The sequence below is a fragment of the Triticum aestivum genome, chromosome 1B (genome assembly GCF_018294505.1).
Source record: "Triticum aestivum cultivar Chinese Spring chromosome 1B, IWGSC CS RefSeq v2.1, whole genome shotgun sequence".
In the NCBI taxonomy this organism is placed as follows: Eukaryota; Viridiplantae; Streptophyta; class Magnoliopsida; order Poales; family Poaceae; genus Triticum; species Triticum aestivum.
The window spans coordinates 626867483-626939571 of record NC_057795.1 but is presented as its reverse complement, the minus strand read 5'-3'; positions in this window follow the sequence as shown (position 1 = coordinate 626939571).

The following is a 72089-nucleotide window of genomic DNA, read 5'->3' as shown; positions in this document are numbered from 1 at the left end:
CTTAGCACATGGCCCCTCGACCAACCTCGCGACTTATCAAGCATACGATATCAACGGATACACGTTCTACACGGAGGAGAAAGATAAAAACAGTGATGACCAAAACTCAGGGGTGACGATGGAAGCCATGACCAGGAATGTAATTGAAAGATATTACGGAAGGGTTGAAGAGATATGGGAGCTTAACTACTCTAGATTGCATAACGCGACGATGTTCCGTGTCAAATGGGCTAAAAATGTACACAGAGAAAACCGACATTTCACTGTTAGTGCTGTTAGTTAATTGCTGTTAGTGTTAGTGTTAGCCCAGTGATAGTTAGTGTCAATATTGATGCATGTGTGCTGCTGCTATTCATGCATGTGTGCTGCTGCTATTGACAGTAAATTCAGTTAACTGAATCATGCATGATTCAGTTAATTCAGTGTGTGTGTGATGATTTGGCTACTATTGAGATCTTCTATGTAGTGAGATCAGTTTTGCAGCTTATATTGATGATTTGGCAAAATATTGACCTAAGTGACCTATGTTTTGCTGGAAATGTTGATTCATTTCCATTCCGGCAAATTTCAGGTGCTCTATATGTGCACTTTCTAGCAAAGGTCATGCCGAAATTTTCCGTGAATTTCGGCATGACTTCTGCTAGAAAGTTGGACATATCAAGTGCTTGAGATTTGTCGTGACGGGAATGAATGACATTTCTGGCAAAACAAAGTTCATCACTTTTTTGTCATTATTCACTTTATTATATGAAGGTCGATAATTAAATAACTACAACATTGAACCCTAGGAAACATGACCGACACCGATGAGGCCGGAGGTTCTCACTCCCAATTAGGTCGAGCACACGCCTACCTCGACTTTTTGGCGGATCAGGAGAGATAGGAAGTTGGGTGTCCGACGTATGACGATGGTGGTGGCGCCGGCGCCGACACTGATGCCACCAACGACACCGACACTAAGACTGGAGCTGATGATGTTCCTAACTATAGCACAGAAGGTGGGACCTCCCAAGCCAGTGAGGAAAAGAAGGAAAAGACGACACGACACCGAAATGGGCTCGGCACCGGAAGACTGGTGGTCACGGTGGTGCACCCTGGTGAGTTCGAGCCAATAGAGCCGCGAGAAGTGGCAGCGTGTTATGGCAACCAACTAGCATGCATCCTACGGGATACCGCTAACATCAACACCACAAAAATACGGAAGAATGATCAGTTGAAGAAGCTGCTTCTAACTAGGTTGCACGCAAGATTCATATTCCCCGGTCGTAATGACGAAGTCGACCCATGGGATGATCATGCCATGAAAAAAATCAAGAACAAAGCCCTAGGGAAGTTCAGCAACGCATTGAGCGCTTGGAAAACTAGGGTGAAAAATGCGATTCAAGTAGACCATGAAACCTACGCCGAGATTGTTGCAGACAATCTGAAAATTACGATAGAGGACTTTGAAAAGTTCAAGGAGACATGCAATGAAGAAGCTGCCAAGGCCAGGTCGGAGAGAGGCAAGTAGCTGCAGGCAAAGAACATGGGGAACCACCGCCTTGGAAGTCGTGGTTACAAGGGAAAGAGGCCCGTGTGGGTTAAGGAGGACGTAGAACGTGAACGTCAGGGGATCCCAGACCCATTGGCTGAGTTCACCGACCAGCAGGAGCATGACTTCATCAGGGCCCGATTCTCGTGGGACCCCAAGAAAAAGATTTTTTTTCACTGATGGGCCGACTAGGAAATTCATGAGAATACTGGTAATTATCCTTTTACCACCTTACATATTAGCTTTTGATCAACGAAGTCTACTACATTCTAGTCGCGTTCGTAAATGATTCACGGTCCATTTTGCAGAGAGAGCAACACAAGCTTGCGGCGGCCGAGAGCGACTCGTCGACTCAGTCGTCGGCGAAGTACAAGTGGGACACTCCTTTCAATCGGGCCATGAACATAATGATGGGACAACCGCTTGGCCAGCGGCCGTAATATGGACGTGTGCATGGCGCCGGGGATGGGGCCACTTGGAAGTACTATTATAGAAAGGACCCCGAGGCCAAAAGATAGGGAAAGAAGTTCAGTCAAGTGACTATCGACGAGAAGGTGGCGCGAGCGATGGAGAAAGCAAAAGATGAGACCAAAGCTGAGATAATCGCTGCTTGTAGATCTGATTTCGTGAATGCCTTTACAACCTTGATTCCAACAGTGGTCACATGGGTGCAACAAAATCCAAATGCGCCACCAAGTGAATTTCCCATGCCCAACTTCACCGGGAGCAACTCAATGAACATTGCACCCATACCCGTACCTAGTATGGCAACCGCACCCGCACCTCCTCCAACACCTGCTCCTGCACCCAGATCTCACATCAGCCCTAGCTCCGTCTCTGGCTTCAATGTCGGGTCGTCGACATTGGCTGAGCTCGACGCCCTCACGGTAAATACGCGTCGTCGCACCTTCATCAACTCAACTAATTAATTAATCTTCAGTTGCCGTTCTTTTTGGATATCTGACACCGCACGTATATGTCTTTGTAGGCCGACTCCACTCCGTGCACCCTCCTTTACAACATGAAGGGCGGGTTAGTGGATGTGGGGAAGGGTACTATAGTGAAGCCTAAGGATCGATTGTTTCACCGCCGGCAGATGCCTGATAACGCCTTAAGGGTCTCCGTGGCGAGTGTGAAAGTGGGATACGAGGTCTCCCTCGTCCGATACAAACCGATGGAGAGGGTGACGAGACCCCCACGCAGCTTGGCCAATGCAAAAATTGGACGATCCTATGGCCGAAAAATCTTCTTCGTGTCGAGGTGGCCGGGAGCACACCAACGGGACCTCATGAAGGTATGACCACAACACCACCTACACAAGTACAACCATCATCTGTGCTGCTTGCTGAGATCGAGAGACATGAGGAAGGAGGGCCAACCGTTCCGCCGGCAGATGATGCCATCTACCCCATGGAAGATGATAGGGATCATGACATGGAGGATGCCGACGATGACCCTAACCAGTATCTCAATATTGCCTTTGACAATGAAGTAATAATGAGTCAACCATATGAATATGAGATGCATGTACCAGAGCCGGAACGTCCTCGGGAGTGCAAGAAGTCTTTGTTCATGCAATCCTCGTAGGACACGCCTCCAGATGCCGGCTCCACTCAAGCTCAACTACTTAGCCAGAGTCGTCCAATGCTGAGCCCGGCAACACTAGGGGTGGTGCTCAGGGAGGGTCTGACAGACCCACCAACACCTAAGCCCACCAAGAAGAATCAGAGGAAGAGACCGGCGGTAAGAAAATCCAATAAAGCTGGCAATGTTGGTTCTAGCAGCCAGCAGCCTTCGACCAAGGTTGACCAAGTACCGATGAAACATGCACCATTAATCCATGTCGCGGGAGAGCCAATGGTACCGATGAATGCACTAGCTGCCATAGAAGGGGATCTCATGAGACTCCATGACCATGTGCTATCGACAGAGAGAAGCCTCCTTGCCTCGGATGATCCAGAATACCCACTTTATACGGTTCATGTGCCGAGCAGTTGCAAGATGTATGTCCACACATGCCCCGCAGACCTCTTCTTCCTGAGGTTTGGTTACATCTTCCAGATGTTTCAAATGAGGACACTCGATTTTACGTTCGTCCGCCTGTATGCGCTGCACATGAACTACACCGTCAGGAGAGAGCAAGTCACCGGTCTTGTGGTCGTGGACCCATACTACATGCATGAGGGATTCTTGTCAGTCAACGACGCCAACCGTCAATATGCGAGTCAGTACATCAAAGAATTCTTGATCAACAATAATGACAAAGAAACTATTCTCCTACCTTATCATCCCAGGTAAGTCATCCGCGGATAGCACTATAACACATACATACCTTCGTGAATTTCAATAGTTACTTTGCACGCATGGAGGCTAAACTTGATCATGTATTTTGCGCAGCGGGGGGTGTCATGCTATTCTCATTGTTCTTTACCCGCATTACTCCCGCGCTCTATATTTGGACCCGTCGAAGAACATATAGAAGAAAGATTACACACACATAAAGTATGTCCTGGACAAAGCTATGCTGGGCTTCAGCATGCGGGGTGGCTACATCCAACACAAAAAAACAAATAAGGTCGGGCTTTGTTTCACCCACAAGACTGACTTCTGTTGCATCTAGCAACCGGCAAGAAGTGAGAATGATGGATTCTACGTCATCCATCTAATGATGGAGGACAGAAGGGATGTGCAATCACTTTACATGAAATCTTCATCCGATACCCATATCCAGAGATGGGCCGAAGCCTTTGGAGCCATGCCGGATAATCGACTTCGAAATGATTTCTACCGGATCCAACATGAAATTGCGTCCATCATCATCAAAGATGTCCTCGAAGAGAATGGGATGTTCTACACCGGCCCAATATCGCGAGCTGACGTCCGAACCCGCATTGCCCTACAGCGTCACGACATGACGCCTTTCACTAAGCTTGGGTCTGTCCTCCCGGATATGGACAGATGGGAAGAGTGCACTGCTTAAAAACAATGTGTCTTTTTAGTTACTTGTTACTTTCTGTACGACGAAACTTCGAATCTCTCAGTACGACGAAACTATTAGATGTATGGTGCCGCGCTCTAGTTAATTACTTTTGGTACGATAAAATTTGTTAACTATGTTTACTATATATGTTGCTTCTATTTCATAACTGTTTTTTTGAATTTGCTTCATGGTATATATATGTGCATCTCTGACAGGTATATAGATCAACGATGGCAAGGAAGTGGTATGTCGTGTATGTAGGGCATGTTCCGGGTGTGTATGATGAGTGGCCAGAGTGTCAGGCCCAAGTCTCCGGCTTCTCCGGCGGAAGCCAGAAAGGGTTTGATAGCAGAGCGGAAGCCGAAGGTAGTTACTTGAGATTCATAGCAAACCAGGGGATTCAGAACCAGCGCCGCTACAAAAACTACTACATAATACCGCTTTTGATAATCGTGATCGCTCTTATCGTGTATGTCTTAGTTTAGGTAGATGATGAAACATGTGTCTACAGTGATAATGTAAGATACATGTCATCATTATAACTTGTATCGCTATTTCGAGATGATGATGAGATCGACATCATTTGTGTTGAGACTATGTTGATATGATGAGACTATGTTGTACCACTTCGATGATGATGATGATGAGACATTCCTTTTTCATACAGTTCCAGTGTATGTGTATGTTGTAACTGTATAAAACATGTAAAAATACAAATACAGCAACATAAAAAAAGAAAATACTAGCAGTAGCATGGGGTATTGGAGTAGTAGTAGCGCTGCTTACCAGTAGCGTTTGTTTCCTGGGCCACGCTACTAGCATTAGCAGTAGCGATGGGCAGAGGCGCGCTACTGCTAGATACAAATAGCAGTAGCGCTAGTTCAAACAAGTGCTACTACTAAAAAATAGCTGTAGCGCTGTAGCAGTAGCGCGCCCGCACGCGCTACTAATAGCCAAATAACCACCGCTACTGATAAGGGTTTTCCTAGTAGTGAGAATGGGGAACTCCTATCCCTTTATATAGAGGCGACGAAAGCAGTGCGCCTCCCCACTAGCCTGTTGAGAATCGCTTACTTCCCAAGCGCCACGATTGATGGCATGGGGGGTTACCCATACCCGTATTGATGAGAATCCCGTGATAAGGGGACATGATCTCTTCTTTGACAAGACGTGTCAAGGAAACCACCTCGCAATACGCGTTGTGGCTGGTTGTGAAAAAGGTTCGAATAATGACCTAGCTCTAGTGGCGTGTCACGTCATCTAAAAATCATCAGCTGAAGTATCATTCTCTCTACGGTGGTATGTGAGGATCATTTTGCAGATCCGGACACGACCTACATGTTCGATAATAACCTTGGAGTATTCGGAGGAGGAACCTGCCTTGCAATGCCGAACACAAGACTGCGCGCCGGACTCATCATCATTGAAGGCTGATTCAGGGGCTACTGAGGGAGTCCTAGATAAGGGGGTATCCGGACAGCCAGACTATATTCATCGTCCGGACTATAGAAGCGTCAAGATACAAGACTCAAGACTTCGGCTCGTGTCCGGATGGGACTCTCCTTTGCGTGGTACACAAGCTTGGCGATCCGGATATTATGTTTCCTTCCTTGTAACCGACTCCATGTAAACCCTAGCTCTCCGGTGTCTATATAAGCCGGAGAGCATGGTCCCTAGAAGGCCGATCACATTTACAATCATACCATCATAGGCTAGCTCTTTGGGTTTAGCCTCTATGATCTTGTGGTAGATCTACTCTTGTATTCCACATATCTTCAATATTAATCAAGCAGGAAGTAGGGTTTTACCTCCATCGAGAGGGCCCGAACCTGGATAAACAATGTGTCCCTTGCCTCTTGTTACCATCAGCCTAAGACGCACAGATCGAGACCCCCTACCCGAGATCCGCCGGTTTTGACACCAACACGCGTCTCAAACCGAAACATTGTTCCCCCTTAGTTCCCCGCTACCCTCTGTTTCCCCATTCATACTCCATGGGCGCCAAAACGCCCTCTCCACCAGCCGCGAAACCCTAGCCTCCTTCGTCCTCCACCCCATAGTGGCCAATCCACCGCTGCCATCCTCCATCACGCCGGATCCGGTTCCCCGACATCGTCGTCCAACGCAACCGCAACTGCAACACCCTCAAGGACTTAGCAGCTGAAGCCGAGGCAGAGCTGCCTCCACGATGCCGACGCCAACGTGTGCTGTACCAGAAGCACTCTCACCACGCCGTCCTGCGCCTCACTGCTGCCGCTCCACTGTTGCAACTGTCCACCGCACCGGAGCTATTCCCGCTACGCCATCATTCGCCGCCTCGGATCTGCTTCCCCGCCACCGACAGACGGCCACCGCACCACACTCAATAACTTGGCCATGGGTTCGTCAAAAGCTGCATCGTCCTCCACAACTTCTGGTTTCCAGTGAACCACAAGAAGATCGTTGGAAAAACAGAAGGAGGACATAGCACTGCCAGCAGAAAGAGGTACTCCTCTTCCCTTATTCGTGCAAATCTTACGTCTCCGCTCACATCGTATTCATCCCACGAAAGAAACTAGTTGAGCGTTTCTTACTGCATCTTCTTCGTGATACTAAATGCACAAGGTTTCCTCCCTTTTACTGTTTCACCTTTGCTAGAGGTCACTAGCCTGCCTGGATTTCAATTTAGGGTCAGTCGAACTGCAATTAAAAGAAGCAGCACCCGCTTAGGCGCGCGGAGCACCTAGTCCACTTGTTCCCCGGGGAAGCGGCGCATCGGTGTCTATCATAGGGGTGTGGGGCGCAGGAGCTGCTTGCGCTTGATCTGGAGGTCAGCTGGGCTTGAATGGATGGCCGGGTGGCGGTGCCAAGCACGGCAATGTGGTGAGGTCTAGGGGAGGGCGCAGGCAGGGGAGGAATACTGGGACGGTGGTCGCTGGCGTTTCAAGGAAGATCGTCAACACTGACTGGCTGGAGGTAGATGAAGGCGATTTGCCCATTCTTTGTACATCGGACGGTGCAGAAAAAATGGACTGACCTGTTTGCCTTCAGTCGACTGTTATTTTCATATAATCATGTAGTAATTTAGTGTGCCATGCATGTTGTAGAGCTATCATATGTCTCGCGTAATTTATTTCTCACTGACCTACTATCTGCTACCTTTACACTATACTAATTGTGCACACACTTCACCCTCACACTATTGGTTTTTTATGCATGGGTATTTCAGACTCTGACGCAGTGTTGATGAATGCAGAAAAGAAAAGACAGAAGTCGCTCCAGTGTAATTCGAAGATAAGCACCAAGCATTTCAGCGCTCTAATGGGTGAAGTGTCAGCAGTTGGAGACAGTAAACGTAGCTCTGCAGTTGATGATCTCAATTGCCACACACAACCATCCCAGGTGAGGGAGTCCTAGATAAGGGGGTATCCGGATAACCGGACTATATACTTTGGCCAGACTGTTGGACCATTAAGATACGAGACTCAAGACTTCGTCCCGTGTCCGGATGGGACTCTCCTTGGCGTGGAAGGCAAGCTTGGCGATTCGGATGTAGATCTCCTCCTCTGTAAACCGACTCTGTGTAACCCTAGCCCCCTCCGGTGTCTATATAAACTGGAGGGTTTAGTCCGTAGGACAACAACAATCATACCATAGGCTAGCTTCTAGGGTTTAGCCTCTCTGATCTCGTGGTAGATCAACTCTTGTAATACTCATATCATCAAGATCAATCAAGCAGGAAGTAGGGTTTTACCTCCATCAAGAGGGCCCGAACCTGGGTAAACATCGTGTCCCGTGCCTCCTGTTACCATTAGCCTTAGACGCATAGTTCGGCACCCCCTACCCGAGATCCGCCGGTTTTGACACCGACATTGGTGCTTTCATTGAGAGTTCCACTGTGCCGTCGCGATAAGGCCTGATGGCTCGTCTCGTTGTCAAAGACAACATCACCTCCGTGGGAGCCCTGGCTTTAGGCCAAACTCTCCGGCTTGGCGGCTTTGTTATGACCGCCCGATCGGGCGTTGCGCCAACAATGACTTCTCAAGTCATTAAGAATAACCTCCACGTTGTTTCAAAATTCGCCGAACAGATGGACCCAATGGAGCTCTTCTCCCTTGATGAGCTCTTGGATCGCATCGCCGCCCTGGGCGTCGTTATGGACTATGGCCGAATCGAGCTTAAACCTGATCAAAGGGAGATTCCCTCTCCACCGGTCACCCACGAGATAGCGGAAGTGGAGGAGCATCATCCTAATTCTCCCTCCACATTGAGGACGAACTATGTCCGGATTTCCGAGCTCTCCGAGCCAGACACCCGCTCGCAGGAGGACATGGCCCCGGTCCCGGACTCAGGATCGGGGGCGGGCCGAAGAAATCAGGCAACGCCCCAGAACCCGAGCCGTTAAGCTCGGAAGCTCCTTTGCCCCTGGGTCCCAGATCGGGTCGGGATTCGGATTCAAATCCGCCCGCCCACCTAGATTTATCCAATCTTTCCCATATCAAACAAGAACCCCAAGAAACAGTACATCATTACCGGGCCAGATTCCTCCTTGTGATAAACAGGGTCAAGGACTGTCGCGAGGTAGACGCAACCTCCCTCTTTTGTAAAAATTGCACGGAAAAAGGGATTCTCAACGCTATAAGTCACCGTGAAATAATACACTTCGCTGACTTAGCGGCCATAGTGCAAAAATACTGCACGACGGAAAGCACCTGGAAAACCCAAGCAAGTTTTTGGGACAATCCAGCTCTAGCCAAATCCTCTGTCCGAACTAAAAGGGTAAACTCTCGTAAGTCACCCGATTCAAGTACCAAAAAAATAAAGCCCGCCGCAAGGCGCGAAAGCGTATTGGAAGAATGGCTAAATGGACCGGGCAAGAGGCACACCAGACACTATGCCAATGCATAGCCTTAGAGCATGTTGGATACTCCGACAGGTAGCAAAGAGCGGCAAGGATCTCCTCATAAAACATACAACAGAGCAACATCTCGCCGGAGACAACAATACGGTACTTACAGTCTTCGAGACTTTTGCCTCAAATAATAGGCGCAAGCGAGCTCAGCGCAGCCTCGCAGAAGTTTGCCACGTGGCAACAATAAACCCATGGAACGACACGGCTATAACTTACAGTGCCAGTGACGAACCTCAATTCCGAACAGTCCGAGCACCAGCCGCTTTGGTCCTTAGCCCAATCATGGACGGCTTCAGGCTCACTAAAGTGCTCATGGACGGCGGAAGCGGACTAAACCTCTTATATGAGGAAACGCTTAACAAGATGGAAATTGACAAGAGCCGCATTGAACGGAGCAGCATGAACTTCAGGGGAATCATCCCTAGTCGGGAGGCACAATGCGCGGGAAAAATCACACTCGATGTGGTATTCGCCACGCCGGAGAATTACAGGTCCGAAGAAATTACATTTCCAAGTGGCCCCGTTCAGTAGCGGATACCACACTCTCTTGGGGCGGGACGCTTTCGCGAGCTTTCAAGGTATACCCCATTATGGGTACATGAAGCTCAAAATACCCGAGCTCAATGGAATCATCACTCTAGCTAGCGATCCGGACGTCGCACTCCGCGCCGAAAACAGAACCGTTGCCCTCGCCCTAGAGGCATTGTCGGAAGCCCTCACGGCCGAAGAACTGACAACACTTCGAGCAACAATAGACAGAGACGACGTGATACTCGACAAGCGACCTAAATCCACCTTCTTCAAACTAGCAGACGAGATAGTCAAATTCCAGGTCCACCCAACGGACCCTTCGAAGACAGCTTCCATCGGGACACAACTGAACCCCACAATAGACGCCGCACAACGAGACTTCCTGCGTGAAAATTGGGACATTTTCACCTGGCATCCCTCAGACATGCCGGGCTTCCCAGGCAGGTTGGCCGAACACAACCTCAACATACTAAAAGGATACAAGCCAGTCAAGCAGACTCTTAGACGCTTCTTAGAGCCTAAGCGGCAAAGCCATGGGGAAAGAGCTAGCCAAGCTACTCGAGGCCGGATTCATCAGAGACATCAAACATCCGGATTGGCTAGCAAACTTGGTAATGGTACCAAAAAGGACAAATCATGGCGCTTGTGTGTCGATTTCAAAGACCTAAATAAATCTTGCCCTAAGGATCCCTTCCCCCTACCCCGCATTGATCAAATAATTGATGCCACCGCAGGACACGACTCATTGTGTTTCCCTGATGCATACTCCAGATACCATCAAATAAAGAAGGCGAAGTCCGACCAGGCTGCAACAGCCTTCATCACTCCGTACGGCCCCTTATGTTTCAACACCATGCCCTTCAGGATCAAAATCGCCGGCGCAACCTATCAACGCATGATTCAGACATGCCTGGAAAAACAAATCGGCAAGATAGTAGAGGCCTACATAGACGACGTGGTCGTCAAAACAAGACACGTCGAAACCTTAATGGACGACTTGAGGCTTATGTTCGATAATCTCCGAACATACGACATCAAGCTCAACCCGGAGAAGTGTTTCTTCGGAGTACCCTCCGGAAAACAGCTCGGCTTCATCGTTTCCAATAGAGGAATTCAAGCCAATCTGGCAAAAATCCGAGCTCTGTCACAGTTAGCTATCCCAACAGACCTCAAGAAGATCCAGAAACTAACTGGACGTGTGGCTGCATTAAGCCGCTTTATCTCCCGCTTAGGAGAAAAGGCATTACCCCTATATCGCCTTCTTAGACGCACAGAACACTTCAAGTGGACGGATGCGGCCACGGCCGGACTGGAAGAAATCAACGCACTCTTGGCCACCAACCCAGTCTTGACCGCGCCAAACATTGGCGAACCCATGCTATTATACATAGCGCAACAAACCAATTTGCGAGCGTAGTGCTCGTCGTCGAACGAGAGGCAGACGAACACAAGTTCTCACTCCAAAAGCTGGTATATTACATGTCCACGTTCCTCACTCCATGTAAATCTCGAAACCCGCACTATCAAAAGATAGCGTATGCAGTCTTCATGGCATCCCGGAAACTACGACACTACTTTCAAGAGTTTCGATCACGGTGGCCTCTGAAGTACCACTCAATGACATAATAAATAACCGCGACGCAACTGGCCGAATTGCTAAATGGGCTATTGAGCTCCTTCCGTTCGACATAACGTACAAGCCACGGCGGGCCATTAAGTCGCAAGTACTGGCTGACTTCGTCGCCGAATGGACAGAGGCCGAACTCCCTAAAGAGTACGGCGCGTACTCAAATTGGATCATGCATTTCAACGGATCCAAAATGCTGGCCGAATTGGGAGCAGCTGTCGTCGTGACCTTCCCCAGCGGAGATACGGTGCAGTACATCCTCCAAATATTATACACAGACTCCAACAATGCAGCTGAATATGAGGCTCTATTGCATGGTCTTCGGATGGCGGTCTCCATGGGCATTCAACGCGTCGAAGTGCGTGGGGACTCGAACCTCGCAATACCTCAGGTAAATGGAGACTTCCACGCCAAGGACCCTAAAATGGCGGCTTATCGCAATGCCGTCCTCAAAATGTCAGCTCGGTTCGAGGGGCTCGAATTCCACCATGTGGTCCGAGAAAATAACCTAGCGGCCGATATCCTCGCCCGGATTGGCGCTAGACGCGACCCCGTCCCACCTAATATCTTCTTAGAAAGGCTGTTCAAGCCGTCCGTGGCATGGGAAGGGGAGTCCGGCACTATTAGTCCGGCTCCGAACACAACCCCAGATTCTGAACCTTCAGACGTAATCAGAGGCTCCGCCACCAAAATAACATCTTCGGCCCACGAAATAATGGCTGTCATCGCCCCATGGACCGAGCCCTTCTTGGCTTACCTTAATAGGCAAGAGCTCCCCGAGGACCAAAATGAGGTGTGTTGTATTGTGTGAAGCTCTAAAGCCTACAAAGTCCATGAAGGAGAACTCTACAAGAAGAGCCCCACCAGAGTGCTCCAACGATGCATCTCCGAAGAGGAAGGGTGGCAGCTCTTAGCCGAAATCCATTCCGGACTAGGCGGGCAGCGCGCAGCAACCCGAGTTCTCGTGAGCAAGGACTTTCGGACAGGATTTTATTGGCCGACAGCCCGGGCGGATGCACAGGACCTTGTCCAACATTGCGTTGGTTGTCAACTATTTGCCAATTAGAGCCATATGCCCCCTACCGCTCTCCAAACGATCCCCATAACTTGGCCCTTCGTGGTCTGGGGGCTGGATATTGTGGGACCCCTTAAGGGGGGAAGCCACAAGAAAAAATACTTATTGGTCATGGTGGACAAGTTCACCAAATGGATAGAAGCCAAACCAGTCAAAACGGACGAACCCGGACTAGTGATAGACTTCATTTCGGAGGTTGTACACCGCTACGGTGTCCCCCACAGTATCATCACTGACAATGGCTCCAATTTTACAGCCAAAGAGGTAAAAGCCTGGTGCGGCAAAATGGGCTTTAAGCTCGACTACGCCTCTGTCTATCACCCCCAAACAAACGGTCAAGTTGAACGTGCAAATGGTCTTATCATGAGCGGCATCAAACCCAGACTAGTGCGATCCTTGAAGGCATCAGACACGCATTGGCTCGAGGAACTCGACTCCGTACTCTGGGGGCTGCGGACCACGCCGAATCACACCACCGGATAAACACCATTTTTTATGGTGTACAGCGCAGAAGCAGTACTCCCCTGCGACATAATTCATGATTCACCTCGCGTGCGCATGTATGAAGAGAAGGAGGCCGAGTTAGACCGGCAAGACAATTTAGATGCTTTGGAGGAGGAGCGTGATGTTACTAAAGCCCGTTACGCATTCTACCAGCAACAGGCTCGAAGGTATCAAAGCAGAGAAGTACGGGCCAAAACTTATAACATTGGCGAACTCATTCTACGCCTACCTGAGAAGAAGAAGGACAAACTCAAACCCAAGTGGGAGGGTCCCTTCATCATAGATAAAGTTCTCACCGGAGGAGCGTACCATTTGCACAACGCATATGATAACAGACTCGAGCCAAACCCATGGAACGCGACCATACTTCGGAGATTCTACGCCTAGCGCCGAACCCAGTGTTCGTCTCCTTCACTCCGCTTCTTCAATTATGTTCCCTTTCCTCCTTTCTCTCCCCTTTTCTTTTTCTTTCTTTTCCTTTTTTTACAGCCTTAAAACTGTAAGGATGCCCTGAGCATTCCGACCGCACTATGCGTGCACGCTATACCTGGAGTCTTCCTATTCGGAAGCTAAACATAACCACTTTTAATGGCTTCTTGCTAGCCACATATGAATTTTTCTTTCCATATGTGCCTTTTCTTCACCATTATATGCATCAATATGTCTTAAGTTTTGGCCATGCTGGGTTGCCTGGCTCTTGTATTTATGCCCTACGTTCCATTTAATTCGGCTAGGGCATAAGGGGAGCACCTCTATGATTGTTACTGCCGGTTGAGTCAGATGTGTACCTCAGACTAGGTGAAGCCGAAAGATAGCATTCTTAAGGGAATATTCAGTCGGTGAATAAAAGATGTCCTCATTCATAACAATGAAAAAACCCAGATGTTTCGGTTCCTGCGCTTCTGTTCGCAGATCGGACATGCACATCGATGCATGCGTACCTAGAGAAAGGAACCCCTAACGGAACTATTCTCTTTGGAAGACGTTTCTTACTATCCATGTAATATTACATAAGTAGTTGGGTACTTATCTGTTCAAGTACTTACGACCCCTACGCCTGGTTTCCATGCATACCCCGGTTTTTTCATAACTGTGCGGGTATTCGGACACACCCCAGACTGTCAGATCCGGGGGCTGAAGCGAAAAGGTCCGCCATGACAAATGATTTTCAATCCGGCTAGGGAGTACACGAGCCCGTTCAAATTACATAATCATATCGACTGGCCGTACTCTTCCTCTATACCATCCAACAGGCTGTCTAACTTACAATTCTGCTAGGAATACTTTGCAGCTAATGCTACTTTATCATACACCAAATTAACGGGTATCTCTTGTCCATCTGGCCCAGCCGGTCCAACTTCGGCCATATGGTTAGGGTCAGCTTTGGCGTATCACGTCTTCACCATGGTCCAAGCTTCTCTCGCACCTTCCCGCAAGCTGACACCTTCCATAGCCGGAAGCGTCGCCGTGCTCCTTTGAGCATCTCTACAAGTTCGCTCATACCTCCTGGCAGGGAAGCAGACCGCCACAAAGCCTGGGCAATACCCTGCATCACCTTCCGAGCTCACTCGTGCAGTTGTGAAAGCTCCTGCAGCATATATATCACCTGCGGAACCGGGCACCTCCTCTTCAGGGCGTCCGTCAACATACCTGTAGACATAACTCTGTCAATACGCCTCCTCGCCGAACTATATCACAGTTCGTTCAAGCATTTACCATAAATGCCGTGTCGAAGCCTCCGGTTCTCCTTCATGGAGTCCGCGAGCTGAGCCCGAACATCTTTCAATTCGACGCTCAGCTAGAGATTAGCATCTTGCAGCTTATTCCTCTCCTGAATAGACTGCGCCAGCACGCGTTCGCCCACCTTCAGCGGACTTCGCAGATGCAGCTCATCATCCCCCACAGTCTCCAGATTTCCTCCGGGATTGTCTGCCGAATACTTTGTCAGATTTATTACCAGAAGAAATCTTTTTGGAACCTTCTTGTTCGGCTGCATTAGCCTTCATCTGAGCCTTACACTCCTCCAGCTCGTGAGACAACTGGGTATTCTTTTCTACAAGAACTTGTGCATTTAATGATCCTTAAATCAGTTGTGCCAACTGTTTCAATTCTCAGGGGCTACCACTACACATACTTATTAAATTCTCTTACCCGTATATCCTTCACATACTGGTCCGTTGCTCTGGAAGTCCATCTTGAGCAGCGCGGATATAGGCATGTCCGGAATTGAAGGCATTGAACACCTCTTCGGAAAAAATAACCCCGCGGAGTACGGCCCGTCGGCGCCGGTGGTTCACGGTGCTCTCCACTTATGAATTTGTGGTGCAAAGCATATCCGTATCCTCCGCATGAGGACAGTTTGGCACTGTCCCCATATCAGCCTCCGCCTGTGAGTCCGGTCCAGGAATCCGGCTGCTGGAGGCGTGGCTGGAAGGGTCCCAGGGCATAGTCCGACGCTTCGTGATAGGACATAATTAAAGCCGTCACGCCTCGAAAAATAGACCAAATATACCACGAGGCAAGTTCAATGAATACCTCTACGCCTGTGTGCCGCTCCTGACCACCTTCCTTTTAAGCCTACCTTGTCTAGGCACCTCTTGCTGAGAGGCCCCCACGGGTTACGCACGGTGCCCTGACCGCCATTTCTATAAAAACACAGCGTGCAATCATAAGGTACGGCAAAGCGAAGGAATCCATTTGGAAGCTTGACATTACTTACATGCGACACGGGAAGCAGTCCGGGATAATCCGTGATGATGGCCACCAAAGAGCCATCACTACTCGCCTGATAGAAAGTCCCGTCGATAAATTCCACGGATATGTCCGGATCTTCTTCAAATCCGGGGTCGAGAGCCCGCCCGGGATCCTCTGGCTGTGGAGGGGGGCTGTTGAACTCTTTCACGGCCCTCCTTAGTTCCTGTTTTGAAACAACAAGGTAAATAATTGTGGCAAAGAAGGTAAAACAGATAGAGTTGAGTAAATGACAACCACTTACCCAGCTTCGAGGGTTGTACATGGAAAATCCATCCCGTAGTTTGATGCGGAGGAACTCCTCTTCTTCTCCCTTGTACAATTCGGATAGTATCCTTGCCAGAGATGTGGCAGAGTCCAGACCTTTGCGACCATAGAGGGAGGCATCATCTTCTCCATTGAAGTGCCACATGGGTTTTCCCCTATATTGAAGTGGCTGCACTCCCCTTATTATGCATATTGACATAACTTCGGTTATTGTCAATCCTGATTTGGCCAGGGTTTGTATCCGGCTCATCAGATAGAAGACTTCCCTGTTTTCTTCCTCCTGGGGGCTCCGAGGGCGCCAGCTTTGGCGTTTCTTCAGTGGAGTATTGTTAAACTCAGGAAGGCCCGTCTGGACTGGGTCCGGCAGGGGAACATCATCAACATAAAACCACTCTGAGGGCCAGTCTTCGGACGCCTTCTTGGGAGTACCAGACAGATATCCAGTCTGGGCGATGCTCCATATTTCGGCCCCACCCACTTGATATATAGATCCCTCCTGGTTGCGGGGGATGAGGCAAAATAACCTCTTCCATAGCCCTAAATGAGCTTCGCAGGCCAGGAACAGCTCACAGAGGGCAACGTAGCCCGCGATGTGCAGTATGGAGGCGGGGGTAAGACTATGCAACTAGAGACCGTAGAACTCCAAGAGCCCACGAAGGAATCGGTGGATTGGAAACCCGACGCCTCTTAGCAGATATGGGACTAGGCATACCCGCTCCCTCCGAGATGGGTTAGGGAATCTCTCCGCTTGCTCCCCGCCATTATAGGTGGCTAGTCTGGATCAAACGGGGACCATGTATGCGGGCGGAAGGAACCCTTTGGTCTGCATCTCTATTAGGCGGCTGTGAGGGACGGAACACATTTCCCAATCCCCTGGATTTGAGCTGGGGGAGCAGCGAGCGGGGCTGCGGCGACCGGTCATGATGGAATGGCCTCTTTTGGGAGTGCTCTGTGGAATGCTTGCTTGGGAGAAGATGGTGTGATTTGGATCTGAGGATCCCCGTCTCCTAAAATAGACGGCTCACCTACGGGATTAGGGTGGCAAATGCAAAAATGCCCCGGCCCCTCGTCTTCGATCGACACGTGGAGATGGCCATTATTGAAGCACAGAAGCCGAGGAGTACAACCTTACTGGGAGGCCGGACACTATTCGCTATGACGGGTGCACCGGATTTGGAGAAGAACCCGCCTTGCAATGGCGAAGACAATCCGCGCGCCAGACTCATCATCATTGAAGCCTGGTTCGGGGGCTACTAAGGGAGTCCTGGATAAGGGGGTATCCGGACAGGCGGACTATATACTTTGGCCGGACTGTTGGACCGTGAAGATACAAGACTGAAGACTTCGTCCCGTGTCCAGATGGGACTCTCCTTGGCGTGGAAGGCAAGCTTGGCAATTCGGATGTAGATCTCCTCCTCTGTAAACCAACTCTGTGTAACCCTAGCCCCCTCCGGTGTCTATATAAAACGGAGGGTTTAGTCCGTAGGACAACAACAATCATACCATAGGCTAGCTTCTAGGGTTTAGCCTCTCTGATCTCGTGGTAAATCAACTCTTGGAATACTCATATCATCAAGATCAATCAAGCAGGAAGTAGGGTTTTACCTCCATCGAGAGGGCCCGAACCTGGGTAAACATCGTGTCCCCTGCCTCCTGTTACCATTAGCCTTAGACGCACAGTTCGGGACCCCCTACCCGAGATCCGCCGGTTTTGACATCGACACCAGGTGCTTGCTTTAACTTCGCGCTGTCAAATGTGGTTACATGTTGCATATGGTGTCTAGCTTGTATTGCTTCCAATTTGGTTAAATTGCATCTGCTTACTTTACACATTATACCTTTGATAATGACATGCCTTCCTGTTTCTGATACATACTACATATGTCTATTAACCATGTTCGTACATCAAACTAATGCTCTTTTGTATCCCTCGTCAATCACATATGATTAGACAGCCACCCGAGTGGGTTACTGTGAGACGCCCTACTCGTTTAAAGAGTGCAGTGCCATCCTCCCCACATGATTCTCAAGAAACAGCAAGGCTAAATGAAGATAGTCAACGTAGCTCTCTAGTTGATCACCGCAATTCCCCCACACCACCATCGTAGGTGCTTGCTCTTACTTGGCAGTGTGATATGTGGTTGCATGTTGCATATGGTGTCTTCCTTGTAATGCTTCTAATTAGGATAAATTGCATCTTCTTAGTTAACACATTATACCTGTGAATATGACATGCCTTCCTATTTTTGGTACATACTACGTCTTTCTATTAACCATGTTCTTACATCAAACTACTTTTCTTGTGTATCCCTCATCAATCACATCTGACGATACACCTTCAAGTTGACAGTGTAATATTGGTTGCATCTTGCATATCATTTCAAACATGTATTACCTCTAATTTGTTGAAGTGCCACTTATAATGAGACACATCTAACTTGGTAGAGTGATTTTGGTTGGATCTTTCATATGGTGTCTAGATTGCATTGCTTCCAATTTGTTGAAATGCCTTCTGCTTAGCGTTTTTCATACATATTCCATCCTCCTACATTGTGGTTGCCATACATAAAAGTTGTGTTCGTCAGCATCATGCATCAACGAATTTGGAAGTGCGAATTTCATTCCTTTTTCTTGTGTGTTTACTTGACAAGGCAAAATCTGAAAGGACGAAGGCACATAATGATGGTGGTCCTCTGGAGCAACCGAAACAGATGATCTCTGCAGATTCTCCTGCTACTCATACTACAGTGCTAGTTCCAAATCTCATCTCCCTACTCCACAACCCAAGGTGCTTGCTCTAACATGGCAGTGTGATATCTGGTTGCATGTTGCATATGGTGCCTAGCTTGTATTGCTCCTAATTTCTTAAATTGCATCTCCTTAGCTTACACATTATACATGTGAAAATGACATGTCTTCCTGTTTTTGGTACATACTACATCTACCTATCACACCATGTTCTTACATCAAACTACCATTCTTGTGTATCCTATATCTATCGCTTATGATGAGACAGTCAGGCGCGTGGGTTAATATGAGACGCGATACTCTTATAAAGAATGCAATTTCATCCTCTCCACATGATTCTCAAGAAACAACAAGCCTAAATGAAGATATTGAACGTAGCTCTGTACTTGAAGACCGCACTTCCCCTACACCACCATCATAGGTTGCTCTAACTTCGCAGTGTGATATGTGGTTGTGTGTTGCATACGGTGTCTAGCTTGTAATGCTTCTAATTAGGGTAAATTGCATCTGCTTAGTTTACACGCTATACATGTGAATATGACATGCCTTCCTATTTTTGGTACACACTATATCTATGTGTTAACCTTGTTCTTACATGAAACTACCTCTCTTCTGTATCCTACATCAATCACTTACGATGAGTCACCTTTATTTGTTGCATATTGCATATTATTTCTAGCCTGTTGCCATGTATTGCTTCTAATTTGGTCAAATACATTTGTTAGGGCACCCTTTTAATTTGGCAGAGTGATATTAGTTTCATCTTTCATATGGTTTCTAGCTTGCATTGATTCTATCAAGTTCAAGCACCTTGTGCTTAGTTTACACTTTATACATCATACATGTCAATATGTCACGCCGTCCTGTTTTTTCATACATATTCCATCCTCCTATCATGCGGCTGCCTTACATGAAAGTAGTGTTTGTCAGTATCATGCATCAATGAGTTCTGAAGAGCAAATTTTATTCATTTTTTCTTGTGGGTTTGACTTGACAAGGCAAAATCAAGAAATAGGAAGGAAAAGAGTAAGGAAGGCGATGATGGTGGTCCTCTACAGCAACATAAACGGAGCATATGTACTGATTCTCCTTGTACTGATAGTGCATTACAAGGTCCAAGTCTCCACTCCTCTACTCCACCATCCAAGGTGCTTGCTCTAACTTGGTAGTGTGATATCTGGTTGCATGTTGCATATGGTGTCTAGCTCGTATTGCTCCTAATTAGTGTAAACTGCATCTGCTTAGCTTACACATGATACATGTGAATATGACACGCTTTCCTGTTTTTGGTACATACTATATCTATCTATCACACCATGTTCTTACATGAAACTACTCTTCTTGTGTATCCTGCATCAGTCACTTATGATGTGACACCTTTAAGTTGGCAGTGGGATATTGGTTTGCGCCTTGAATATGATTTCTAGCATGTATTGCTTCTAGTTTGATGAACGCCACCTATGACGAGATAGTTTTAACTTGGCAGAGTGATATTGATTGCACCTTCCATATGGTGTCTTGCAGTGTTTCTAATTATTTGAAGTGCCTTCTGCTTAGTTACCACATCATAGGTGTGAATATGTCAAGCCGTCCATTTTTTCGTACATATTTCATCCTCGTATCATGACTTTGCCTTTCATCAGAGTAGTGTTCATCAGTATCATGCATGAATGAGTTCTGAAGAGAGAATTATATTCCTTTTTCTTTTCGGTATGACCTCACAATGCAAAATCAATAAAGATGAAGGAAATTGGCAAGGCATTGGATGATGGTGGTCCTTCCGAGCAACTGAAATGGAGGTTCTCTATAGATTCTACTCCGCCATCCTCCCAACAAGATTCGCAAGACAGTGCAAGGCTAGACAGTCAACGTAGCTGTGTAGATGATGAGCACATGTGCCCTACTCCACCATCACAGGTGCTTGCTCTAACTTGGTACTATTATATGTGGTTGCATGTGGCGTATGATGTCTAGCTTGTATTTCTTCTAACTTTGTTGAATTGCATCTGCTTACTTTACACATAATGTCTGTGAATATGACATGTGTTCCTGTTTCTACATCAGACTACTGTTCTTGCATATCCCGCATCAGTCACTTATGATAAGGCACCTTTAAGTCACCACTGTGATATTGGTTGTGTCTTGCATATGATTTCTAGCATGTACTGCTTCTAATTTGTTGAAATGCCATACAATTTGAACTTGGCAGAGTGATATTGGTTGCATCTTTCATATGGTGTCTAGATTGCAGTGCTTCTAATTTGTTGAAATGCCTTCTGCTTAGTTACCACATCATAGGTGTGAATATGTCACGCCATCCTGTTTTTCATACATATTCCATCCTTGCATCATGTGTTTGCCTTTCATCCGAGTAGTGTTCGTCAGTATCATGCATGAATGAGTTTTGAAGAGCGAATTTTATTCCTTTTTCTTATCGGTTTGACTTCACAGTGAAAAATCATTACAACTGAAGGAAATTAGTCCGGCAGTGGATGATGGTGGTCCTTCGGAGCAACTCAAACAGGGGGTCTCCACAGATTCTACTCCGCCATCCTCCCAACAAGATTCGCAAGACAACACAAGGCTGGACAGTCAACCTAGTTGTGTAGATAAAGAGCACATCTCCCCTAATCCACCATCACAGGTGCTTGCTCTTACTTGGAACTGTTATATGTAGTTGTGTTTTCCATATGATGTCTAGTTTGTATTTCTTGTGATTATGTTGAATTGCATCTGCGTAGCTTACAACTTATACCTGCAATGATCACTTACCCATAAGACACATTTAACTTGGGACTGTGATGTAGGTTGCATCTTGCCTTGTCTTCTAGCTTGTACTGCTTCTAATTTCTTGAAATGGCACTTATGACGAGACACTTTTTACCTGATAGAGTGATATTGGTTGCATGCTCATATGGTGCCTAACTTCCATTTCTTCTAATTTTGTTGAAATGCCTTCCGCTTACTGTTTTTTCATACATATTCCATCCTACTATCGTACGTGTGAATATGAAACGCTGTCTTTTTTGTATATATTCCATCCTCCTATCCTGTGCTTGCCTTACATGAAAGTAGTGTTCGTCTGTATCATGCATCAACCAGTTATGTAGAGCTAATTTTATTCATCTTCTTGTGGTTTTGACTTCATAAGGCAATATCAGAAAACAGGAAGGAAAATAATAAGTTAGGGGATGTTGGTGGTCCTCCGCACCGACGCAAACAGAGACTCTCTAGATTTGCCACTTCTACTGCTAATGAAGTTGAAGTCCCAAGTCTACATGATGAGTTCATCTCCCGTACTCCACCATCGCAAGTGCTTGCTCTAAGTTGACAGTGTGATAATTGGTTTCATGTTGCATATGTTGTCTAGCCTGTATTTCTTCTATTTTGATTAAATTGCACTTGCTGAGTTTATACGTTATACATGTGCATATGACAGGGCTTTTTGTGTCTAGAATACACTGCATCTATCTATCATACCATGTTCTTACATCAAAGTATTGTTGTTGTCTATCCCACATAATTCACTCATGATTGGACGCTTTTAACATGGCATTTTGATAGTGGTTGCATCTTGCATTGATTTCTATGTTGTACTGCTTCTAATTTTTTGAATTGCCACTTATGACAAGACACTTTTAACTTGGCAGAGTAATGTTGGTTAAATCTTTCATATGGTTCTAGCTTGCATTACTTCTATTTTCTTGAAAATCCTTCTGCTTAGTTTGCACATCGTAGCTGTGAATATGTCATGCCGTCCTGTTTTTCTTAAATATTCCATCCTCATACGGTTGTCTTAGATCAAAGTATTGCTTGTCTGTATCATGCATCAATGAGTTTTGAAGAGTGATTTTATTCTTTTGTGTTGTGGGTACAACTTGACATGGCAAAGTCAAAAAATAGCAAGAAAAATAATATAGTAGGGAGTGTTGTTACTCGTCGGATGAAATGGAAAAGGATCTGCCCTCGAGATTCTGCTGGTACTTATAGTGCAGTAGAAGGTCCAAGTCCACCAGCTGCAGCATCCGCTTCAACTGTACCAGCATCTCAACAAGTTACTCATTTGTTTGCTTTGGAACTGGCCAGTTCCCAAGCTGCCTTCACACCTAACACTACTTCCGAAGCACTACTGACACAACAGGACTTGGCAAGATCAGACGAACCTCATGAGCATTGTCGGTGTCAAAACCGGCGGATCTCGAGTAGGGGGTCCCGAACTGTGCGTCTAAGGCGGATGGTAACAGGAGGCTGGGGACACGATGTTTTACCTAGGTTTGGGCCCTCTCGACGGAGGTAATACCCTACTTCCTGCTTGATTGATCTTGATGATATGAGTATTACAAGAGTAGATCTACCACGAGATCGAAGAGGCTAAACCCTAGAAGCTAGCCTATGGTATGATTTTTGTTGTCCTACGGACTAAACCCTCCGGTTTATATAGACACTAGAGGGGGCTAGGGTTACACAGAGTCGGTTACATAGAAGGAGATCTATCATCCAAATCGCCAAGCTTGCCTTCCACGCAAAGAAGAGTCCCATCCGGACACGGGACGAAGTCTTCAATCTTGTATCTTCACGGTCCAACAGTCCGGCCAAAGTGTATAGTCCGGCTGTCCGGACACCCCCTTATCCAGGACTCCCTTAGTAGCACTTGAACCAAGCTTCAATGACGATGAGTTTGGCGCGCCAATTGTCTTCGGCATTGCAAGGCGGGTTCCATCTCCAAATACTTCAAGATAAATTCCGAACACAAGGATCGTGTCCGGCTCTGCAAGACAAATTTCACATACCATCGTAGAGAGATAAATAATTCACAAATCAAATCTGCTGACATCGTGACATCACACCATGGCCGAGTAATCATTCGAGTCGTTTCTCACAACCGGCCACCGCACATATTGCGAGGCGGTTTCCTCGACACATCTTGTCGAAGCAGAGATCGTGTCCCCTTGTCACGGGATTCTCATTAATAAGGGTATGGGTAACCCAACCGTGTTGTTTAACATGGCGCTTGGAAAATAAGTTAACAGGAAAGTGGGGAGGCGCACCGTTTTCACTTCCTCTATAAAGGGACAAGGATCCCCCATTTTTACCCACGCCTTCTTCCTCCTTTGCTCATCCATTCTCACACTCTTGAGCCCCAGCGCCCAAGTTCTCACCTTCTCCGTAGGACCATTCGCAGCATGTCCGGAGCGGGAGGCAAGTGGATGGCCTCCTCCGTCATAGAGGACGACATTACCAAGCTTCAGACGGTCGGATATATACCTGGCCGCAAACATCACGCATAGGCTGTCAGCGGAGGGACAGATCACCCCCACTCCAAAGTCTCAGGAGAGAGTAGTGTTCCTCTCTCATTTCGTCCGTGGACTAGGATTTCCACTTCACCCGTTTGTCTATGGGCTAATGTTTTACTATGGGCTAGATTTCCATGATCTAGCCCCAAATTTCGTCCTCAACATCTCGCTCTTTATCGTCGTGTGCGAGGCCTTCCTCCGCATCAGGCCCCACTTCGGCATGTGGCTGCAAATCTTCCGCGTGAAGCCGAAGATCGTGAGCGAGCAACAGGCGGAGTGCGGAGGCGCCATGGTGGGCAGAATGCCCAATGTTACATGGCTTAATGGCTCCTTCGTGGAGACCGTGAAAGGGTGGCAATCAGGGTGGTTCTACATCACTGAGCCACGCAACGCCAATTGGGTGGCGGCCCCCAAATTCTGATCCGGAATCCCCATGCGGCTCACCTCTTGGGAAAAGAAGGGCCTGGGCTAGGGAGAACCTGTGGAGCTGACCGGAATCAAGACCTGCATCAAAGGTATGAGGGTCAAGAACATCAAGCTTGCCAACATGGTCCAGGTCATGCTCGTCCGGCGGATCCTCCCGTGTCAAAGACGGGCATTCAATATGTGGGAGTTCGATCCGGCCGAACACCAGATGCTGCATGAGCTCTTCAACACGATGCATAAGGACGTCTGGAAGGTGTTGTTCAAGACCGGCGAAGTTCCTCCCCCTATTTACGAGGACCGCGGATTCAGCGCAAAGCGCCTTGCCAATCTGGTAAGTCCCCTGAGTATCACAAGATGTATCCTTCCCAACTTGTTCGTGGGAGGAGTTTAAGTCATCATACTAAAAAAACAGGGTTACGTGGAGATGGCGGAGCGGATCAACTGTCCGGCTCCGGTACCTGAAGATCCAGCGACCGCACTCCCGATGGAGATGCTGGCTTCGGCGCCTTACAAGGTGTCGGAGAAGAAGGCCGAAAAGAAGGCCATGGGGACCACGAAGGGTCACCGGCGTGAGGTTGCACCAGACGCCTCACCCGAAGACGATGAGGTGCACTCCTCCCACGAAGGGGAGGAGAAGAAGAGGAAGGCCGCCCCAACCGGGGAGGCCAAAAGGTCCAAGAAAGCAGCTGCGGGGACGAGGAAAGGTCTCCAACGCAGGGTCGTGATAGACACGTCGGCCGAGGACGCCGAGGCAGTTCCTTCCCATGGAGACGGGGAGAAACATGAAGAAATGCCCCCTCCCCGCACTGGGGAGGAGAAGAACAGGAAAGCCGCCCCACAGGGGGATGCTAGGACGCTGAAGAAGGGAAAGGCATCCCTTCCAGATCACTCCACCACGACCGCCTACAGCGAGGAGGAGTGGCTGCCCAGGGGCAAGCCCCGGACAAGGTCATAAGTATCCGCACTGTGTAATAACTTTTGTGTGAATTAACTTCATAGTTTGCAATAACGTCGAACACGTGTATGCAGTCCGGCCGGGTCTAATCTCGGGGTATCCTCTTCGGATGGGTCCTTGAGTGAGTCGGTGATGGATTCACTCCCGACGGCCACCTCCCCACAACCTGCGGACGACACCGAGGTGTTGTCCCAAAGGATATCGGAGCAGGGGGCGACGGTTCTGGAGATGCCCCAAGCCAATATCCCAGACGCCGGGTGAGGGAGTCCTGGATAAGGGGGTATCCGGATAGCCGGACTATATGCTTTGGTCGGACTATTGGACTATGAAGATACAAGATAGAAGACTTCGTCCCGTGTTCGGATGGGACTCTCCTTGGCGTGGAAGGCAAGCTTGGCGATTCGGATGTAGATCTCCTTCTCTATAAACCGACCCTGTGTAACCCTAGCCCCCTCCGGTGTCTATATAAACCGAAGGGTTTAGTCCGTAGGACACAACAACAATCATACCATAGGCTAGCTTCTAGGGTTTAGCCTCTCTGATCTCGTGGTAGATCAAATCTTGTAATACTAATATCATCAAGATAAATCAAGCAGGAAGTAGGGTATTACCTCCATCGAGAGGGCCCGAACCTGGGTAAACATCGTGTCCCCAGCCTCCTGTTACCATTAGTCTTAGACGCACAGTTCGGGACCCCCTACCCGAGATCTGCCGGTTTTGACACCGACATTGGTGCTTTCATTGAGAGTTCCTCTGTGTCGTCGCTATAAGGCTCGATGGCTTCTCCGACCTTCAACAATGTCGTCCTGGGTGAGACTTTTCTCCCCGGACAGATCTTCGTGTTCGGTGGCTTCGCACTGCGGGCCAACTCGCTTGGCCATCTGGAGCAGATCGATAGCTAAGCCCCGGGCCATCAGGTCAGGTTTGGAAACCTAAACTACACGGCCGACATCCGCGGAGACTTGATCTTCGACGGATTCGGACCTATGTCAGGAGCGCCGAACAATCACGACATGCATGACCTAGATATGCAGTCGGACAGTATTCGGAACATCGCACCTGCTACAGCTCCGGACTTTGTTCCAGAGCAGGTCGTGTCTTCCGAGGACGGGTGGATGGACCCCACCCTGAAGACCGCACACTCATCGGCGTTGGAGCTGAACACAGACTCCTCTCCTCAGGAAATCTGTACCTCCGGACCCCCGGACTCATCTTCGGTAGTGTGTTCCGGATCGCGCGTATCCGTGCCCATCGAATCTAACTGGAATCCAGTCATGGAGTTCGCTGCCGCGGATATCTTTCAGCACTCACCCTTCGAAGATGTGCTAAATTCATTAAAGTCTCTCTCTTTGTCAGAAGACTCCTGGCCGAACTATGTTCGGCTCGAGTGGGAAGCTGGCGACGAAGTGATTCGTTACCCACCCACCACCCACTTAATAGCCACGGTCGATGACTTGACCGACGTGCTTAACTTCGACTCCGAAGACATCGACGGTATAGACGACGATGTGGGAGAAGAACAGGAACCACCGCCCACAGGGCGCTGGACTGCCACCTCTTCATATGATATATATATGGTAGACACTCCCAAAGAAACCAATGGCGATGAGGCAACGGGAGATAACCCCTCGGGGAAGAAAGCAAAACATGGGCATCATCGGCGCCGCTCCAAGCCTCGCCACAACAATACCGGCACTGGAGAAGAAAATCCACATGGTGCCGAAGAAGAATACGATCCTGATCAACCCACCTTCAAGCAAGCCGAACAGGAACACGGGCAGGCTAGCCCAGACAAACAGGCGATGAATGGATACTTGGAGGACGATAACTATATGCCTCCCTCTGAGGATGAGGTGAGCCTCGGTGACGACGAATTCGGCGTACTAGAGGACCCCATAGAGCAGGAGCGCTTCAAGCACAGGCTTATAGCCACTGCAAGAAGCCTGAAAAAGAAGAAGCAGCAACTCCAAGCTGACCAAGATCTGCTCGCAGACAGATGGACCGAAGTCCTGGCAGCCGAGGAATACGGACTCGAACTCCCAAGCAGGGAATACCCAAAGCACAAACCGCTAGAAGAAGAGGCCGAAGAGCCTGAACTTCCTGCACAAGATGAGGCTGACCGGCCACCACGTGGCCGGGACAAAACGGCATATCAGGCCGGACACTAGCCCACACCCCCACGCCGATTCACTACGGCCCGGAGCAATATGCAGGACCTCGAGACACATTGGAAAACAACGCAGAACAACCAAGATCGATCTACGGATCGCGAGGGCGCGCCACAGCTCAGGACACCAATCGTCACGCCGGATACAATACTGATAAATCCGGCCGGGCCGGACATTACCGACCAGACCTAATCGGACTACGCCGCGACATATCCCGGCACAGAGGCACCGCACACCGCCTCTTCTTCACTGATGAAGTAATGGAACATGAATTCCCAGAAGGGTTTAAACCCCTCAACATCGAGTCATACGATGGCACCACAGACCCCGCGGTGTGGATCAAGGATTTTCTTCTCCACATTCACATGGCCCGCGGTGATGACCTACATGCCATCAAGTATCTCCCACTCAAGCTTAAAGGGCCAGCCAGACATTGCCTGAATAGCCTGCCAGCAAACTCCATTGGCAGTTGGGAAAATCTCGAGGACACATTCCTCGATAACTTCCAGGGCACCTACGTGCGACCACCGGGTGCTGACGACCTAAGTCACATTACCCAACAGCCCGGAGAGTCAGCCAGGAAATTCTGGAATCGGTTCCTAACTAAAAAGAACCAAATTGTTGACTGTCCGGACACCGAGGCACTGGCGGCCTTCAAGCATAATATCCGTGACGAGTGGCTCGCCCGACACCTCGGCCAAGAAAAACCGAAGACCATGGAGGCACTCACAACACTAATGACCCGCTTTTGTGTGGGTGAGAACAGTTGGCTGGCTCGCAGCAACACCGCGCCAGGAAACCCTGGCACTTTAGATGTTCGTGATAGTAACGGAAAGCCACGGCGCAACAGACACAAGCGTCGAAACCATAGCGACAATGCTGAGGATACGACAGTCAATGCCGGATTCAGCAACTCCAAATCCGGTCAGCGGAAGAAGCCATTCAAAAGAAATAACCCGAGATCGTCCAGTCTGGACCGCATACTCGACTGCTCGTGCCAGATTCACAGCACCCCCGATAAACTAGCCAATCACACTAACAGAGATTGCTGGGTGTTCAAACAGGCCGGCAAGATAAATGCCGAGAACAAGGATAAGGGGCTGCATAGCGATGATGACGAGGACCCCCGACATCGAACACTGGAGGACAGAAGAAATTTCCTCCCCGGGTAAAAACGGTGAACATGATCTATGCCACTCACATCCTGAAACGGGAGCGAAAGTGTGCACTCAGGGACGTCCATGCGATGGAGCCCGTCGCCCCAAAATTCAACCCGTGGTCATCCTGCCCGATCACCTTTGATCGTAGGGACCATCCCACCAGCATCCGTCACGGCGGCTCAGCCACGTTGGTCCTTGACCCAATCATTGACGGATTCCACCTCACGCGAGTTCTCATGGACGGTGGCAGCAGCCTGAACCTACTTTATCAGGACACAATGCGCAAAATGGGAATCGATCCGTCATGGATCAAACCCACAAAAACCACCTTCAAATGTGTAATTCAAGGAGTAGAGGCCCGCTTCACGGGTCAATAACTCTGGAAGTGGTCTTTGGATCTCCGGATAACTTCCAAAGCAAGGAGTTAATCTTCGATATTGTCCCTTTCCGTAGTGGCTACCACGCACTACTTGGACGAATCGCATTCGCTCGATTCAATGTGGTACCACACTATGCATACCTCAAGCTCAAAATGTCAGGTCCTCGCGGGGTCATAACAGTCAATGGAAATACAGACCGCTCCCTCCGTACGGAAGAGCATACTGTGGCCCTCGCGGCATAAGTACAAAGCAGCCTTCTTCGACAAACAACCAATCCGTCAAATCCGAACACCGTCAAGCGAGTCCGGAGCACCCCGCAACAGGACCGTCAGGCACGCCAGGAGCTCGATTAGCAATCCGGCGTCCACCCCAACCCCATTCAGGTGGCGTTCGTGCCGCGCATACATAAATACACGCTCAAGACACCATGGGCATAGGTGGAGGCGAGACGACAATGCGGCCAGAGTGCGGATCAGCCGCCATGCGACTCGCATACCATTTTTCCTTTTTTTCTTTCTGTTTTCAGGACCCCACTTTCAGGAAGCCCCTTTAGAGAGATCGTATAACCGGACTCATTACAGAAGGGACACCAAGGAGGCAAAAGGCTTTGCACACAAGGGAATACTCAGGTAGTCTTCTTCAATGATCGTTATACCTGTTCTTACATACCGACATGTAGCCTGCCCTTGGATAAGACATGTCAAATAGTCCTATTTCTTTCTGCTTAATGCATTTATTGTATACCCACGCCTTGCCGCATTGTCCAAATAAACTGGAAGCAGTACACTGCGTCAGCTTCTTATTACTATCTTCATATTTTCCATTGAATATTTATTCAATATTGCATCTGTACATTTTGGTACGCTCAGTTTGTGAGGGGCTTCTTATGTAACCAATCCATATGGCAAGAAAAGTCCGAACACTTTCGACAGTGCGGAACCTCGAACTTATAGCATTATATGCATCAGCTCCGAATCATGTCTTGGGTCAATAGTTGAGTTAGCCCGGCTCCCTTGTTTTGGTACCTTACGTTCCGTTATATCGGCTAAGGTAGCACAGGGAGAACTACTGCGATTGTGTCCCATTTCTTCCGGACGAGCACCTCAGTAGAGAAAGCCGAAAATTGACCATCATGATGCGGCGAGAGCTGGTCGCTGTTCGCGAGGTACTAAATCCCTAAAGATTTTTTTCCGCTTAAGGCGAGGAATCGACCTTGCCGATTTAGGCGTGTATAACGCCCTTGTTCGGCCTTCCGAATACTAGGGGCTTCGCCGAAATTTAAAATTATAGACTTCTATGGCCAAGTGAGAGTTATAAAGCCGAATAGTCCGATTGCCTTGTTCGCTGCTCTAAACACCTCCTTAAAGGACCAAGAATTTGGAAAAAGAGTGTTTGGGTTTTCCACGAACACCCCTGTACTAGTTACAAGGGGGCGGAAGCCGACGACTGGCCTACTTTCAGATTTTGATAAACGGCCGCAGAGAAGGTAATATTTTAAATCAAACAAAGCGTTATATAGCGCAACCAAATTTGTCCTTATATTACATGAGTTCATTTACTTGAAAATTATGTTCTTAGGACATTCATTTGCCACAAGTCGAGCGCCTTTCATAACGCCATCATAATATTTTTCGGGGTAGCGATGCTGCTTGCCCTTCGGGGGTCCATCCTTCACGAGCTTCTCAGCATCCAGTTTGGCCCAATGCATCTTCACGCAGGCAAGGGCCCATCGGGCACCCTCGATACATACGGATTGCTTGATAACTTCTAACCGTGGACATACATGCACCATCTGCTTCACCAGGCCAAAGTAACTGCCGGGCAGGGGCTCACCAGGCCACATCCGGACTATGAGGTCCTTCATGGCCTGTTCGGCCGCACTATGGAGTTCAACCAGCTGCTTCAGTTGGTCACTTAGAGGCATCGGGTGTTCGGCCCCAGTATATTGGGACCAGAACAGCTTCTTTGTGGAGCTCCCCTCTTCAGCGCGATAGAACTCCACAGCGTCTGAAACACTGCATGGCAGATCTACGAATGCCCCTGGAGAGCTCTGGATTTGTGTATGTAAAAGAAATGACTCCTCCACATGCTTGCTTTGCATAAAGAATGCCTTACCCTCCGCATTCTTCTTGGCTGCCTGGATTTCCTGGAGGGCCTTTTGGGCTTCGGCCTTGGCGTCGGCCGCGCTCTGGAGGGCTTCACAAGCTCAGATACTTGCGTCTTGTAGTCACGCTCCAAGGAGCCGAACTTATTGCCGATCTCCTAGAGCTCTTGATGTACCTCTCCCACCCGAGCATCTTGCTTCTCGCGCTCGGTGCGCTCCGTATTCGCCTTGGATTTGGCTGCGGACATCGCTTCCTTCAGGGCCGCCACTTCGGTCGCGGTCCCTACCAAAAGCCATGAAGCTTTTTGTTAGCATCACCAAATTTTTATCCTCTATATAGTATATGAACGGGGTTTTATTTACCTTTGTTCTCCTCCAGCTGCTTCTTTACAAGGCCGAGCTCTTCTTCGGCCTGTCCCAGCTCGCGCTTGAGTCCGGCAACCTCAGCTGTACGCGCAGCGGCGGTTAGCAGCAGTGCCTATTTGTTCATACATACAAGTACTATTAGCTTCCTGTAGTTTTTTAGTTGACCCTCCATTTGGCTTTTTCTTTCCAAACACCAACCAGAGTATCAGTGTCGGATTTAGGGTTCCGGTAGAACCTTGAGGTTCGAACACTGGGGTGCGCGCGGAGGTTTCGCCTTCTACCCACCTGTTCCTCGCCGAATCGCTAGGGTCTAAACTACGAGAAGAACAACACAAGAGACACAGGATTTATACTGGTTCAGGCCACCATTGTGGTGTAATACGCTACTCTAGTGTGTGGTGTGGTGGATTGCCTCTTGGGCTGATGATGAGCAATACAAGGAAGAACAACCTCGCGAAGGTCTGTTCTTGTGGTCTCTCTCTTTGGCTGGATGGATCTGTGTCCCTGTACCCTGTGGGTGGCTAGTCCTATTTATAGGCGAAGGCCCTGGGCCTCTTCCCAAATATTGAGCGGGAAGGGCGCCAACAATTGGCCAATTTGAAGGGGAACATCTAGTACACTTATCCTGACTAAAGTTGGTCCTCGCTTGTCAAAGGCTCTGGTGGTGACGCCGACTTCGGCTCCATGGTGACCTCCATCCTGCCGTTGGACTGGTCTTGGTCTTGTTGCACTAAAATGGACGCCTTTGCTTGGTGCTCTCGCCCGCGCTTGCTCCCCTTGCACCAAAGAGGAAAGAAGGACACTGCGCGGGCTGGCGCCCGGCAGGCGCCCTTGGTCATCATGGCTCGCGTCATGGGCACCTCGCGAGGTACCCCGCCTTGAACTCTCCGCCTCCTCGTGAGCCAGTCTCACGAGGCCGTGCCTGAGGAAGCTCCTTGTCGTCCGCCCCGCGATGCTTGTCCCCTCCCGAGGGTCTTGAGCTTGTGCTGATGAAGATGGGTCGTGCTGGGGCCCCCTTTGAGCCACGCTGCTAGTCGCAGGCAGGCAAGTCTGGGGACCCCCGTTGCCTTCGCTTACTCCGAGGGCGGCCGCGGCCTTCAGGCCCGCTATCAGGCCTTCATATTCCGCTATATTGTTGGAGACCTTTTCTCCATGCTGGAAACAGAGCTGCACGGCGTAGTAGAGCTTGTCTTGGGTAGGAGATATAAGTACCGCTCCAGCCCCCGCGCCGTGCCTGGAGAACGCCCCATCGAAGTACATGACCCAACCGTTCGGCGCCTCACTTCCCGGGGAGAGAGACTGATCCTCACCAGCCTTTAGGCCCGGCGCCTCTGTCCATTCTGCCATGAAATCTGCCAAGGCGGCCCCCTTGATGACTCGAGTCGTGCTGAATTCGAGCTGAAATGCTTGCAGCTCAATGTTCCACTCGGCGACCCTTCCGACTGAGTTAGGGCTCCGGAGCACTCTTTCCAAGGGGTACACGGAGACAACCTTGATAGGGAGACCCTGAAAGTAGTGCCGCAGCTTGTGCGAGGCCACCAGTAGCGCGAGGAGAAGCTTCTGAGGCATGGGGTACCGTGCCCTCGCATCTCGCAACACCGTGCTGACGAAGTACACCGGGTGCTCGATGAGGCTTGGAGCGTCGGTGCTGGTGGCATCCTCCGGAAACTGTGGTGCCTCCTGAGGCGGCGGAGCCTCAAGAAGCTGGTTGCCTGGGGGAAGGGCCTTTCCCGCTCCTGGTGCGTCCTCCTGCAGCGGTTGATCTTCCTCAATCGTGGTGGTGATCTCTGCGAGTCCTTTTTGGTCCTGTTCTGCCTTGGCGCAGGCAGCTGCCGCAGCCTTGGTCCAACGCTCCTCCCTAACCACCACCAGGGTTGCGCTGGCTGAGTAGGGAGTGGCGGCGAGGTAGAGTACCAAGGGATCTTGTGGGCGCGGGGCCACCATCACCGGTGGGCTGGTCAGGTATCTCTTGAGGTCTTGGAATGCCTTGTCGGCCTCTTCAGTCCATTCAAAGGGCCCCTTTTTCTTCATCAACTGGAAGAAAGGCAGCGCCCGCTCCCCCAACCTGGAGATGAAGCGCCCCAGTGCAGTCACGCGCCCAGTGAGCTTCTGCATCTCTCTTAGCATCTTTGGCGGGCTCATGTCCTCGACCGCCTTGACCTTTTCTGGGTTGGCCTCGATGCCTCGGTGGGATACGAGGAAACCCAAGAGTTTGCCCGAGGGGACTCCAAACACACACTTCTCCGGGTTGAGTCTCAGGCTCACTGCGTTGAGGCCTGCAAAGGTTTCCTCCAGGTCTTGTATCAGGGTCTTGGCCTCGCAAGACTTTACCACAATGTCGCCGACGTACGCCTCCACGTTCTTCCCGAGTTGCGGGCCCAAGGTGATGTGCATGAGCCGCTGAAAGGTTGCCCCCGCGTTGCGTAGTCCGAAGGGCATGCACGTATAGCAGTATACCCCACACGGGGTCAGGAAGGCCATCTTCTCCATGTCCTCCACCGCCATCTTTATCTGATGATACCCGGAGAAGGCGTCCAAGAAGCATAATAGGTCACACTCAGCGGTGGAGTTGACGATTTGATCAATGCGCGGGAGCGGGAAAGGATCTTGCGGGCATGCTTTGTTGAGGTTGCTGAAGTTGACACACATGCGTTCCTTCCCTCCCTTCTTTGGTACCACCACCGGGTTGGCCAACCAATGTGGATATCGAACCTCGCGAAGGACCCCTGCGGCTTCTACCTTGCGGGTCTCCTGGACGATGAAGGCATGCTTTTTAGTGGACTGCCGCCTTGCTTTCTGCTTTACGGGGCGCACATTGGGGCACACGTTGAGTTGGTGCTCGATCACGCCCCGTGGGATCCTTGCCAGCTGATCGGGCTCCCAAGCGAACGCCTTCTTGTTTGCACACAAGAACTTGACCAGGGCTTCCTCCTACTCAGGCCCGAGGTGGGCGCCTATGGTGAAAGTGGCGCTGGGGGACCCGTCCTCATCGACGTGTATTTGCTTGGTCTCCGCCTTGTCTTGGGGGAACAATTGTTTCTTCTTGGCTGGTGCATCCCCCTTGGGCTCTGGGCCCCCCGCGCTGGCGGGCTGTGCTAACGACGCCGTCCTGAAGGCGAGCTGGAGCGCTCGCAGCGCGTCCCTGGAGTCCCCAGGCACGGTGAGGACTCCGCTGCTCCCGGGCATCTTCATGAGGTTGTATGCCAGGTGAGTCATGGCCATGAATTGGGCCAGCGCTAGGTAGCCGAGGATGGCATTGTAGGGGAGGTCGATGAGGGTGATGTCGAAATCGACCAGCTCCGTGCGGAAATAGTCGTAGGTGCCAAAGGTCACTGGGAGCCGGATCTGTCCCAAGGAGCTGGGTGCCCCACCCCCGATGCCCACGAAGGGCTGGCTCGGCCGCAGCCGCTCCCGGGGTATGCGGAGGAGGTCGAAAGTTTCGACTGAAAGCACGTTGAGTCCCGCGCCGCCGTCGATGAGGGTCCTGGTGACAGCCACCTGGCAGATGGTGGGGGTGCACAACATCAGGATCGCACCCGAGCAGGCCGAGTTGGAGGGGTGGTCTTCCGAGCTGAAGGCTAGCCTGGCCTGGGGCTCCGGCCGGTCCCGGGAAGCCCCCTGCTGCGCGGAGGTGGCGCCGACCTGGCGGATGAACGGCTTGACATGGTGACTAGAGGGCGGAGCCTGTGAGCCGCCCATGAGGGCCGCGACGACCGGGCAGGCCAGAGCGGCGTGGCGGGCGAGGAAGAGGTTGCGCGGCTCTTCCCAAGTGGCCACGGAGGGATGCAGGGGCGATACTCGTTGCTCGTTCCCCGCCGGGACGGTGGCGGTGCTAACGGTGGGCGACGGGGAGCGACGAGGGCGCGCGCCGATGGGAGCCGTCCGGGCGACTCAAGCGGCGTGAGTAGCGCGACGAGCGTCAGCCATGGGCGCGACGGTCGGAGAAGAGCAGGGCAACGGAAGGCGAATTCCGGCGCACCCCTACCTGGCGCGCCAAATGTCGGATTTAGGGTTCCGGCAGACCCCTGAGGTTCGAACATTGGGGTGCGCGCGCAGGTTTCGCCTTCTACCCACCTGTTCCTCGCCGAATCGCTAGGGTCTAAACTACGAGAAGAACAACACAAGAGACACAGGATTTATACTGGTTCAGGCCACCATTGTGGTGTAATACCCTACTCTAGTGTGTAGTGTGGTGGATTGCCTCTTGGGCTGATGATGAGCAATACAAGGAAGAACAACCTCGCGAAGGTCTGTTCTTGTGGTCTCTCTCTTTGGCCGGATGGATCTGTGTCCCTCTACCCTATGGGTGGCTAGTCCTATTTATAGGCGAAGGCCCTGGGCCTCTTCCCAAATATTGAGCGGGAAGGGCGCCAACAATTGGCCAATTTGAAGGGAAACATCTAGTACACTTATCCTGACTAAAGTTGGTCCTCGCCTGTCCAAGGCTCTGGTGGTGACGCCGACTTGGGCTCCACGATGACCTCCATCCTGCCGTTGGACTGGTCTTGGTCTTATTGCACCGAAATGGACGCCTTTGCTTGATGCTCTCGCCTGCGCTTGCTCCCCTAGCACCAAAGAGGAAAGAAGGACACTACACGGGCAGGCGCCCGGTAGGCGCCCTTGGTCGTCATGGCTTGCGTCATGGGCACCTCGCGAGGTACCCCGCCTTGAACTCTCCGCCTCCATGTGAGCCAGCCTGACGAGGCCGTGCCTGAGGAAGCTCCTTGTCATCCGCCCCGCGAGGCTTGGCCCCTCGCGAGGGTCTTGAGCTTGTGCTGATGAAGATGGGTCGTGCTGGGCCCCCCTTTGAGCCACGCCGCAGGCCATAGGCAGGCAAGTCTGGGGACCCCCATTCCCAGAACGCCGACAATCAGGGGCTAATGTCTATTGGGTGATATTTCCTCACACCTTTTTACTTACTTCAAAGCTTGTTAGCAGGCTGGTGCAGGCTTTGGTCAATCCGCTTTTGGCAAGCCGAACCTTCTCAATCACCGTACCCATAAGCGTACGGTGTTCATCATCGATGGAAGCACCTCGAAGCACTTCCAACAAATTATCCGATGCCTCCGGCTGGGCGGTGGTCATCGGCACGGCTGGCTCACCCTCCTTCACGAGGGACTGCATACTGGAGCCCGGAATCTTTGTAGGCTCCGGCGCAGTAACCGGCTGGGAGCCAGACTTGCTGCGGCTCCCGTCAGCATAACCCATGGGGGTCTCACCCATGTGTCCGGTGCCCGGGATTTGGCCTTGGGGTGTCCCTGGAACCATCGCCTCCTGCTCTGGTATCCTTCGGGATAACACCTTGGTGCCATCCGCAGGTCGCGGGGAGGTGGCCGTCAGGAGTGAATTCATCTCCGACTCGTCCAGAGTATCCCCCGAAGAGGACACCCCGAGAGTGGACCCGGCCGGACTGCATACACGTGTTCAGCGTCATTACAAACCATGAGGTCAAAGTCGCATGAAAAATACTATGGAATGCGGATACTTACGACCTCGCCCGGGGCTTGTCCCTGGGCAGCCACTCCTCGTCGCTATAGGCAGCGGTTGAGGAGTGTTCGGGAAGGGACACTTTTCCATTCTTGGGCGTCCCGGCCTCCCCCAACGGGGCGGCCTTGCTTTTCTTCCCCTCCCGAGTGCGGGGAGGGGGCATTTCTTCACGTTTTCCCTTGTCTTCAGGGGGGATCTTCCTCATCATCTTCGGATGACGAGTCTATCACGGCCTGGCGCCGAAGACCTTTTCTGGTCCCCACGGCCACCTTCTTGGACCCTTCGGCCCCCTGAGTTGAGGTGGCCTTCCTCTTTCTCTCCTCCCCTTCGTGGGAGGAGTGTGCCTCGTCATCTTCTGGTGAGGCGTCTGGTGCGGCCTCGCGCCGGAGACCCTTCCGAGCCCCTGCGACCTTCTTTTCGGCCTTCTTCTCCGGCACCTTGTAAGGTGCCGGAACCAGCATCTCCGCCAGGAGTGCATCTATTGGGTCCTCGGGCAATGGAGCTGGGCAGTCGATCCACTGTGCCGTCTCCACCTAATCCTGTTCAGTCAGCATGGTGACTTAAGAATCCTCCCGCGAATATACTAGAGAGGAACATTTTGCAACAATCAAAGGACTTACCGGACTGGCGAGGCGCTCTGCGCTGAGCCCACGGTCCTCGGAAAGGGGAGGAGGAACTTCACCGGTCTTGAACATCACCTTCCAAATTTCTTTGTGCGTTGTGTCGAAGAGCTCTAGCAGCATCTGGTGTTCGACCGTGTAGAACTCCCACATATTAAATGCCCATCTTTGACACGGGAGAATCCGGCGAATGAGCATGACCTGGACCACCTTGACGAGCTTGATCTTCTTGTCCCTCGTACTTCTCATGCAGGTCTCGAGTCCGGTCAGCTCCGTGGGTTCGCCCCAGGCCAGGCCCTTCTTCTCCCAAAAAGTGAGCCGCATGGGGATTCCGGATCTGAATTTGGGGGCCGCCACCCAGTTGGCGTTGTGCGGCTCGGTGATGTAGAACCACCCTGATTGCCACCCCTTTACGATCTCCATGAAGGAGCCGTCAAGCCATGTGACGTTGGGCATCTTGCCGACCATGGCGCCTCCGCACTCCGCCTGTTGGTTGCTCATGATCTTTGGCTTCACGCAGAAGATTTTCAACCATAGGCCAAAGTGAGGCTTGATGCGGAGGAAGGCCTCACACACGATGATGAACGCCGAGATGTTGAGGACGAAATTCGGGGCCAGATCGTGAAAATCTAGCCCGTAGTAGTACATGAGCTCGCGGACAAATGGGTGGAGTGGAAATCCTAGTCCGTGGACGAAATGAGGGAGAAATACTACTCTCTCCCGAGACTTCGGAGTGGGGGTAATCTGTCCCTGTGTCGGAAGCCTGTGCGCGATACTCTCGGCCAGGTATCCGGCCTCCCGAAGCTTTGTGATGTTCTCCTCTGTGACCGAGGAGCCCATCCACTTGCCTCCCACTCCGGACATGCTGCGGTCCTTTGGAGAAGGTGAGAACTTGGGCGCTGGAGCTCGAGGGTACGAGAACGTATGAGCAAAGAAGGAAGAAGGCGTGGGTGAAAACAGGAGATCTCTGCTCCTTTATAAAGGCAATGTAGAATGTGCGCCTCCCCACTTGCCTCTCGAAATCTCTTATTTTTCCAAGCGCCTCGATTAATGGCGCTGGTTGGGTTACCCATACCCGTATTGATGGAGATCCCATGATAAGGGGAGACTGTCGTGGTGCCACAAGGGCTTAGTGTGAGGGTAAGACTGCTGCTGATAGGCCCGGGAGCGGGTATGTGAGTAGCACGCGGTGGTTTTCCCAGCTTTGGAGCTCTCCGGAGAGATAATACTCCTACTGCTGCATGTCTGAGTGTATCTAATATATCTGGTACAGAGTTGCTCCTAGAGCTGTATCTGAGGTCAGTGTCATAGGCATCTGGCCTCGTATATGCATCATATGTGGCATGCTAGTGGTCGGCCATGCTCATGGCCGTGAGCATGTGGGTGCTCATGCGTGAGTGCATGTCCTGTGTGGATGGATGGATGGATGCTCATTATATAGTGTGGGCTAGCTTAGAGAGTAAGCTAGGTAGTGGCTTGGGCAAGGCATGGTGGGTATCATCCTTGTCCTCTGGGTCACTTCATAAATAGTGCCAGGGGACAAGTGACACTATACATGATGGCTGAGATGACATGTGAATAGTGCTCGGGTACGACCGTCTCGTCGGTGTCTTGTCGGTGTCGGGTCGGGCTGCAGTTGGCAGCCGGCTGGTTGGCGTAGTCGGTAGCTAGCTGGTTGGCGCAGTCGGCAGCCGGCCGGGCAGAGCAGTCGGACGGGGAGCCGGCAGGAGCGGCCGGACAGTCGGACTAAGGGGTTTTTCTAGCCCCGATGTCTTGGATTATTTTCTCGCCGTCTTCAGGGTACCCGTGGCCAATTACTCCGACAGTAGCCCCCAAGCCTCCGGGAAACTTGGCAAAGTTGGGTGGAGGTTTTGGCGGGTGTTCATGGAAATGATCATGCAAAAGACAAAGTTAGTCCACGCAGATATATCAAATGGTTGCTTTTAGCATTGCAAGTTTTATGCGAAGGGTGCCAACTCGGTTTCGTCCGAGCCCCCTTAATCTTTTTCATGTTCCTTCCGCTCTTTGGCTTGCGCTCTCGCTAGCCGGACAGCCGCTCTACGGTCTGTGGTTGAGAGTCGGCCGTGAAGTGGAGTGTACAGTAGTCAGACTCTGGGAGCAGATTCGACCGAGTAGATACTTGTAAAGGAAACGGTCAGGTCGCCCGAAGCGTTTCTCTTCGCGGACATTTTTCGTGTGGGGTGACCTCTAGCTTTTGCTCTCGCTAGCCGGACAGCCGCTCTGCGGTCTATGGCTGAGAGGTGGGCCTTTGGTACTGCGCACAGTACTAAGCCGTCTATGGGAAAAATGTCTCAGGCCAAGCGGCCAGCCCCCGGGCCAACTCTAGCTGGCACCGGGGCGAAGAGTGGTGCAACTGTAATAAAAATGCGGAGACAGCCCCCGAGCATTGCTCGGGGTTATCCGTGCTTGCGTGATGCAAAAATATGCGGGTGAGGAGCTCACATTGACTCTCGTGTAGTCGCGGCAAAGGTCGTAGAAGACAGCCGGCGCGGCTCGGCGCTCGCGGAGCACGTCGGCGCACCCGCTAGGTGTAGCCCTTGAGCCTCTAGGTGCTCGAGGAGGGTCCAGCCGGTCGGGCTTCACCGGCCAGGCGGCAAGCGGAACGCGTCCGAGCCGGCTTGGCACCGCCGGCCAGGCGGCGAGGCTTCTGGCAGCACCCTTTTCTTTTTCTTTCTGCCGGCTGCTGGCAGCCGGACAAAACTCTTCTTGTTTTTGCTTCTTACAATCTTCCGTGGGGGCGCGCCAGCGCACCCACTGGGTGTAGCCCCCGAGATTCGGGCCAACTGCTGAGCAGTCGGGCTGGATCTCCCGGCAAGTACTTTGCCTTCTTCCTTGCGGGGGCGCGTCAGCGCACCCGCTGGGTGTAGCCCTCGAGATTCGAGCCGACTGCTGAGTAGTCAGGCCGGATCTCCTGGCGACTACTTTGTCTTCTTCCTCGCGGGGGCGCGTAAGCGCACCCGCTGGGTATAGCCCCCGAGATTCAAGCCGACTACTGAGCAGTCGGGCCGGATCTCCCGGCGACTACTTTGTCTTCTTCTTCACGGGGGCGCGCCAGCACACCCGCTGGGTATAGCCCCCGAGATTCAGGCCGACTGCTGAGCAGTCGAGCCGGATCTCCAGGCGACTACTTTGTCTTCTTCTTCATGGGGGCGCATCAGCGCACCCGCTGGGTGTAGCCCTGGAGATTTGGGCCGACTGCTGAGTAGTCGAGTCGGATCTCCCGGCGACTACTTTGTCTTCTTCTTCACGGGGGCGCGTCAGTGCACCCGCTGGGTGTAGCTCTCGAGCCTCTAGGCGCTCGAGGAGGGTCCAGCCGGTCGGGCTTGACCGGCCAAGCGGCGCGCGGAACGCGGCCAAGCCGGCTTGGCACAACCAGCCAGGCGGCGAGGCGTCTGGCACCACCCTTTTCTTCTTTTTGTCTGCCCGTATAGCCGGATGGACACTTCTTCTGCTTCGTTTCTCGAACGCCCACTTTTTGTTTTGTTTTTTCAGTCAGCCGGCTGGGCACCTGGCCTGACTTTTCGGGCGGCCGGCTGGGCACCCGACCACTTCTCTCTTTTCTCCCAGCCGGCTTCGAGCAGTCGGACAGCCGGCCCGAGACCGCACGGACGTAGCCGGCGGACGCGCGCGCGGGGGTGGAGTGAAGAGCCGGCTGCGGGGGCGCCTGCGGGGAGGAGCCGGAGGCGCGCGGCGGCGAGCAGGCGAAGCTGGCCCATGGGGGCGGCCGGGTGGGGAGGCGGACGCCGGATGGGAGCGGCGACCCGGCCAACGGGCGCGCGGTAGCCGGCCGGCCGAGCTAGGAGGCAGCCAGACACGGGCGACGTGGGGGCGGGGCCCGGCGGGTGGCGCAGGAGCCGGCCTTGGCCGGGCGCGCAGAGCGGAGGCGGAGTCGGCATAGTGCTGGGAAGCCGGCAGCCACGAGGCGGCAAGCGACACAGAGGCGCGGGCCGGCTGTGGGCGAGGCGGCGACCCGGAGCCAGCCTGGGGAGGCCGGGCGCTGGGGAGGCGTGGCCGAAGGCAGGCGCGGGTGGTATAGGCGACGGGCGCGGGAGTCGGCTACGGGTGCGGGGCACTCGACCGTCACCCGAGGTGGTGTCAACGGTGCTGGCAAGCGGGACCCAACAAGCAGCGACAACCACGACCCTGTCGTCCCTACCCAGCGGTCGACACGGTCCAGGAGGCCCAATCCGCTCGTCATTGGGCCGATGTGGGCTAACTGAAGCCCAACCCGCGCGACTACTAAAGGAGGCAAGCGACTCGGCATCATCATCCAGAGGATCACGGACGACTCGGCGGCTGCTACTTTCCTTTCCCGAACCCTAGTTCCTCCTCTTTTCCCCTTTCAAGCACCGCTCCCTGTAATCGAATTTATCAAGCTACTACTTCGGAGAGATGCAATTAGATCGAATACTACTACCTTATCATCTGGTATCAGAGACGCCAGACACCACCCCTCTCCGCTCCGCCCTGGCGCATCTCATCGAGACGCGATCCCGGAGTCTCTGCCTTCGTCGCCCGATTCGAGACGAAGATCGAGGCCGCCATCGACGGCCTCACCAAGGTGCACCAGTCGACATCAACAAAAATCGACGATCTCCTCGCGTGGCGCCCAGATCTGGAGTGCCGCGTCGCGGATCTCAGTGACACGGTGGCCGCCCTTCAAGCCGCTCCCCCTACATCACCCAAAGGGGAGGGGATCCAGCATGCACCCACGTTGCAGCCGCTGGAGGACCACGTGGGCACCTCGGCAGGTGCAACGAGCAACCAGCAAGGGCTTGATGGCCACGGCGTGTTCAACCTCCAACGGGGGCATCCGGTGGCGTCGCTGGAGACGCCACTTCCGCCCCCGGTGAAAGGTCAGACCACCCTGCTGAACTCCCCCACCCCGTTGTCGCTGTTTACACATGCGAGTTAGATGCTCACGGGTTTGGGTCAGCCGCATCCATCCATCGTTTTCCCTCAGTTTTCAAGCGAAAATCCGAACCTATGGAAAACCTTGTGTGAGCAGTACTTTAGCATGTTTGGGATAACGCAATCCTTCTGGCTTCCCATGGCTACCCTCAATTTCTCGGGGCCAGCGGCCATATGGCTGCAATCTATTCAGAAGCGTCTCCATGAGTTTTATTGGGACACTTTCACCTCGCTGTTGGGTACGCGTTTCGGTAGAGACAGGCACCAGATGCTCATTAGACAATTTTTCACCATCCACCAAACTACTTCAGTAGCAGACTATATTGAGAAGTTTGAAGTTATTATCAATCACTTAAGTTCTTATTCAGACACTATGCATCCTTACTATTTCTTGACTCGTTTTGTCGAGGGCCTGAGGACGGACATATGAGCGGTGGTAATGGTGCAACGCCCTCCCGATCTGGATACGGCATGCGCTCTGGCGCTGCTTCAGGAGGAGGTGGCCGAGGGCGCGTGTACCCCACCAGTGCGCTCCCAGGAGCTGACTCAACATGCCGGCGTTCCGCTACCACTTCCGGCTCCTCCATTGCGTCATCCCCCTGCCACGGTCGCAACAGATCATCGTGGCACTAACGCAGCATGCGCGGAGGCTTCCAAGATTAAAACCCTGCGTGAGTATAGGAGAGCCCGTGGTTTATGCTTCAAGTGCGGTGAGAAGTGGGGGCACGACCATGTGTGCCCCACCTTGGTACAGTTGCACATTGTTGAAGAGCTCCTGGACATGTTTGGCATGGACAGTTTCGTCGACACTCAAGTGAGTTCAGAAGAAGGGTTGCAAGAGACTGCTATGGCCATTTCAGTTTCTGCTGTCACAGGAGGAGTGTCAGCCAGGGCGTTTCAGCTTCGAGCTTGGCTTCAAGGGCACGAAGTACTCATGTTGGTCGACTCAGGCAGTTCCAACTCTTTTATCAATGAGAATTTGGCAAGTAAACTTTCAGGAACGCAACCAATGGACAAACCAAGCAGAGTGCGTGTGGCTGATGGAGGGGAATTACTTTGCAAGGAAATTGCCCCGCATTGCGCTTGGTATGCTCGAGGACACGAGTTCTACACGGATCTGAAGGTGCTGGCTATGGGCACATACGATGTTATTTTGGGCATGGATTGGTTGGAGGAGCATAGCCCAATGCAGGTGGACTGGCGTGCGCACATCATTGAGATCCCAACACCAGCAGGGCCTCTTCTGCTAGTGGGGCATGATGCAACTTCCACAGATTGCCATTCCATCAACAGTTTGCAGTTGCAAAATCTGTGCAGCAAGGGGTCGATCTCTCATGTCATACACCTTTGTGTAGTCGCCCCTCTACAGGAAGAGCTGGAGCCAACCCCAGATTGCATTAAGGAAATTGTAGATCAGTTCCCTGACGTGTTCGAAGAACCGGTGGGACTTCCCCCAAGTAGGGCGTGCGATCATCGTATTCCACTGATTCCAGGAGCATGGCCAGTCAATGGCAGACAGTATCGTTACAAGCCAGAACAGAAAACAGAAATTGAAGCTCAAGTTGAAGCCCTACTGAAATCTGGTGTCATTCAATGCAGCAATAGCCCTTTTTCCTCTCTTGTCATTTTGGTGAAAAAGAAGGACGGAACCTGTTGGCTATGCATCGACTACAGACAACTAAATGCCATCACTGTGGTGGCAAGTTCCCTGTTCCAGTTATCGAGGAACTGTTGGATGAACTGCATGGAGCAGCCTGGTTTTCCAAGTTGGATTTACGCGCGGGGTACCATCAGATCAGGCTCGCGCCAGGGGAAGAGTACAAGACAGCTTTCTCTACCCATCAGGGGCATTTTGAGTTCAAGGTGTTATCCTTTGGTTTGGTAGGGGCCCCACCTACCTTCATCGAAGGGTTGACCACAACTCTTAAGCCAGTCATAAGAGTCTGTGTGCTGTGTTTCTTCGACGGCATCTTAATTTTCAGTAAGTCTCTGGAGGAGCACAAGTGCCATGTGAAGCAAGTACTGGAGTTGCTGCGCAAGGACCAATGGAAAGTAAAATACAGCAAGTGTGCTTTTGGGCAAAGCAAGGTCTCTTATCTGGTGCATGTCATCAGCGCTCAAGGGGTGGCCACAGATCCCACCAAGATAGCAGTGGTAGCTAACTGGACACCCCCGCAAGATGTCAAGGGCGTCCGCAGTTTCTTGGGACTCGCAGGTTACTATCGTCGTTTCGTCTGAAATTTTGGAGTAATTGCAAAACCTCTGTTCAACTTGTTGAAGAAAGGGGTCCCTTTCCTCTGGACTTCCATCACCGAAACGGCATTCCAGGTGTTGAAGAAGTAGCTTATCTCAGCCCCAGTCTTCGCACTGCCCAACTTTGAACAGCCTTTCGTTGTGGAGACAGACGCGTGCGATCGTGGCATTGGGGCAATCCTACAGCAGCAAGGGCATCCCATAGCCTTCATGAGCAAGGCCCTGAGCCCAAGGTACCAAGGTCTGTCGACATACGAAAAAGAGTATCTAGCCATCATTGTAGCAGTGGACCAATGGCGGCCTTATCTGCAAAATTCAGAATTCGTCATCTATACGGATCAAAAGAGCCTCACCCACCTGGAAGAGCAAAGACTGAATACCCCATGGCAGCAGAAGGCCTTTATGAAGCTTCTGGGTCTCAGATACTGCATCAAGGATAAAAAAGGAACTGACAACAGTGGTGCAGATGCACTATCACGGGCAGATCCAGCAGAAGCACTGGCATTGGTTACATCATACCAACCAAGCTGGCTGGAAGATGTAATCAGCAGTTACAACAACAACCCTCATGCTCAGAAGCTTTTGGAGCAGTTAGCGGTGCGTGACGATCCCAAGGGAAGGTTTCAGCTGCAACAAGGCATTCTCCGGTTCAGAGGGAGGATCTGGCTGGGAGGGGGAACTCAAATTCAGCAGCGCAACATCCAAGCCTTTCATGACAGTCCGGTGGGAGGTCACTCAGGTTTCCCGGTGACTTACAGTCGCATCAGACGCCTGTTCGCGTGGCCCAAAATGAAGGCTCAAGTCAAGCATTACGTGCAGTGCTGCACGGTCTGCCAGCAAGCCAAACCGGATAGAGCGGCTGCACTAGGTCTCCTACTACCGTTGCCCATTCCTTCTAAACCATGGGACATGATTTCCATGGATTTTGTGGAAGGCCTCCCTCAATCCAGCCATTTCAATTGCCTGCTGGTAATCGTGGACAAAAGAACGAAGTTCAGTTACTTTCTTCCCCTGGCCCACCCATATATAGCGGCATCGGTGGCTCAATTATTCATCCAGCAAGTTTACCAGATCCATGGCCTCCCAGGAGCTATTATGTCAGATAGGGACCCGGTATTCACTAGTCATTTTTGGCAAGAATTGTTCAAGGCAGCAGGCACGCAGCTCAGACTCAGCACGGCCAATCATCCTCAAACAGATGGCCAAACCGAGAGGGTCAACCAATGTGTGGAAACGTTCTTGCGTTGCTTCACGCAAGCTTGTCCCAGGCGGTGGAGTTTCTGGACCCCTCTGGCTCAATTCTGGTATAACAACTCTCATCATTCGGCCATAGGAATGACCCCTTTCAAAGCTATGTTTGGATATGAGCCTAGGCACTTGGGCATCACAGCGGAGAACATCTGCTCAGTACCAGCTCTCAAGTCCTGGCTCGAGGAGTGGGATACTGTTCAAGAACTGTTACAGCAGCATTTGAACAGATCCAGGAAAATCATGAAGAGCCAAGCTGACAAGAAACGGTCGTTTCGAGCATTTGAGGTAGGGGACCAAGTGTTCCTGAAACTCCAACCTTACATCCAAACCTCAGTGGCACCAAGAGCAAATCACAAGTTGGCGTACAAGTACTACGGACCTTTTCCGGTAGTGGCCAAGATCAATGAGGTAGCTTACAAGTTGCAACTCCCACCGCAGGCAACAATTCACCCTGTGTTTCACGTTTCGCTGCTGCGCCGTGTGCTGGATTCCGGTATGTCTGTCGAACTTCAACTTCCACATTGCGCTGATGAACTGGCAGTCCCTGTGTCTATCATTCAGTCAAGGTGGAGAATGTCGAAGGGCAAGATACGAGAATAGGTTAAAGTTCGTTGGTCCAATTCAGAGACACTGGGAGACACTTGGGAGGACAAAGTCAGCCTTCAGGAGCGGTTCCCGCTTGCAGAGGCTTGGGGACAAGCCTCGTCTCAAGTAAGGGGGGATGTCAACGATGCTGGCAAGCGGGACCCAACAAGCAGCGACAACCACGACCCTGTCGTCCCTGCCCAGCGGTCGACATGGTCCAGGAGGCCCAACCCGCTTGTCATTGGGCCGACGTGGGCTAACTGAAGCCCAACCCGCGCAACTACTAAAGGAGGCAAGCGACTCGGCATCATCATCCAGAGGATCACGGACGACCCGGCGGCAGCTACTTTCCTTTCCCGAACCCTAGTTCCTCCTCTTTTCCCCTTTCGAGCACTGCTCCCTGTCATCGAATTGTATCAAGCTACTACTTCGGAGAGCTGCAATTAGATCGAATACTGCTACCTTATCAGGCGGCGAGGAGCAGAGGCCGGCCTAGGCGGGTGCACACGTGGTAGGCCAGCCGGCACGCTCAGCCGGCGGACGAGACGCGGTCTCCATGCAGCAAGGGAGCGGGGGAGCCAGCCAGTGCGCGCGGAGGCGACTGAGCGCGGGTAGGCGGACTCCGGCTGGCGGGGTTTCGCATCGCTGGTTTGCCCCCGAGCTGCTGCTCAACGCAGAGAAGACGGCGCAGCCGGGAGGCATCGCAGCCAGACGCAGCACGGCAGCCGCCGCCGAGGCGGAGGTGCAGACAGCCGAAGGGCAGCATCCGGCCAGGGCGCATGGTGTGGGAGCCGGGGCTCCATGGTGCGGCCGACGGGACTCGGGTGGAGCGGCGCGCGTAGGCGCAAGCCTCCGGCTGGCTGGAGCCAGCGAAGTAGCCGGGGATGCGCGGGAGACGACCTTGACGGTGATGTGGTCTGAGCAGGACGATGTAGCGCAGCGCGCGCTAGCAGCGTAGCCGGCCGGAGCGAGCTAGTGCACAGGCGGTCTGCGTCTTGCATCCAGCCAACGTACGGGCTGAATACAACCATTGTCTGACTATCACCCGACTTGCATCTGGCTAGTGTATGGGGATTGTCTGGGTAGTATCTATATAGTGTATGGCCAATGGTTTGACCATTGTTTGACTTGCATCTAGCTAGCTTGCATAGATGGTATATGGAGGAGCGAACGTGTGTTTCGGCCGGATCAAGGAACAACGCGGAGGGGATTAGACGCGAGCGGCACGTCGACGGATGCGGCCGACTGAAGCAAAGCCCGTGCGCGACGCGCGCACGGTTTGACGGCCGACATCTCAACAGTGGTGACGAAGAGGCCGACGGCAAGGACGCGCCGGCCCTCACGGCCGCTCCGGGGGCGTGTCGATGTTGGGCCCCCGAGCACTACCGGAGAGACGATGGTGACGCCGCGGTGACGACGAAGAAGGAAAGCCGATGGCGAGGACGCGCCGCCCCTTGCGGCCACTCCGGGGGCAGGTCGATGTCGAGCCCCCGACTGCTACTGGAGAGATGGCGCGACGCCGCGGCGGTGAAGGCGAAAATGGTCCCGCCCGGACTGCGAAACTAGCAGCAGCGTGGTAGCAAAGTACCACACGAGGTGGGCGCCAACTGTCGCGGTATTCTCACGGGGGGCTTGCGAGTTGACAGATGCCACAAGGGCTTAGTGTGAGGGTAAGACTGCTGATGATAGGCCCGGGAGCGGGTATGCGAGTAGCACGCGGTGGTTTACCCAACTTCGGGGCTCTCCAGAGAGATAATACTCCTACTGATGCATGTCTGAGTGTATCTAATATATCTGGTACAGAGTTGCTCCTAGAGGTGTATCTGAGGTCAGTGTCATAGGCATCTGGCCTCGTATATGCATCATATGTGGCATGCTAGTGGCCGGTCATGCTCATGGCCGTGAGCATGTGCGTGCTCATGCGTGAGTGCATGTCCTGTGTGCATGGATGGATGGATGCTCATTATATAGTGTTGGCTAGCTTAGAGAGTAAGCTAGATAGTGGCATGGGCAAGACATGGTGGGTGTCATCCTTGTCCCCTGGGTCACTTCATAAATAGTGCCAGGGGACAAGTGACACTATACATGATGGCTGAGATGACATGTGAATAGTGCTCGGGTACGGCCGTCTCGTCGGTGTCTTGTTGGTGTCGGGTCGGGATGCAGTCGGCAGCCGGCTGGTTGGCGCAGTCGGCAGCCGGCAGCCGGCCGGGCAGAGCAGTCGGACGGGGAGCCGGCAGGAGCGACTGGACAGTCGAACTGAGGGGTTTTGCTAGCCTCGATGTGTTGGATTATTGTCTCGCCGTCTTCGGGGTACCGGTGGCCAATTACTCTGACAAACACGATCTCTACTTTGACGAGACGCGCCAAAGAAACCGCCTCGCAATATGTGCGGAAGCAGGTTATGAGAAATGGTTCGAATAAAAACCGCACCATGGCATGATGTCACTTTTCGGAGAGTCATCGGTAGATTAGATTCATGGATTATTATTCTCTCTATGGTGGAATATGGAATTTACCTTGTAGAGCCGGACACGGTCCTTGTGTTCGGAATTTATCTTGGAGTATTCGGAGATGGAACCCGCCTCGCAATGCCGAAGACGATCTATGTGCCGGACTCATCGTCATTGAAGCCTGGTTCAGGGGCTACTGACGGAGTCCTGGATAAGGGGGTATCAGGACAGCCGGACTATATGCTTTGGCCGGACTATTGGACTATAAAGATACAAGATAGAAGACTTCGTCCCGTGTCCGGATGGGACTCTCCTTGGCGTGGAAGGCAAGCTTGGCGATTCGTATGTAGATCTCCTTCTCTGTAAATCGACCCTGTGTAACCCTAGCCCCCTCCAGTATCTATATAAACCAGAGGGTTTAGTCTGTAGGACAAAACAACAATCATACCATAGGCTAGCTTCTAGGGTTTAGCCTCTCTGATCTCGTGGTAGATCAACTCTTCTAATACTCATATCATCAAGATCAATCAAGCAGGAAGTAGGGTATTACCTCCATCGAGAGAAAATATCACCCGATAGACAGTAGCCCCTGATACTCTGTTTGGTGTTCAGAAAGAAAATCCAAACGGAGGGTCAACTATTAATCCGCAGGAGTCTGACAGTACTTGTCTATGTTAATACACAGGCATTACTGCTGACCGCCGCTGTGTGCACAGCTGAGGTCGCCGGACTCAGGCAGGACCTTGGGCGGGCCGAAGAAGAGCTCGACCTTGTGAAGAGGCATCTTGCGGAGAACAAAGGTAAGTGGTACCCCGTCCGTGTGCCATGTAGAGGAGAAAAATTGGTGATGCTAACAAAAAGCATCATGAGTTTTAATAGGGGCTACGACCGAAGTGGCGGCCCTAAAGAAAGCATTGTCCGAGGCCGAAGCCAAGGCGGCCATAGAGCGCACCGAGCGTTAAAAGCAAGATGCTCGGGTGGGGGAGGTATAGCAAGAGCTCTAGGAGTTCAGCAAGAAGTTTGAGTCCTTGGAGCATGACTTCAAGACGCAAGCGTCCAAGCTTGCCAAAGCCCTCGAGAGAGCGACAGATGCCAAGGCCGAAGCCCAAAAGGCCCTCCAGAAAATCCAGGCAGCCAAGAAGATAGCGGCGGGTAAGGCATTCATTATGCAGAGCAAGCATGTGTAAGACACCTTTCTTTTACTTAACCGAATTCGGAGCTCTCCAGGGGCATTCGTAGATCTGCCACGCAGCATATCGGATGCCACGGAGTTCTACCGCACCAAAGAAGGGAGCTCAATGGAGAAGTTGTTTTGGTCCCAGTATGTCGGAGCCGAACACCCGATGCCATTGAGTGACCAACTGAAGTAGTTGGTCGAACTCCACAAGGCGGCCGAACTGGCCATGAATGGCTTGATAGTCCGAATGTGGCCTGGTGAGCCTCTTCCCAACAGCTACTTTGGCCTTATAAAGCAGATGGTAAATGCTTGTCCGTGGCTTGAGGTTATCAAGTAATCCGTCTGCATTGAGGGTGCCCGCCGGGCCTTTACCCGCGCGAAGATGCATTGGGCCAAACTAGATGTTGAGAAGCTGGTGAAGGATGGGCCCCCGGAGGGTAAGGAGCATCGCTACCCCGAGAAATATTATGATGGCGTTATGAAAGGTGCTCACCTTGTGGCCGATGAATGCACCAAGAACATGATCTTTGAGTGAATGTACTCATGTCGTCTTTGTAATATGAGATCGAGTTTGTTTGCGCTATATAACACTTTGTTGATTTAAAATATTACCTTCTGTGCGGCCGTTTATAAAATTTTGAAAGTAGGCTAGTCGTCGGCTTCCGCCCCCGTGTAGCTAGTACAGGGGTGTTCGTGGAAAACCCAAACACTCTTTATCCGAGTTTTTGGTCCTTTATGGAGGTGTTTGGCGCAGCGAACAAGGAAATCAGACTACATGTCTTTATAACTCTTACTTGGCCATAGAAGTCTATAATTTTAAATTTCGGCGAAACCCCTAGTATTCGGAAGGCCGAACTAGGGCGCTATACACGCCTAAATCGAACAAGGACGATTCCTCGCCTTAAGCGGAAAAAAATCTTTAAGGATTTAGTACCTCTTGAACAGCGACCAGCTCTCGCCGCATCATGACAGTCAGGTTTCAGCTTTCTCTACTGAGGTGCTCGTCCAGGATAACCAGGACAAAATCGCAGTAGTTCTCCCTGCACTACCTTAGCCGATATAACAAAACGTAAGGTACCAAAACAAGGGAGCCGGGCTAACCCAACTATTGACCCAAGACATGATTCGGAGCTGATGCATATAATGCTATAAGTTTGGGGTGCCGCACTGTCGAAAGTGTTCGGACTTTTCTTGCCATGTTATGGGGCTCAATAAAAAGCCCCTGGCAAACTCATCGTACCAAGGTATACGGATGCAATATTAAATAAATATTCAAGGGGAAATATGAAGATAGTACTAAGAAGCTGACACTGTATACTATTTCCCGTTGTTATTTGTATATACGGCAAGGTGGATGTCCACAATTAATGCGTTAAGCAGAAACAAATAGGACTATTTAACATGTCCTGTCCAAGGGCAGGCTGTATGCGGGTATGTAAAATAGGTATAACGATCATTGACAAAGACCACCTGGGTATTCCCTTGTGTGCAAAGCCACTTGGCTCCTTGGTTTTCCCCTCCTGTGATGAGTCCGATGGTCCGGTTCTCTAAAGGGGCTGCCCAGAAGTAGGGGCCTGAAAGAAAGAAAGAAGAAGGGTATGCAGGCCTCGTGGCGGCTGAACCACACTGTGGGCTGCATCGTCGACTCGCCTCCACCTATACCCATGGTATTTTGAGTGCGTAGTTGTGTACGCGTGGCACAAATGGCTCCTGAATGGGGCTGGGGCGGAGGCCGGATTGCTAATCGAGCTCTTGGCGTGCCTGACGATCATGTTACGGGGTGCTCCGGACTCGCTTGATGGTGTTCGGGGTTGTCATTGCCAAATGGGCTACCTGTTGAAGAAGGCTGCTTTGTACTTCTGCCGCGAGGGCTGCAGTGTGCTCTTCCGTACGGAGTGAGCGGTCTGTGTTTCCATTGACTGTTATAACCCCGCAAGGTCCTGGCATCTTGAGCTTAAGGTATGCATAGTGAGGTACCACATTGAATCGAGCGAACGCGGTTCGTCCAAGTAGTGCATGATAGCCACTACGGAAAGGGATGATATCAAAGATTAATTCCTTGCTTTGGAAGTTATCCGGAGATCCGAAGACCACCTCTAGTGTTATTGAGCCCGTACAACAGGCCTCTACCCCTGGAATTACACCTTTAAAGGTGGTTTTGGTTGGTTTGATCCATGAGGGATCAATGCCCATTTTGCGCACTGTGTCCTGATAAAGCAGGTTCAGGCTACTACCACCGTCCATAAGGACTCGCGTGAGATGGAATCCGTCGATGATTGGGTGAAGGACCAATGCGGCTGAGCCACCGTGACGGATGCTGGTAGGATGGTCCCTACGATCGAAGGTGATCAGACAGGATGACCATGGGTTGAACTTTGGGGCGACTGTCTCCATCGCATAGACGTCCCTAAGTGCACGCTTTCATTCCCGTTTGGTAATGTGGGTGGCATAGATCATGTTTACCATTATCACCTGGGGGGATTTCTTCTATCCCCCCGTGTTCGGACGCTGGGGCTCCTCGTCATCATCGCTGTGCAGCCTCTTGTCCTTGTTTTCAGCATTCAACTTGCCGGCCTGTTTGAACACCCAGCAATCTCTGTTAGTGTGATTGCCTGGTTTGTCGGGGGTGCCGTGAATCTGGCATGAGTGGTCGAGTATGTGGTCCAAACTGGACGATCCCGGATTGTTTCTTTTGATCGTCTTTTTCCGCTAACTGGATTTTGAGTTGCTGAATCCGGCGTTGTCTGCCGTATCTTCGGTGTTGTCACCATTATTCCGACGCTTATGTCTATTGTGTTGTGGCTTTCCGTTACTGTCGCGGACATCTGAAGTGCCGGAGTTTCTTGGCGTGGTGCTACTGCGAGCCAGCCAGCTGTACTCGCCCGTGCAAAAGTGGGTCATGAGTGTCGTGAGGGACGCCATGGACTTCGGTTTTTCTTGGCCGAGGTGTCGGGCGAGCCACTCGTCGCGGATACTATGCTTGAAAGCCGCCAGGGCCTCGGCGTCCGGACAGTCAAGAATTTGGTTCTTTTTAGTTAGGAACCGAGTCCAGAATTTCCTGGCTGACACTCCGGGCTGTTGTGTAATGTGACTTAAGTCATCAGCATCCGGTGGTCACACGTAAGTGCCTTGGAAGTTGTCGAGGAACGCATCCTCAAGATTTTCCCAACTGCCAATGGAGTTGGCCTGCAGGCTATTTAGCCAATGTCTGGCTGGCCCTTTAAGCTTAAGGGGGAGATACTTGATGGCATGTAGATCATCACCGCAAGCCATGTAAATGTGGAGAAGGAAATCTTCAATCCATACCGCGGGGTCTGTGTTCCCATCGTATGATTCGATGTTGACGGGTTTAAACCCTTTTGGGAATTCATGATCCATTACTTCAACGGTGAAGCCGAGGGGGTGTGCGGCGCCTCTATGCCGGGCTATGTCACGACGCAGTCGGACTAGGTCTGGTCGGTTATGTTCGGTCTGGCCGGACTTATTATTGGTGTATCCGGCATGATGGTCATCGTCATGCACTGTGGCGCGCCCCTATGATCCGTAGATCGATCTTGGTTGTCCTGCGTTGTTTTCCAATATGTCTCGCAGGTCCTGCGTATTGCCCCGGGCCATGGTGAGCTGGCGTGGGGGTGCGGGCTAGTATTCGGCCTGATACGCCATTTTATCCCGGCCACGAGGTGGCCGGTCAGCCTCGTCTTGTGCTGGTAGTGTAGGCTCTACGGCCTCCTCATCTAGTTGAGGTAGCAACTTGTGCTTTGGGTAACCCTTGGTGGGGGGCTCGAGTCCGTATTCCTCGGCCGTCAGGACCTCGGTCCATCTGTCTGCAAGCAGATCTTGATCAGCTTGGAGTTGCTGCTGCTTCTTTTTCAGGCTTGTTGCAGTGGCTATAAGCCGGCGCTTAAAGTGCTCCTGCTCTATTGGATCTTCGGGTACGCCAAATTCATCATTGTCGAGGCTCACCTCATCTTCGGAGGGAGGCATATAGTTGTCATCCTCCACGTATCCGTCCGTTGCCTGTTCCTCTAGGCTGACCTGCCCGTATTCCTGTTCGGCCTGTTCAAAGGTAGGCTGATCAGGGTTGTATTCCTCTTCGGCACCATCTGGGTTGTTTTCTTCTCCTGTGCCGGTATTGCTATGGCGGGGCTTGGAGCGGCGCTGATGACGCCCATGCTTTGCTTTCTTCCCTAAGGAGTTTTCTTCTGTTGTCTCATTGCCATTGTTTTCTTTGGGAGTGTCCACCATGTATATATCATATGAAGAGGTGGCTGTCCAGCGCCCTATGGGCGGTGGTTCCTGTTCTTCTCCTGCATCGTCGTCTATACCATCAATGTCTTCGAAGTCAAAGTCAAGCACGTCGGTCACTACAAAAAAAGACACATCCGTGACATTTTGGGCCGAACAAAATTTTTTCTGTCATACATATGACACTTCTATGACGATAATTGTGACAAAACCCGGTATCATCATAGATGTGGTGGGCTCCTACTTCTATGACAAAAAATCATGACAGAAAATGGGCTTTTTGTCCTGGGCGGGCCGGAGATGCAGCTGCATGACATTCTTTGGGCCGTCCATGATGGAAAAACCTGTGGTAGAAGCGAGGGGGAGGAAAATTTCGGGGAGTTGCCGGTTACGGTGGGAGGTCGGGGGCGAAGTGATGCGCGTTTCTCTCGTACGTACGCGTGTGTGTGTGAGGCGTTGGCTCTAACTGAAGCCGAGCGAGGCGTTGGGCTCTAATTGAACCCGAGCGATTGCACTGCAGGCTACGCGTTACTGAATCCGAGCGATCGATCGATGGCTGTTAACTGAACCCGATGGAGCGATTCCTTCACTACTGCTGCTAACTGAAGCCGATTGATGCTGCCTCTGGGATGAACCGTGAGCATTGCGGGGGGGTGGATGTACAGTGTCGGTGTTCTGGGAACGGGGGTCCCCAGACTTGCCTGCCTGCGGCCTGCGGCATGGCTCAAGGGGCCGCCCAGTGCGGCCCATCTTCATCAGCACGAGCTCAAAACCCTCGCGAGGGGCCAAGCCTCGCGGGGCGGATGACAGGAAGCTTCCTCAGGCACGGCCTCATTAGGTTGACTCGCGAGGAGGCGGAGAGATCAAGGCGGGGTACCTCGTGAGGTGCTCATGACGCAAGCCATGACGACCAAGGGCGCCTGACGGGCGCCAGCCCACGCAGTGTCCTTCTTTCCTCTTTGGTGCAAAGGGAGCAAGCGCAGGCGAGAGCATCAAGCAAAGGCATCCATTTCGGTGCAACAAGACCAAGACCAGCAGAACGGCAGGATGGAGGTCATTGTGCAGCCCAAGCCGGCGTCACCACCAGAGCCTTTGGCAGGCGAGGACCAACTTTAGTCAGGATAAGTGTACTAGATGTTCGCCTTCAAAATGGCCAATTGTTGGCGCCCTTCCCGCTCAATATTTGGGAAGAGGCCCATGGCCTTTGCCTATAAATAGGACTAGCCACCCACAAAGAGGGGGGGATCATCATCTGGGAGGAGATCCCATCCTCATCTGGAAGCCAGTAGAAAGAGAGACTGAACTCCCCCTAGTAATTCATCGCACTAGCCAAGAATAGACCCTCGCGAGGCTATTCTTCCTTGTATTGTTCATCATCAGCCCAAGAGGCAATCCACCACACCACACACTAGAGTAGGGTATTACACCACAATGGTGGCCTGAACCGGTATAAACCATGTGTCTCTTGTGTTGTTCCTTTGATTGCTTAGATCATAGCGAGGCGGTGAGGTGCAGGCAGGTAGTGGGCGAAATCTCCGTGCGCACCCTAGTCTTCGAATCTAGAGGGTCTGCCGGAACCCGAAATCCAACATTTGGCGCGCCAGGTAGGGGTGCACCGGAATTCGTCTTCCACCGCCCTGTTCTTCACCGACCATCGCATCCATGTCAGACGCTCGTCGGGCCCATGTCGAGCGCCGAGCTGCTCTCACTTCCCGCGTCGCCCAGACGGCCCCCGTCGGTGGCCACCCCCGCCGTTCCCCGTCGCCTGCCGTCAACGCCGCCACCGGCCCGGCGGGGAACGAGCAGCAAGCATCGTCCCAGCATCCATCCATGAGGCAAGAAGGCCGCACTACTACTCCCTCGCTCGCCCCGGCTGGTTCTTCATCCCGTGCACCCCGCACAGCCATGGAGGCTCGAGCTGTGCTCATCGCGGCAAACGAGCTCTTGTGCTACCGCCCAGTCGACGACGTCTATGAAGAGTGGCTCGACCGCGTCGTCGAGCTCGTCCGTGCCGCAGGGGGCTCCCCCGCGCCATCCTTCTCGCTGCACCGCGCCCCGCCCTGCGCGGGCAATGAAGTTCCGGGGGCGCCTCAGCCGCCTCCCCCTCAAGAAGGCGCCCTGGCCCCAAGGTGCGTGGCCCCTAGGCAGAATCCGCTCCGTCCGGCGCCAGCGCAGCAATAGCGGAGCTGCCAAGAGGTTCCTCGCCCCCAGAAGCTGCCCGAGTGCTCCCTGCTCCGGCCCGTCGCGACCACGCTCCTGTTCCAGCGCGCCAAGGCCCCACGCTGCTCCCAGCTGCAGCGCATGGGGACCCGCAAGACCGAGCTCTTCGTCACCAAAGGCCTCCAGTGGCCACGGCGGGCTGCCTCGCCTTCACCACTGAGCTGCGCAGCGTCGCGTGGCCCAGCAAGTTCAAGCTAGACCTGCCTCCTCGCTACGACAGCACGGCCGACCCCGCGGAGTTCCTCCAGCTCTACGAGCTGGGCATCGAAGCCGCCAATGGGGACGAGAAGGTCATGGCGAATTGGTTTCCCATGGCACTCAAGGACGGGGCCCGCACCTGGCTCCTGAACCTGGCTCCTGGCACGATCTCCTCCTAGGACGACATGCGCACCCGTTTCATCGCCAAATTCCAAGGTACTCGCGACCGGCCACCCGTCGTGAGCGACATGCGCCGCATCAAGCAGCAACCGGGGGAGACCCTGCAGAAGTACATCCAGCGCTTCAACAACGCACGTCTCAAGATTCCCAAGGTGACCGAGGAGGCCATCATCTCAGCCTTCTCCGACGGCATGCGTGACGTCAGGATGAAGGAGGAGCTGGCGATGCCTGAAGATCTGTGCACTTCCTTGGAGCTGTTCAACTTGGTGACCAAGTGCGCCAGGGCTGAGGAAGGGCGCCTTTCCCTCCTCCAACTGCCAGCCGCAGACCCAGAAGAGAAGAAATCCAAGGCCAAGGATGTGAAACGCAAGGGGGCTGTCGTGCTTGCGACAGAACCAGACACCAAGCAATGCAGAGATTAGCCAGAGTCTTTCAAAGGCAGCCGGTACTGTGTGTACCACGACCTCCACACCCACAACACCAACGAATGTCAAGAGCTCCAAGCCGTGCGAGAAGGGAGGATCGGCCGACGACCCCACCGCAACGATCAAGGCTACTGCCGAGGAGGAGGAAGGAACACAGGACGCTGGGAAGACCGCGGCCCTCGTCAAGGGTGGCGCGACCGACCTCGTGAGGATCGCTGGCAGGATCAGCCTCGCGAGGGAGACTGGAGGGATCAGCCTCGCAAGGATCGTCCACAAGGAAACGCAGGCCTCCCTCCACTGCCGCCATAGCCAAGGAGAAACGAGGACCATCATCAGGACGAGGGGGCTGGGGGCTTCCAGGAGCCGGGCGCGATTGCCTGCATCCTGGGCGGAGCTCAAGCAGTTCGCCCGCGAAGTGAATGCAGTTCTCCCCAAGCTCGAAGCCACGCGCCCCCTCAGGTGGTCGGCGTGCGCCATCACGTTCAGCTCAGCGGATCAGCTCAAGTGCGCGGCCACAGCCAGAGTCCTCCTGATGCTTTGCTCCCCAGTCATCAGCAACGTGCAAGTCACCAGGACCCTCATCGATGGCGGGGCAGGGCTCAACGTCCTGTCCGTAGAGACATTCAACAATCTCCAAGTGCCTTACGATTAGCTTCAGCCAACCAAGCCTTTCTCTGGAGTCACCGACGGCTCCACAATTCCAATTGGGCAGGTTTGCCTCCCTGTCACCTTCGGGGCGTGCAACAACTACCGCACCGAGCTCATCGACTTCGACGTCGCCCACATTCGCATGCCATACAACGCCATCCTCGAGTACCCAGCTCTCGCCAAGTTCATGGCCGTGACTCATCACGGCTACAACGTCCTCAAGATGCAAGGAAGTGGCGGAGTCATCATGGTGCCCTGTGAAGAAAGAGACGCAGTGTGCTCCCTGGAGCGAGCTTTTCAGGCCGCGTCACTTGAAGACCCAGATCGCGGGAGCGGGAGGCTCCCTGAGACCGCTCCCAAGAAGAAGAAGACATCGCCAGGCCCGACCCCTCAGGAGGCAGGCCCCTCAGGATCTGCGCCTGCTCAGGGGCACCTCCCTCTGTCGCATAGGAAGGCGCGCCCGACGCCCTCCTGAAGCAAGGCTCGGGGGCTCCCTCTTGGAGGGCCACCGAACTTGCTAAGGTCACGAGGGAGGTGCTTGGGCACAGCTTGGAGGCGTGTTTCAGAGCACGTTTCCCTTAGGAAGGAGCAAGGCAAGGAGGGCCAAACCCTCAGGAGTTCGTCAGTCAGATCACGCAGGAGCTACAGGAGTCAAGAGTCATGAGTGGCAGCCGCCACAGCTCCCCATCCTAGCGAGGATGGTGGGCTGCGCATCTGCATCGACATCCCAGGGCTCAACCGAGCCGCCTCTCAGGAGCGCTTCTGGCCCTCACGCGTGGGGCGCTGCGAAGGCCCTCCCCACAGCTATGTTCGCATGCCCCACGGCTTGCCGAACGCAGCAGCTGTGTGCCAGCGCTTCACGAGGAGCATCCTGGAGGCTGAGGAGGCCAGACGTTCTGCAGTCCTGGCGGAGATGGAGATGGTTCGCGAGGAGCCACCAGCGCCTCCGGAGCCTCCCGAGGCTCCTGGTCCTGGGGGCTCGTGAAGATCGGCTTCCGCAGCCCACGATGTTCGCTACTCCAACACCCCTTCGTCTTCAACGCTGTGAGGTGACATCTTTCAAGTTTCGTTTCCAGCTGGGAGCACCCCCAGGGCTGCATCATCCCCAAGTCGTTCGGGCCAGACCCAACGGCATGTACCCCTCTTGCGTTTATTTTCGGGCCATGCATTCGACCCATCATGCTTGTTATTTGATGCCTGTCCGCGGCACCTCTTCTTCCTTCATGTCGGCCGCTTGCACGTTAAAGGGGGTGTACCTGAGCATCGCTGCTCAGGGCTCCTACTGGCTCTCCAGCCCTCACCCTCTGGCTTTGTCCACGGCATCGCGACCTGGCAAACCAGCGACGGCTGAGACCCGGTCGAGAGCCGGGACCCGAGGATGTAGAGCGTCGGCATCTAACCAAGCTTGCGCGTTAAAGGGGGGGTACCTGAGGATCGCGACTCAGGGCTCCTACTGGCTCTCCATCCCTCACCCTCTGGCTTTTTCCACGGCATCATGACCTGGCAAACCAGTGATGGCTGAGACTCGCTCGAGGGCCGGGACCCGAGGACATAGAGCGTCAATTTGCAGGAAGACATCACAAGTTAAGGCCCAGTGCCAGGCGCAACTCGCCTAGAGGTAGGGCCCCGTGAGTTCCGCGCTGGCTCACGGGTGCCCAGATACACCTCCTCAGGCCCTACAGTGCCAGCCACGTGTCAGGGCGGGGCTGTACACGCCCCGGGGCCTCCTCCTGGAGGGGAGCCCCCTCCCACGCACCAGTGGAAGCACCATGCTCCGCGCTGGCTGACAACATTGCCGAGGAGCGGCTATGCCCGTACACATACGGAAGCGCTATGCTCCGTGCTGGTGATAAACAACTGAGGGTGGCCCCCGGCCACTTAACCTCAGGGAGCCCAGAGCTCAGTGTCTGGCCTCATCGCAACGCCTCCCCTCGGGAGTGCCGCAAAAGGGGGCTGGGCACGGGGGGCTACGCCTGATTCACGCCCAGACATACGCCACCCAGCCAGGCCCCTCGGGCCTGGTTCGTCCCGCGTCTCTCCCTGAGCGGAGCCAAGGTACGAAGGCCATTTGAGCGTCAAGGGGGACTCCTGAGCATCGCGACTCAGGAGCCTAACTGGTCACGTAGCCCCTCACTCCTTAGTTCCGAAAGACTAACGGCGGTTGAGGTATGCGCGGGGCCGGGCTCTGCAGACGTAGAATGGTAGATTCACCCACACACCTCACCTCCCTACCTGTTGTACCTGCGCCAAGGGGGACTCCTGAGCATCGCGACTCAGGAGCCTAACTTGTCACGTCGCCCCTCACTCCTTGGTCCCGTCCTGGTTTCCGGTCGGGGCTAACGGCGGCTGAGGTATGCGCAGGGCCGGGATCTGCCGGCGTAGAACATAAGCAAGTAGGAAGAGTGCAAATTTCAAGGAATTCAAAAGCAAATATTACAGTCCATAACTGTTATCACAACACCAAACACAAGTTTAAACGCCTCCCCGAGGCATGATGCATGTTGCAGGAGCTGAAAGCAGGACAGGAGCCATGACGGAGTCATTTGTTGGCGGCGGAGCTCCGCGGAGCGGGTTTCACTCGTGAAGCCGCAGGACCGGCAGCGCCTCGCTTCGGCTTGGTGCTGAAGGCCCAGAACCTCGACAGCAGAGCCTCCGCACGACCCTTCACGGCCTCAGCGGCAGCAGCGGCAAGATCGCCGGTCGCTGGCTCCAGCAGGCTGTCGAGGTCGACGTTGGGATCACGAAGGTAGACGTGGGTAAGGACCCGCGTCAGTGCTGCAGAAGACAGGACACACGCGTCGGCCACAGCCATAGGGCCAAGGCCAAGGGTGACATCTTCAAGAGCACGAACCAGGAAGGGGAGCAGCTTGGCAGGGCCGTCCTCGGCGCTGGCCAGCGGGCTTTCCAGGCCGCTGTCGAAAGCGACCTCAGCAAGCTGCGAGCCTTCACCTCCATCTCCGTGAAGGCCTCATAGCCCTTGGCAAGGACCCGCGCCTTGCCGTCCAGCTCGACCTTCCACGCCCCCAACTCCTACTCCAGTGCACCCAGGCGGTCACGGCACTTGTTAAGCTTGGCGTCTTGGTCCTTGACGGTCGCCTCGTGAGCCTTCAAGTCTTCCTCCTTCTCTTGGCGAACGCGGGCCTCCTTGGCAAGCTGGTCCCGCAGGCCCTGCAGCTCGCTCTCTAGCGCCTTGCAACGGCCTTGGGCATCGGCTGCCTCCCCCAAGGCAGCGTCGCGAGCGGCCTTCACCCCAAGGACGGCCTGCTTCTCCTCGTCGCAGGCCGTCGAGGCCTGAACCAGCGCCGCTCGAATCGAAGCATCAGAGCGAATCCAGCCAGAAGCCAGCTCCAAGCGCCCGACCACCAAGCGAGGGTCGGCGCCCTGAAGATCTTGCCACAGCCGGTCCAGTTCAGCAACAGCACAATCCAGGACAGCGAGAGGAGTCGGAGAGACAGCAGTTGGTGGAGTAGGAGGAGAGGACGGTAGCGTAACCATAGTATCCTGAGGCAGGACCTGCTGCGCCCCAGCAGCTGTGGCAACGGCATCAGGCAAGGATACCTCAGGAGTCGCTTGGGCCATGGGGGTTAAGCTCGCCCCAGCCAGCTCCACCAAGCATCACGAGGAGGACCAGGCCGGAGAGGCCCGTGCCTTGCGGTCACTTCCTTTCGTGGGCAGAGGCACTGCCCCAGACGGAACCTCAGGAGCCCTGAGGGAGTCCTGGACTAGGGGGTGTCCGGATAGCCGAACTATCATCATCGGCCGGACTCCAAGACTATGAAGATACAAGATTGAAGAATTTGTCCCGTGTCCGGATGGGACTTTCCTTGGCGTGGAAGGCAAGCTTGGCAATATGGATATGTAGATCTCCTACCATTGTAACCGACTATGTGTAACGCTAGCCCTCTCCGGTGTCTATATAAATCGGATGGCTTTAGTCCATAGGACGAACAACAATCATACCATAGGCTAGCTTCTAGGGTTTAGCCTCCTTGATCTCGTGGTAGATCTACTCTTGTATTACCCACATCATCAATATCAATCAAGCAGGACGTAGGGTTTTACCTCCATCAAGAGGGCCCGAACCTGGGTAAAACATCGTGTCCCTTGTCTCTTGTTACCATCCGCCTAGACACACAGTTCGGGACCCCCTACCCGAGATCCGCCGGTTTTGACACCGACATTGGTGCTTTCATTGGGAGTTCCTCTGTGTCATCACTGATAGGCTCGATGGCTTCTTCGATCATCAACAACAACGCAGTCTAGGCTGAGACTTTTCTCCCTGGATAGATCTTCGTATTCGGCGGCTTTGCACTGCGCGCCAATTTGCTTGGCCATCTGGAGCAGATCGAAAGCTACGCCCCCGGCCGTCAGGTCAGATTTGGAAGTTTGGACTTCATGGCTGACATCCGCGGAGACTTGATCTTCGATGGATTCGAGCCACAGCCGAGCGTGCCGCACTGTCACAATGGGCATGATTTAGCTCTGCAGCCGAACAGTGCCCTGGAGGCCGCACACGAGCCCGCTCCGACCCTCGATTCGGAGCTGGCTATGTAGATCGAGGACGGGTGGCTAGACACCGCCTCGGGGGCTGCAACCTCCACGGCGATGGAGCCGAATACTGACCTTTTCCCCCGTGAAGCTCGTGACTCCGAGGTGCCGGACTCCTCGTCGGACTCCGGACCTCCCGCGCCCCCTCCAATCGAATCTGATTGGGCGCCGATCATGGAGTTCACCGCTGCGGACATCTTTCAACAATCACCTTTCGGCGACATCCTGAGTTTGCTAAAGTATCTCTCGTTATCAGGAGTGCCCTGGCTAGACTACGGTCAGGACGGTTGGGATGCGGACGACGAAGAAATTCAAAGCCCACCCACCACCCACTTAGTAGCCACTGTCGACGATCTAACCGACATGCTAGACTTCGACTCCGAAGACATCGACGGTATGGACGACGATGTCGGAGACGTCCAAGAACCAGCGCCTACTGGGCACTGGAAAGCCACCTCATCATATGACATATATATGGTGGATATCCAAAGGATGGGAAAGGCGAAGGAACAGCGGAGGATGACCCCTCCAAGAAACAGCCCAAGCGACAGCGTCAGCGGCGCCGCTTTAAATCCCGCCACAGCAAGAATGGAGATTCCGGCACCGGAGATAATAACACCCCAGACAATGCCAAAGACAACCCCCTCCAGCAAGATTCAGCACAGGAGGACGGAGACGCCAGCCCTCATGAGAGAGCGGCAGACGAAGAGGTAGAGGATGATAATTACATGCCTCCCTCCAGAGACGAGGCAAGCCTCAACGACGACGAATTTGTCGTGCCTGAGGATCCCGTCGAACAAGAGCATTTTAAACGCAGGCTTATGGCCACGGCAAACAGCCTCAAGAAAAAGCAGCAACAGCTTAGAGCTGATCAAGATCTGCTAGCCGATAGATGGACTGAAGTCCTTGCAGCCGAAGAGCATGAGCTCGAACGCCCCTCCAAAAGCTACCCCAAACGCAAGCTGCTCCCCCGATTCGAGGAGGAGGCATATAAACCCGCATCACCAGAGCACGATACGGCTGACCGGCCACCCTGTGGCCGCGACAGAGAGGCCTCTAGGCCCTCTACTAGAACCGTACCCCGGCATCGCTTGAAAAGCACAAGACCACAGGGGAACGCTCTGGACTTGCGAGATATATTGGAGGATAAGGCAAGACAATCAAGATCGATCTATGGATCGCGTGGGTGCCCCATGATACGTGACGACAACCGTCACGCCGGACACAGCAAGTTTGGCCGGGCCAAACACAGTAGACAAAGCTCTTTTGAGCTTCATCGTGATATAGCCCAATACAGAGGCGCCGCACACCCACTATGCTTCACAGATGAAGTAATGGATCATCAAATCCCCGAAGGGTTTAAACCCCTCAATATTGAATCTTATGATGGCACAACAGACCTCGCGGTTTGGATCGAAGACTATCTCCTTCATATCCACATGGCCCGCGGTGATGATCTTCACGCCATCAAATATCTCCCACTCAGGCTTAAAGGACCAGCCCGGCATTGGCTTAACAGCTTGCCAGCAGAGACAATTGGGAGTTGGGAGGACCTGGAAGCCACATTCCTTGATAACTTCCAGGGCACGTATGTGTGACCACCAGACGCTGACGACCTAAGCCATATAATTCAGCAGCCAGACGAATCGGCCAGACAATTTTGGACACGGTTCTTAATTAAGAAAAATCAAATCGTCGACTGTCCGGATGCGGAGGCCCTCGCGGCCTTCAAACATAACAACCGCGACGAGTGGCTTGCCCGGCACCTAGGACAGGAAAAGCCGAAATCCATGGCAGCCCTCACATCACTCATGACCCGCTTCTGCGCGGGAGACGACAGCTGGCTAGCCCGTAGCAACAACCTCAGCAAAAATTCTGGCAGTCCGGATATCAAGGACCGCAATGGCAGGTCGCGTCGCAACAAGAACAAACGCCGCATTAACGGCGACAATAGTGAGGACACGTCAGTCAATGCCAGATTTAGAGGCTCTAAACCTGGTCAGCGTAAAAAGCCATTCAAAAGAACTACTCCGGGTCCGTCCAATTTGGACCGAATACTCGATCGCTCGTGCCAGATACACGACACCCCCGAAAAGCCAGCTAACCACACCAACAGAGACTGTTGGGTATTCAAGCAGGCAGGCAAGCTAATTGCCGAAAACAACGACAAGGGGCTGCATAGCGATGACGAGGAAGAGACCCGACCGCCGAACAATAGAGGATAGAAGGGTTTCCCTCCACAAGTGCGGATGGTGAATATGATATACGCAACCCACATACCCAAAAGGGAGCGGAAGCGTGCACTCAGGGATGTATATGCGATGGAGCCAGTCGCCCCGAAGTTCAACCCATGGTCCTCCTGCCCGATCACCTTTGATCGAAGGGACCACCCCACCAGCATCCGCCACGACGGATTCGCCGCATTGGTTTTAGACCCAATTGTTGATGGATTTCACCTCACCAGAGTCCTGATGGACGGCGGCAGCAGCCTGAACCTTCTTTATTAGGATACAGTGTGCAAAATGGGCATAGACCCCTCAAGGATTAAACCTACAAAGACGACCTTTAAAGGCGTCATACCAGGTGTAGAGGCCAATTGTACAGGCTCAGTTACACTGGAAGTGGTCTTCGGATCCCCGGATAACTTCTGAAGCGAGGAGTTAATCTTCGACATAGTTCCGTTCCGTAGCCGCTATCATGCTCTGCTCGGACGTACCGCGTTTGCAAAGTTCAATGCGGTGCCGCACTACGCACACCTCAAGCTCAAGATGCCAGGCCCTCGAGGAGTCATCACGGTCAACGGAAACACTGAACGCTCTCTCCGAACGGAGGAACATACAGCAGCTCTCGTGGCAGAAGTACAGTGCAGCCTCTTAAGGCAATTCTCGAGTCCGGCCGTTAAGCGACCGGACACGGCTAAACATGCCCGGAGTAACCTACAACAAGACCACCTGGCACGTTCTGAGCACGCGTAGCAATGCGGCCCCAACCCCAGCCCTTGCAAAATTGCAAGACTGGTCCTTCGCGTACATCATTACGCTCTGGAGATACCATGGGCATAGGGGGGGCACAACCATGATAGGCCCAGAATGCGGCTTAACCACACCAGGGGCTCTCAAGTGTGTCGTTCTTTTTTTCTCTTTTTCTTTTTTTACCCATAGGACTCCGTTCATCAGAGGCCCTGTCCGGCAGTAGACCTGCCGAACTCACGATGCAACAGCCAAGGAAGGAGAAAGGCTACGACGAATATCCAGGTGGTCTCCATTACGAGCATTAAATCTATTTTATACACCATTCCGCAGCCTACCCCTGGAGGGGGACATGTTTAATAGTCCCATCCCTTGCTTATCGCACCATTTGTATCGTTCTGCATTCACAGCAGTATTTCTTGAATAAACAATGCAGCACCTTTTTGCTTATCATTGCATTTCTTTCTTATACATACGTTTATTTTATGACATGTTGCATCCGTACACTTTGGTACGGCTAAATACACCAGGGGCTTATGTTTCCCGCATCATGGTGTGATAAGTCCGAACACTTCCACAAGTGAGGCACCCCGAACTTATAGAATTATATGCATCGGCTCCAAATCATGTCTTGGGTCAATAGTTGGGTTTGCCCGGCTCCCATGTTTTGGTACCTTACGTTCCGTTATATCGGCTAAGGTAGCACTGGGAGAACCACTGCGATTGCGCCCCAGTTGAGCTGGGCGAGCGCCTCAGTGGAGAAAGCTAAAACTGACCGTCATGATGAGGCGAAAGCCGGTTGCTGATCGAGAGGTTTTTTTCGAGTCCCTAAAGACTTATGCCGCTTAGAGCGAGGAACCGGCTTTGTCCGGCCCAGGCGTGGATAGCACCCCAAATTTGGCCTTCCGAACACTAGGGGCTTCGCCGAAATTTAAAATTATAGAATTCTATGGCTAAGTGAGAGTGTTCAAGCATTATAAGTCTGGTTGCCTTGTTCGTTGTGTTGAGTGCCTCCCTAGATGGACCCAAAAATGGGAACAAGAGTGCTCAAATTTATCCCGAACACCCCAACACTCGTGGCATGGGGGCTGAAGCCGACGACTTGCCATCTCTCAGATTTGATAAACGGCCGCACAGAAGGTAATATTTTAAATTAACAAGCGTTGCTTAGCGCATATGAACAAAGTTTTTAGCGCACAGGATAACAAAATGCGAGTCTACTCAAATATTACATCTTTGGAGCACTCACCCGCAATAATGCGGGCACCCTTCAGGATACTTTTATAATACATCTCGGGCGTGCGATACTCCTTGCCCGGCGGTGGCGCGTCCGTCACAAGCTTCTTAGCATCCGTCTTGCCCCATTGCACCTTTGCGCGGGCAAGGGCCCGACGGGCACCTTCAATACAGGCGGAGTGCTTGATGACTTCAACCCATGGACACGCATCCACCAGCCGCCGCACCAGGCCGAAGTAGCTCCCAGGCATGGCCTCCTTGGGCCACAGCCGAACTATGAGGCCCTTCATGGCATGTTCGGCCACCTTGTGGAGCTCGACCAGCTGCTTCAGCTGGTCGCTAAGGGGTACCGGATGTCTGGCCTCAGCATACTGAGACCAGAAGACCTTCTCCGTTGAGCTCCCCTCCTTGGCCCTATAGAAAGCGGCAGCATCGGACACGCTGCGGGGCAGATCTGCGAACGCTCCTGGAGAGCTCTGAATTCGCATAAGTGATAGGTAATCCACACTCACATGCTTACTTTGCATGAAAAATGCCTTACCCGCTGCTATTTTCTTCAATGCCTCGATTTCCTGGAGGGCCTTGTAGGCTTCGGCCTTAGTGGCTTTGGCACTCTCAAGAGCCGATGCAAGCTCGGACTCTCGAGTCTTCGAGTCGCGCTCCAAACTCTCATGTTTTTTCACGAGAGCCTGGAGCTCTTGCTATACCTCCGCCGTCCGCGCCTCCTGCTTCTCTCGCTCGGTGCGCTCCGCGGCCGCATTACGTTCGGCCGCGGACACCGCCTCCTTCAGGGTCGCCACCTCGTTCGTGGCCCCTGCAATACCCACATTATCCTTGTCATTTTTCTTGCAACCAAATCCTTTTCTGTAAGGTACAATTTTAACAAGGTGTTACTTACCTTCCTTGTCCTCGAGCTGCTTCTTGGCACGGCCGAGCTTGTTCTCGGACCGCTCGAGGCTTTGCTTCAAAGTATTGACCTCCGCAGTCAGTGCGGCAGAGGTCAGCAGCACAACCTGCAATCCCATATTGACATATTTTTTATGACTCCTGCGTATATCTTTTTAGATCCTCAGTCCGGCTTTTCTTTCCGAACACCGAACCGAGCATCAGGGGCTACTGTCTATGCGGTACTATTTTACATATATCAAAATTCTTACCTCAAAGCCTATTAGAAGGCTGCTACAGGCTTCGGTCACCCCGCTCTTGGCGAGCTGAACCTTCTTAACCACCGCACCCATGACGGTGCGGTGTTCCTCTTTGATGGAAGCGCCATTGAGCGCCTCCAGCAAGCTATCCGGCGCCTCCGGTTGGACGGAGGCCACCGGCGTCACGGTCTTGCCCTTCTTACGAAGGGGCCGCCAGCCGGACTCCGGAGCCACTACAGGTTCCGGTGCGGAGTTCGGGAGGTTGCCCTGCAGCATCTCCGGGGCCTCCTCCTCCTGGCGGGTCCCTTCCTGGGATCCCACCTCGGCATCATCTGCATCACGGGGGCAGGAGGCGGTCGGAAGGGAATCCATATCCGACGCACCCAAGGACCCACTCGACAAAGCGGGAAGATCATCCTTGGGCGGGCTGCATGGTTGTATGCGGCATTAGAAAGACACCATGTGGCGAAAAGAAAAATCATGAAGTTATTCGGGAGTCCGGATACTTACGATGTCGCCAGGGGCTCGGCCCTTGGAGGCCAGTCCTCGTCGTCGTCGCCTACGTTGGCAGAGCAGTCCGGGGGAAGAGTCCTTCCCTTCTTGGACCCTTCGGCCTCCCTCGTTGGGGAGGCCTTCCTTTTCTTCCCTCCCCCCGCTGGGGGAGAGGCCTCTTTCTTCTCCTCCTCACCTTCGTGGGAGGAGTCCGCCTCGGTGTCATCGTCTGATGACACCTGAAAACGGGAACTCTTTCGAGTGCCCGTGGCCTTCTTCTTGGCCTTCTTCTCTGGTACCACGTGGGGTGCTGGAGCCAGCAGCCTCGTTAAACGGGCGTCCGCTGGGTCTTCTGGCAAAGGGGCCGGACAGATAGTCTGCTCGGCCTTCCTCAGCCAGTCCTGTCAAAGGAGAGGGAGTTTAGATCCCGCATAGAGTCAAACTATGGAAAACAAGTGTCTCATAAAGGGCAAAATCGCTTACCTCGCTAGCCGGACGCTGCGAGCTGAATCCGCGATCTTCGGTAGCAGATGCGGGAGCCTCGGCGCCCTTAAACAGCACCCTCCAGGCCTCTTCGTACGTAGTGTCGAAGAGCCCGCTCAAAGTCTGGTGCTGCGCCGGATCGAACTCCCACATATTGAAGTCCCGTTGCTGGCACAGAAGAATCCGACGGATGAGCATGACCTGGAGTACGTTGACAAGCTTGAGCTTCTTGTTCACTAGCTTTTGGATGCAGGCTTGAAGTCCGGTCAGCTCCTCCGAATCACCCCATGTCTGGACACTCTCTTTCCAGGAGGTGAGCCGTATGGGGATGCCAGATCTGAATTCGGGGGCCGCTGCCCATTCAAGGTCACGTGGCTCGGTGATGTAGAACCACCCCGATTGCCACCCCTTAATGGTTTCCACGAAGGTGCCTTCGAGCCAAGTAACGTTGGGCATCTTGCCCACCATGGCGCCTCCGCACTCCGCTTGGCTGCCCTTCACAACCTTCGGCTTGACACTGAAGGTCTGGAGCCACAAGCCGAAGTGGGGCTGGATGCAGAGGAAGGCCTCACACACGACGATAAACGCCGAGATGTTGAGGATAAAATTCGGGGCCAGATCATGGAAATCCAGGCCGTAGTAGAACATGAGCCCCCGGACAAAGGGATGGAGTGGGAAGCCCAGTCCGTGGAGGAAATGGGAAAGGAATACTACCCTCTCATGGGGCCTGGGGGTGGGGATGAGCTCCCCCTCGTCGGGGAGCCTGTGCGCGATGTCGCTGGACAGATATCTGGCGCTGCGCAGCTTCTGGATGTGCCCCTCCGTAACGGAGGAGGCCATCCACATGACTCCCGCTCCGGACATAGTTGGAGAAGGTTGAGGTCAGATGTGCGGACTTGGGCGCTGGAGCTCGAGTTCGCGGAGATGGATAAGCAAAGGAGGAAGAAGGCGTAGGTAAAAGGGTTGGATCTTTATCCCCTTATATGGGCGGACGAAACCATACGTCCCCACCAGCCTGATAAAACTCGCTTATCTCCCAAGCGCCGCAATCAATGGCGCGGTTGGGTTACCCACGTCCGTATTGATGGGAATCCCGGAATAAGGGGAACACGATCTCTGCTTCGACAAGACGTGCCAAGGAAACCACTTCGCTAAACGCGCTGAGGTGGTATAACAAAAACAATTCGAGTAAAGGCTTGGTATTGGTGTGACGTCACGCCAAAAAATACGTCAGAAGATTGAACTTGTGTAAATACTATTCTCTCTACGGTGGTATGTGGAATTTATTTTGCAGAGCCGGACACTATCCTGGTGTTCACAATCTTCTATAAATTATTCGGAGGAGGAACCTGCCTTGTAATGCCGAAGACAATATGCGCGCCGGACTCGTCGTCATTGAAGCCTGGTTCAGGGGCTACTGAGGGAGTCCTGGACTAGGGGGTGTCCGGATAGCCGGACTATCATCATTGGCCGGACTCCAAGACTATGAAGATACAAGATTGAAGACTTCGTCCCGTGTCCGGATGGGACTTTCCTTGGCGTGGAAGGCAAGCTTGGCAATACGGATATGTAGATCTCCTACCATTGTAACCGACTCTGTGTAACCCTAGCCCTCTCCGGTGTCTATATAAACCGGATGGCTTTAGTCCATAGGACGAACAACAATCATACCATAGGCTAGCTTCTAGGGTTTAGCCTCCTTGATCTCGTGGTAGATCTACTCTTGTAATACCCACATCATCAATATCAATCAAGCAGGACGTAGGGTTTTAGCTCCATCAAGATGGCCCGAACCTGGGTAAAACATCGTGTCCCCTGTCTCCTATTACCATCCGCCTAGACGCACAGTTCGGGACCCCCTACCCGAGATCCGCCGGTTTTAACACCGACAAGCCCCCTTCAGCTTCTTTGCCGCAGGAGCCAGCCTAGCCAAGAGATACAGACATCAAGCCTCAAAGACAAAACAGGGAATTAAACAAGAATCAAGCACTTACTGGTCGCCGCTCGCGAGCTCGAGCAACCTCCGGCCATACTTGAAGCCCGAGAGCCGGTTGCTGGGATCAGCCTCGAGAGGCTCGGAAGCAGGAGGCGCGTCTACGGATCGCCTCAGAGCTGGGGCGGACCCGCGGGGGACCAGCCCAGTCCTGGCCATCTTCGAGATCGGGGGCAAGCTCTTGCCGCCTTGCTCGTCGTCATCCTCGTCGCTCGGCAAGAGGCAGAGAGCATGGGACCTGCGCCGGGGGAGTCAGGCCCTCCTTCCCGTTCCTCTTCTTCCTCCTCTTCGCTGGAGTCGCCGGAGGACACGTTCATCGTCGTCAGGGCCTCCGGGTCCTCGGGAACCTCCGTGGGCACGGGCCCGTCCCCATTGAAGACGGGCATGGAGTCCACCACCTTCTCCCAATCATCTCGAAGAAACAGGGGTGCAGGGGCGCCCTCTAGCCTCGCCACGTCTCCTCCGACCAAAGATTGGAGGACCGCGGCCAGATCTTCTTCGGCCAAGACTGCGGGGCTCAGGCGGGGCCTCCACAACGGAAGCGAGTACTTACGAAGTGGGGCCACCTGATGCTCCAGGAACTCCCTCAGGAGTGACGCACCAGTCAGCTTCGCCGCCGCCATGTTGCCCGGCCTTAGATCTGCGTCCATCTTCTCCAACACCGGCTTCGCGCGGGGGTCCACGAGTTCCGCGCGAGACCAATCATCGGAGCTCGTGGGCTGCTCTGTGGGTAGAATCAACCGAGGGTGGATGCGCCCAGCATGTACCATGACCCACTTGCTCCTGAAGCC